Source organism: Psammomys obesus, unplaced genomic scaffold, assembly GCF_907164565.1.
Source record: "Psammomys obesus unplaced genomic scaffold, mPsaObe1.curated_primary_1811, whole genome shotgun sequence".
Taxonomy (NCBI): Eukaryota; Metazoa; Chordata; class Mammalia; order Rodentia; family Muridae; genus Psammomys; species Psammomys obesus.
In genome coordinates, this window is record NW_026585644.1 from 210,646 (window position 1) to 276,850 (window position 66,205).

The following is a 66,205-nucleotide window of genomic DNA, read 5'->3' on the forward strand; positions in this document are numbered from 1 at the left end:
GGAACTCAAGCAGGAGCTAGTACAGAGAGCATAGTTACTGGCTGCTTACTGGCTTTGCTCAGCTGGTTTTCTTATAGGACCATTAACTAGCCCAGGAGTAGCACCACCCACAATGGATTGGGCCCTCCTCCATCAATCACTAAGAAAATGGCCTACAGGCTTGCCTATAGCCAATCTTTTGGGGTTTGGTTGGTTTTTGTTGTTGTTGTTTTGTTTTGTTTGTTTGTTGTTGTTTTTGAGACAGAATTTCTCTGTGTAGCCTTGGCTGTCCTGTACTCACTATGTAGACCAGGCTGGCCTTGAACTCACAGAAATCCACCTGCCTCTACCTCCCAGAGTGCTGGGATTACAGGCATGCACTACCGCCTGGCTTATAGCCCAATCTTATGAAAGCATTCTCGAGGCTCCCTCCTCACTGATAACTTTAGCTTGTGCCATCACAATTAACCCCATGTCAGCTTGACACACAAACACATCACTGTTAAGCCACAATTGTTCATCCCCCAAACCACACACTAATAAACTTTAAAAAGTCCCACAGCCTTAGAAACTCAAGCACTTTTGTCTCTTTAGCTGGAAGATGTCGCATACTCCTTTAATCCCAGAATTTGAAAGGAATGGGCAAACAGCTCTCTGAGTTCAAGGCCAGCCTAGTCTACAAAGCGGGTTTCAGGGCAGCTAAGGCTGTTAAAACAGAGAAATCATCTTGAAAAACAAAACAAAAAATTATTTCTTTAAAACTATCCGGTGTCTTTTAAAATGGATAGTCTCGGTAAAATTACAAAAATTTCATTTTTAACAGTTTAAATTCTCTTAAGTGTGGGCTCATGTAAAATCAAAAATTAATAATACTTTATTTCAAGAGGCACGAACCAGGACACAGTCATAATCCAAAAAAGCAAAACCAAACTCCAACTACGTAAATAACTCAATGTCTAATATCTAGGATTCACTTACAATCTTCTGGGCTCCTTCAAAGGGCTGGGGTCACTTCTCTGACTCTGCCCTTTAGAACACATGCAACCTGTCTTCTATGCTCAGGCTGGTTCCACTCCAACAAACACCGATGCTGTTCTTGGTGGTCATCCCAAGGTACTGGCAACTCCAAAATGCTCAGTCTTCTACAACTGGGCTGCACTTTCACCAGTAGCATTTCTTCTCAGTGCCACACTTCAACGGGACACACTCTATGGGACCCCTTTAATGCTGGGCCTTTTACTGCTCCTGAGAGTGCACCTTCACCAATGGCCTCTCCTGGCTTCACACAGTGCTAAGCCTCAGTTATTCTCCATGGCTCATTTACGTCTTCAAAACCAGTACCACATGGGTGACACTACCAAGTTCAGCTGCCAGCTTGAGGTACAACCCTGGCCACCTCTGGAACACAGCTTCACAGCTTCTGTTTGCTGACTCTAAGGAAACACTTCCCAGTGGAGTTCACCTCAATGAAGCTGGTCTCTTCTTAATCACTGATAATTTCTCAGCTCCAGCTAACACAAATAGTGCCACTCTTGTTAATCACAGCCAATTCTTCAGACACCACAGATTCTTCACACAAATGCCCTGGTAAAGTCTTGGCTTCCCTCTAAAACCTCATACAGGCCTCCATCCTCTGCACTTCTCGCAACATTTGTATCGTCCAAACTCACCATGGTTTGATCACTCAATGGATTTTCTAGTCCAAAGTGCCAAAGTCCTTCCATAATCCTCCCAAAAACATATGGCCAAGTCTGTCACAGTAATATTTCAATATCCTGGTACCAATCTCTGTCCTTAATTAGGGTTATTATTGCCATGAAAAAAAGACTATGAGAGGGGCATAGGAGGAGATGAGAAAGAGAGGGTGGAGTTGGGAGGGGAGGGGGCTACAGTAAGATACAAAGTGAATAAACTGTAATTAATATAAAAAATAAAAATTTAATAAGAAACACTATGACCAAAAACAAGTTACATGTCTATATCATAGTCACTGAAAGAAGTCTGAGCAAGGAACTCCAACAGGGAGGGGACCTGGAGGCTGGAGCAGATGCGCAGTACCTTATGAAGAAGTACTGTTTACTAGTTTGCTCCTTGTGGCTTACTCTACCTGCTTTCTTATAGCACCTGGGTGGCATAACCCACAATGGGCCGGGCTTTCCTCCACCAATCATTAAGAAAACGTTCTACAGGCTTGTCCACAGCCCACATCTTATGGAGTCATTTTCTCAAATGAGGTTCCCTCCTCTCAGATGACTTTAGCTCATATCAGGTTGACATAAAACTAGCCAGCCCGAAGGGCAATGGTGGGCAGTAGTGGCACACCCCTTTAATCCCAGCACTTGGAAGGCAAAGGCAGATGGATCTCTGTGAATTTGAGTACAGCCTGGTCTACAGAGCAAGATCCAGGACAGCCAGGGCTACACAGAAAAACTGTCTTGAAAAGCCAAAACAGAACCAAAAAAAAAGGTGAGGGGACTCAACCAAGATCACTCACACTATACATCAAAGAAGCAATACTCCACCTTCAGAAGGGCAGCTTCTACATTTATGTAGCATTTTCTCAACATACAGAGATTTTTTTTATGCAACAAATGTTCCTATCTTTTAGAAAACAGCATTTTAGGCACTGAAAATACACTGTTTTTTAAATTTTGTATTTTATTATTTTATGTGTATTGATGTTTTGCAGGCATCAACATCTGTGGGAAAAGTGCATGCAGTGACCCAAGTAGGCCAAAAGAGGGCATCAGATCCCCTGGGACTGGAGTTACAGGCTGTTGTGAGCCACCTTGTAGGTTCTGGCAATTAAACTCAGGTCCTCTGGAAGAGCAGCCAGCACTTTCAACTGAGCTTTTTGCTTTTAAGATACTAACAGAGGAGGCAAGTAATATTATAAAGTATAGTGAGATCAAAGAAAATGTATTTAAATCTTTATGGGCAAGTAAGAGAAAGCTTTCCAGAGGAAGCAGCATTTGAGATGAGATTTGGAGACTGATTTGAGAATTCACGTATTAACTAATTGTAAAGAGAAGACATACGAATAGAAAGGTAAAGGTCAAGATCCAAATCTGAAACCAGCCTGGTCTACATAATAAGTTCTAGGCCAGCCTGATCTAAATAATTAGATCATGTCTCAAAACAGCCAGCCAGAACCTAGGGGTACACACCTATAATTCCAATAGCTGGAATTAGAGAAAGGAAGATCAGATTTGAGGTCATTCTCTCACACATATCCGTCCTGGGCTTCAGGAGAAATCCTGAAAAACACATAGACCAGGCATGGTGGCACATGCCTTTAATCCTAACACCTGGAAGCAAGGGCAGGTGGATGGAGCTCTAGCAGTTCCAGGCCAGACAAAGGCTACATAGTGAAACTCTGTTTCAAAAAACAAACATGGTGGTACACACCTTTAATCCCAGCACTTGTGAGGCAGAGGCAGTGCAGTCGGATCTCTGTGAGTTCATGGCCAGGTTGGTCTACAGAATGAATTCTAGGACAGCTGGGGCTTCACAGAGAAACCCTTTCTGGAATCCTCCTCCCTCTCCCAAAAAATCCACACACAAACAAACAAGACTTTGTGGAAATATTCTATATCAGAATTTCACTGATGAGCATTAATTAGGGAGGATTTAGAAGAAATCAAAGATTGAAAAATATACACAAAACAACAAATAAAAATAACGGGCCTATCGGCACATGTGAACTAAACAATCCTGGCAATTAAGAGGCTAAGGCAAGTGGAACATAAATTCAAGACCAGCCTGGTCTATACAGCCAGAACTCGTCTCCAGGAAAAAAACAGAGAGGAGAAATGATAGGTGGTTATGACAAAAATACATTGCATATATTCTAAACAAACAAACAAACAAACATAAAAATTAGTATGTAAAAAAAGAAGTAACAATGACATTCACATTTCTAGCTTTGATGATTCCATTACTCACAAAAGGGAAACAATGTTGATGGGAGTGTTATATTTGGGATAAGAGTAGAATATGGAAATAAATGTGTCTAGAGTTTTCTTAAGTAATTAAAAATACTTATTTCAATGGGAAGACAATCATTTTGTCATTATTTATATAATTATTTTAAAAATAACTTGTTTATTCTTATTTTATGTGTTTTGGTGTTTTGCCTGTATGTGTATTTGTGTGAGAGTGTCAGTTCCCTTGCAACTGGGGTTACAGACAGCTGTGAAGTGCCTTGTGGGTGATGGGCACTGAAATTGAACCTGGGTCCTCTGAAAGAGCAGCTCTTAACCGCTGAGCCATCTCTCCAGCCTCCATATTTATAATTCTTTAAAGTTTACAAAACATTTTGAGAGGCTAAAGAGATGGCTCACTGGTTAAGTGTATACACCGCTCTTCCAAAGGACCTGAGTTCAGTTCCCAGGACCCACATCTGGGTACTTGAATCTTGCAACCACCTGTAACTCAAGATCCAAGGGATCCAACACTCTCTTCTAGGCTCTCTGAGCCCTGCATGCACATGCAAACATGTGCACAAACAAAATTTAAAATAAATTTTTATAACATTTTGCATTCCTTATTTTATCACATTCCATATTTTCTTATAAATGAAGTTTACAGTTAGTTAGGAAAAGAGACTATTATTCCAATTTGATAACAAATTTGAGTATTAATTTGTGACAGTAATTATATTAGGCATTAAACAAAACATCAAAATAAATACCACAGATATGAATCCACAACACCAAAACCTTTATCATAAGAGGGGAAACAACAAGCAATAAATTTAACAAGTGACTTGTTTGGTTGGTTGGTTTTGTTCTTTCTGAAACAGGGTTTCTCTGTTTAATAGCCCTGGCTGCTCTTAATTCACTTTATAGACCAGGCTAGCCTCAAATTCAGAGATTGCCTGCATCTGTGTCTGCCACCACAAGTGAATACTTTAAAGGTGTTTAGTGCCATGAAAAGGTAAATGGAGCAAAGAGAGACTGTTAGATGTGAAAGGTAAGGAGGTGAAGGTAAAGTTCTGAAGAGACAGAAAGATTTGATGTAGTGAATGCTTGTAATTTCAGCATTTGGGAGGCAGAGGCAAGAGAACCAGAACCTTCAAGGTCATGCTCAAGTTTAAGGCTAGCCTAAAATAGCTGAGACACCGTCTCAGTAATTAAAATACTTAAAAGGATGGATGAATAGATGGACTTCCAGACAGACAATGTGGTGCCTCAGCAAGTAAAGACATCTGAGACAAAACCTGAAGACCTAAACTCAATCCTTGAATTCATATAAAGGCAGGAGAGAACTGACTCCACAAAGCTGTCTAACCTTCATACATGCACTGAGCATGTGCACACACACACAAATTAAATCTAGGGCTGGAAAGAAAACTCAACACTCAGCACCAGCTGTTCTTCAAGAGGGCCTGCATTTAGTTCCTATCATCCACATGAGGTTTCCTGTCTGTAACTCTAGTTTCAGAGGATCCAATGTCTTTACTTTCTTCTAGCCTCCACAGAGATCAGGCATTCATAGTCCATATAAATACATGGAGACAAAACACACACATTAAAAAAAAAAAAAATTAAAAAGTGAAAAATAAGGCCTTACTGAAAAAGTAACACTTAGGCAGGGTGGCTTATGTCTGTAATCCCAGTACTTCAGAGGCTGAAGCAGGCTAACACAGCCAACACAGTGAAATTTGGGCTACTGAATGATCCCTTGTCTCAAAAAAAAAAAAAAAAAAAAAAAAAAAAAAAAAAGATAAAGCCAGGGGCTAGAGAGATGGCTCAGTGATTGCAAATACTGGCTGCTTGTTACATGGGACCAGGTTCAATTCCCAGCAACCACAGAGTAGCTATAACTACAGATCCACAAGGGATCTGACACCCTCTTGTGGCCTCCAAGAGCATCAGGCACACAAGTGGTACACAGATATTCATGAAGGCAAAACACCCATACATATAAAGTAAAATTAAGAAAAAAAAAAAAGAAAAAGAAAATAGCCAAGAGTAAATGTGCTCGCCTTTGATCCCAGCACTCAGGAGGCAGAGACAAGAGAATCTCTGTAAGTTCAAGGCCAGCCTAGCCTGGTCTACAAAGCAAGTCCAGGACAGCCAGGGCTATTACACAGAGAAACCCTGTCTCAAAAAAAAAAAAAAAAAAAAAAAGAAAGAAAGAAAAAATTGGCATTGAAGCAATTATATGAAAGAAATGTGGCAATTAGCTGTACTCTCTCAGTGTAGAAAACTAGCTATTTTCTGATGGTAGGCACTCATCTCAGCAGTTGGGAGGCTGAAGCAGGAGGATAAGGATTCTAGGCCAGCCTAGACTATGTGGCAAATCACAAACAAACCATAGCTCATGCAAAAGAAGTAAGATAAACAGTCTAAGGGGTTAGAGATGTAGCTCAATTGTAGGTACAGGCATGAACACCTGTAATGCTAGAATTGAGGCTGAGTCAGGAGGAGCCAGAGTCTCAGGTCAGCTTGGACTATGTAGCAAGAGTCTAACTCAAAAAACCTAAAAAAAAAAGTACATAAATTGTAGAGCACCTGTCTATTATGGGCAGCCCTAAGTTACAGCCCTAACATCCTCAAAAAAGAAAAACAAAAGACTCTGTTTATTATGCCTCACTTTTTCACTTGTGCCACTTACTAGTCTAGTCTCTTCCATACTTTAAGATCTAGAGTACTCAAAAAGCTCACTGTAGATAATGTAAGCCCTCCAGTTACACTTGCAATCCCTTACAATTACACTAGGAATGTATTATTTCTGATGCCTAAAATAAATTTTCCGTATGTCCCCCAATCCATATTTTGGAAGACTATAAATTTAACTCTCCTGTACACAGTCCAGATAAAGAAAAATCAACAAAGTTTTAATCAGGCTCAGGTAATGGTAACATAAAATATCTAAACATATCTATCAGTCAGGTGTAATACACAATAAGAGAAAGTTTCAGGATTTAACACTTTGCTTCATTTCTTTAGCAGTCCAACAATGATGATGATGATGATAACCATTATAAAAGTAATAAATTGGGAGGCACAGTAGTGGACACCTTTTAGCCCAGCACTCGGGAAGCAAAGGTAGACAGACCTCTATGACTCTGAGGCCAGCCTGGTCTACACATTGAGTTCCAGGCATAATGAGACCCTGTCTCAAGTAGTATTATTTACTACTACATTAATTAATTAAAATCAAAGATGGGTGCAGGCATGAACACCTGTAATCCCAGGAGTTGAGAGCATGAGTCTCAACCCTCAACCCAGCAAGAGCCTAACTCAAAACAAAACAAAAACAAAACAAACCACTACATAAGTAAATAAAAATAAGCAACTACACAGGTGGGCTGGCACACACCTGTAGTCTTAACAATTGGAAGGCTAAAGCAGCAGGGTCACACTGGGAGTTGAAGACCAGCACAGCTATAGGAAGAAACTGTCTCAAATAAGCTCACATATCAAAGCTGTGCAATTACTATGGCTCTTTTATCTGAGCTTTGAACTTTTCATTCCTCAAAAGAAACAAACTACCCAGGCATGGTGGCATAGGCTTTTAATCCCAGCACTCAGGAGGCAGATACAGGCCAATCCCTAAGAGCGCTAGGCCAGCCTAGTATGCGTAGTGAGCTCCAGGCCAGACCCTGTCTCACAAAAGAAACCAAACCAAACCAACAAAACAAAGTATGCATCTGTTGCTCTTGCTGCTATAATCCCAAACTCTTCATAGTTTCTGGCCAGTTGTAGGCAATTCAAGGCAGTGACAACTTTAAGGGATTCTGTGAGAAACATTACACATCACAGCGCCAACTTGTTAAGCCTTACTGACAATGTCATTCCTCTTATGTTATGGACTCAGGTTGCATTGAAGCATTTTATAAATCTACTAAAGGGAAAGTAAAAGATAAACCATGAGGAGAGGCCCTCTTCAAATCTAGACCTACCTGCGGAGGCTTCTGTCACTGTAACACTGAAGGACCCTGCTTCACCAATTGAAGTTAGCACAAGTCCCCAAACACTTTATAGAAAAACCTTCAGATCACTGAATATAAACAAGAATAGATACTTCTCCCCCGAAAAGCCATTCTTTTTCCATGTCTAGCCAAAATCAATCCATCTGCAACTGTGTGGCTTCACGTTGGTGGGATTTTTCAGAAGCAGTAAAATAAGTGGGCAGTTTTATGCTAGAATTAGAGTTGGAGTCAATCCAGGGGTATATCTTTTATTTCCCTTTCCTTTCAGTGTGCCTCAGAAGATGCCTGGTACTGATGCTGACATCTAAGGACACTGGGCTGTAAATCCTAAAAAGGTCTGGGAAACAAAGTCCCTTGAACCCACTTATGGATCAATTTTATGATTTCCCTAGCAGTTGTTTTCATAAACTAAATCTGTTTTGGCTTTTCTCAATAAGCTGAGCAACATGAGCCTCCTAAGCTAAGTGCAGAATGGCTGCTTGTTAACATGTCTCCTAATAGGGTGGCTAACACAGAATACACTCCAGAGTCTAGAAACAGCACAGCACACTGTTGTTTCCCTACACAGCTTGAGGACTGAGAAGGAAAGCAACTGGTTAAACTGAGGTGAGAGGTCTGCTTGACAACAACATATGTAGCTCACGGCTTAAAACAAGGAGAGCCAGGAGTGGTGGCACACACAACTTTACTCCCGGCATTCAGGAGGCAGGGGCGGATGGATGTGAGTTCTAAACCAGAATGGGCTACAGAGCCAGTTCACGGACAGCTAGAGCTACATAGAGAAACTCTGTCTCGGAAAAACGAGGAGGAGGGAATTCTAAGATATTAGGATCTGATTAAATACCTTTCTGGGTACAATGACATCTCTTCAACCTTGCTTCTCTCCTTTTTTTTGATTTTTTTTTTTTCTTTCTTCAAGACAGGGTTTCTCTATGTAACCTTGGCTGTTCTGGAACTCACTCTATAGACCAAGCTGGCCTCCAACCCAGAAATCCACCTGTCTCTGCCTTGCTAGTGCTGGGATTAAAGGCCTGTGAAGGTGGTGCTCAAAGTCTCTAACTTGACATGAAGCAGAAGATGACCTTGAATTCCTGATCCTCTGCTCAGGATGAAAAGCCTGCACCAGTTTTTGTTTGTTTGGGGTTTTAGTTGTTGTTGAGAAAGGGTCTTAATTCACTAGCTAATCCTGAACACACCATGTAGTCCAAGCTACCTCAAATTCAGAATTCTCTCTTAAATTTCCCAAGTCTTGGGATTACAGTCATAAGCCCAGGGAATGCAGACCTCAGAAAGTTCTTTAGAGCTATGAGGGTCCAAAAAAATTCCTCTCCCTGTGACCCTATGCTAAACACAGTTTAAGTTACTTCCAGGACTTACATTTAAAGGGCTGATCAGGGAACCACAGTAACCTTGTTTCTAGGCAAGCATTTAATCTGCTGAGACTATATCTAAACAGGAAGTTAACAGACACGACATAGTCAGGGGAAGCAAGCCACAGTGCCATAAAGATGGATGCTGCTGTCAAGCACAAACCACTCTCACCTCATTAAAAATGTTCTCAACTAAAGAATAGGTAGCATAAAAGTCTATAAACCTCATCTCTTCTTAAACTAGGTCATTCAAACTACAGGTCCAGCCTTCTGATTCCGGTTAATACTTAATTACCTCTTTCCATGATAACTTTCACTGCTCCCAGACTGAAAGGTCTATCATCAGTCATACCCGACCAATACTCACCATAAACATTCATAAACCTATCTTCTTAAAAAGCCCAAGGAAAGGCTGTGCCTGACACAGCCCTGCATCTGGAGTGGACTAACAACTACATTTCCCACTGATAGATCTTCCTGCCCTCAAAATGAGCTTAGGCTCTCTACACCACTATTTTTAATAGCACCAGAAGCTGTCTCCTTACCAATCACGCACGCACAACTGTTACTACCCTAGAACAATATTCTCTCTCTGTTCCCTGCTCCCACAGCCAGATCCTCTGGAACTGGAATTACAGATAGCCATGTGGGTGCTGAGAATTGAACCTGGGTCCACCTGGAAGAGCAGTCAGTGCTCTTAAACCCTAAGCCATCTCTCCAACCCCCTTCTAGGACAATTCTTACCAAAACTTCTCCTGCCCCAAAATACAAATCAAAGGGCTTATCAGACTTCAGGGAAGAATTTACGTCCTTGTATCAAAGAAAAAGCAATACAGAAATCACTCAACTCTCTCAAACAGGGTAATATCCAACAACATACAGACACTACACAGATGCCAACGAAACAGTAGCAGTGTAGGAGGGACATGATGGTTGGAGGGGGGAAGATTTCTTCTCACTTTGTATCACATTCATCCATTGTTTATTTAAATTATATAAATTTCTGGAAAGGGAAATATGCCCAAACACTACAAAAGCATCAGCTCTTCTCCAAGTCATACAGATAAAACCTACTTTTACTCCAGCTTCAAGCACTATTTCAAATCTTTCGCTGCACACCGGCATGAAAAACATTGCCTCTCTTTGCTAAAATAGATTATTTAATTTATATTATTCCCATCTCTAACACACACACACACACACACACACACACACACACACTCGAGAACCCTTCAAGTTATCACTTGCCAGATGAGAACACTGGTTCTCAGGAAGCTCTCTTACTCTCCAGAACAGAACAGGGAACTTCAGCACCCACATGCTGCCCACCAGCAATGCCTCCACCTCCACCTCAGGGCCAGTTCTTAGGAACGAACATCTATGTCTGGGGGAGTGTAGTGCTGGGGATGAACTCAAAGAGGGTACCATACCTTTATAAAGCCGGAAAGCTATCCCGGGACTGCAAGTAACACCTAAATCTGCATTCACAGGAGTAACTAGCTCCTGCAGGTAACTGAGCCCAAGGAGGCAGAAAGTACTCTTAAGTGCTGCTTTGCTCGGGAAAGGTAAGTTCTAGTTCCATCAGGAGCTGAACTGGGAAAGAGATGCAGCGTGTCCCAGAAGCCCAGCTGAGAAAATGGGTGGTTTCGTTGCTGTACACAAGGTAAGTAACCCACACAAGTCAAGACAATTCCCTTTTCTTACGGAGGGCAAGGAAGCGGTGGACGACGGAATAAAGGGGTATGGTTCTGCACTTCTGATCCTTTCCCCCGAATAAAGATAATTATTCAGTGCTTCCTCCACCCTTAAGTATAGCCTTTCGTCCTATCCGCCGTCAAACACAAGACTCGGTGCAGGGAGCGGCCCCCGCACCCCGAGGGCACCACTGGGGGCGGAGAGTTAAAAACGCGGAGGGGAGGAAAAGAGGGGAGCATGGCGGGCATGAGGTACTGAGCGAAGAGGGGGATGGCGAGGGAACCGGGGAGCGAGGGAGGGGAGAGAGAGTAAAAGGAGAAGACACGAAGGGACAGCAGCCGGGTCGCGCGAGGCCTAAGTAAAAGACCCGGGCGCGCGCGCGGAGGGGGTGGGGAAGAGGTGAAGGGGAGCGCGAGGCGGGGGCGCGCGGGCCGGGCTGGGGGAGGGGACGCCAGGCGGGGGCGCGCGGGCGGGCGTCGGCTCGCGGGCGCTTCCCCTCCCCCCGCCCTCCACCTTTCCCTTCCCCCACCGCCGCCTCCTCGCAGCCTCGCTCCCTCCGTCGCCGCTCGCCGCCCCCGGGCGGGCTGGCGGCCGGGCCGGCCTAGGCCAGAGCTCCTCACCTGGCAGCGGCGGCGGAACTCCCGACTGGGTCGCCTCCTCAGGCGGCGGCGAAGGCGTCGAAAAAGGAGGCGGCGACGGCACAGTGGGATCCAGACCCCACCGGCGGGTCCGGGAGCGGAGGGGGGGGAGGGGGCGGGCCGGGTCGGGGAGGGCGGGCGGGCGGAGCAGACACTGCGGTACAGACGGGCAGCGGCGGCGGCGGCGGCTGCACCGGCGGCGGCGGCACCACACAAACAAGGACGCTGATTGGGCAGCTGCCAAGCGCCTCGACTCCGCCTTAACCACACGCCACGACGTCCATTGGAGGACCTCAGCCGGCTGCCCGCCCTCCTGGTCTTGCTCCTGCCAATAGAAAGCGGGATGCCGGGACTTCACCCCACCCTTGAGGAGTGGGTGGCTGGAGAAGTAGTGATTGGCGTCAAGAGGGCCCAATCATAAATGGAGAAGGGGGATGGTCTAGCGGGGGCGCGTTAATGGGTACCTCGGCCAGTCCCAGACACATCCGGGTCTTCGATAGCCCATTAAGTGTCGGGGGTCAAAAAATCGCTTCAGGCTGCAACTTTACCTTGGAGACGTTTTGGTCCCCAGGCAGCCGCCGTACCACCTAGTCTCTCGAAACCGGGATTCTCCTTTGGCAAGCTCTCGTTCTTTCACGTCTAAAGATGGAGACTGGGAACAGCGCTGGGCTCTGCGTTTGGGTGGGTGGTGTTTCATCGCGACAGAATCCATGAATTTAAGGACAGAATTAGCTTTAGGGGCTTGGGCCCTGTTGTCTCTTTGGGGTGTGGCTTGCCTCGTTCTGCCAACGGCCTGGGGTTCCTAGTGTTAATTTACTTAGGTCAGTCCTTTCTTGACTGGACCATAAGAGCAGAAAGAAGAAGAAAGAAAAGCAATTAGCTAAATTTACTGATAAATTACCGTGTTCATAGCGTCTTTTCCGGGATCTGGTCTCTTTTTTTGTTCACAGTGAGGAAACAGCTTCCCACCCCACCCGATTGCACTAGCCAACTCAAGGCCTATCTTCTCTTGCTAGCCAGGCTACCTCCTACTTCCTCAAAGCAGTTAGTCCCGCCTACATTCAACGTTTCTAGAGCATTTCACCTAAGTATCCTTTCTGAACACCTTAGAGATGAGAACTAATTATCACAAAAATAAACACATTGAAGGAAAAATAACTTTTGGGCAGCAAGAGACTGTGAGGGCCACTGCTGGGAGATGTAGGTTAATTCTTACTCTCTGGGAGGTGAGACTGGTCATCCTCTTACAGATGAGGAAAATGAAGTGTAGATCAAAAGACAAAGTTACACCTGTGGCGGAGCTGAAATTTAAACCCAGCTGGACAGTGGTGGCTCATGCAGCCTGCCTTTAATTCCAGCACAGGAAGCAGAGGCAGGAGGATCTCTGTGAGTTCAAGGCCAGCCAGGTCTACAGAGCAAGTTCCAAGACACCCATACAGGAAAAAACAAAAAACAAAAAAAACGCTGTCTCAAAAAAACTGAAAAAGAGGGCTGGAGAGATGGCTCAGCGGTTAACATCACTGGCTGCTCTTCCAGATGGACCTGAGTTCAATTCCCAGCACCAATATGGTGGCTCACAACCATCTGTAATGGACTCTGAGTCCCTCTTCTGCTGTGCATGAAAAAAAACTGTTCATATACATAAAAATAAATAAATACTAAAAAAAGAAGAAAAGAAATTTAAACCCATGTGACTTAAGGAACAGGGTCAGAGAGATTAAGCAACTTGCCAAAGGTAGACAAGACAGCAACAAGCAATGGAAAGTCAGAGATAGTTTCAGAGGCAGCAGAACACATTTTTGAAATCACTATGAAAATAAAATTGTAAGACCTGGTGGTACACAAATGTAAACCCAGCAGTGGGATGCTGAGGTTCCAGGTTAACCTAGATATGACGATGCTTCAGATTTCTTTAAATAAGGGCTGAAGAGATGGCTCAACAGTTAAGCATTTGTTGATCTTCCAGAACACCCATGTTCTGTTCCCAGCACCCACTTGGTGGTTCACAACCATCTGTAACTACAGTTCCAGGGGATCCATAGCCCTCTGACTTCCCTGAGCACCAGGCATTCATGTGGTACATATACATACATGTAAACAAAACACAATTATTTAAATGCCTAAAAAATCTTCATTTTTTTTAAGTTGGACTGGAGAATATAGCTAAATGGTAGAGTACTACTTAGCATGTTCAAAACGAAGTACTGAAAATATATAAAGTTAAAGTTAAATCAGAAGTTATGATGGAGAGATGGTCGTGGTGGTGTATGCCTTTAATTCCAGCCTGACTCAGGAGACAGAGGCAGGTGAATGAACTTCTGAGTCCAAGGCCAGCCAGGTCTACAGAGTGAGTTCCAGGCCAACCAGGGCTACATACAGAAACTCTGTTTTGAAAAGGAGAATATAGCCACATAAAGATATGTAGGAAGAAAATAAAAAAGGACAGATTCAGAAACCACACCCAGAGCTCACAAACACACAGGTGCCATTTTTATGCCTGTGCACGTATGCGCCTGTAGTCATCAGGTCGCTTCCAAAGTTCTTCTCTGCCTAGTCTTTACACTCTCAATGAGCCTGGAGACTGAAGAGGCGGCTGACAGAGCAGCCCTCCTCCCCAGCACGCATGCCCAACTTTTTAGACAAGGGCTGGAGATCAGGTCTTATGCACTCACACTTGGCACAGCAAACAACACGAGCCATCTCCACAGTCCTCCGTTTATTTGTTTATTTATTATGCACATGGATCCCAGATACGGAGGATTCCCAGGAATGGAACTAGATTGTCTGGCATCATGGAAGTGCCTTGACCTTCTGCGCCATCTTTCTGTAAACCAGGTTTCACTCTGTAATCCAACATGGCCTTGAACTTGTGGCAATCCTACTGCCTAGGTCTCCCAAGTGTTGATATTAATACTGAGTCATCACACCTGGACCATATTCTCTTGTTAGTTTTTTGTTGTTGTTGTTTTGTTTCTCCAGATAGGGTTTCTCTGTGTAATAGCCCTGGCTGTCCTGGACTTGCTTTGTAAACCAGGCTGGCCTGGAACTGACAGAGATCTACCTGCTGGTATTACAGGCATGCCTAATTCTCATAAGGTTAAACAAACAATTGTTTGCATCCTAGTATTGTGTCCATAAATAACATAACCTTAAGTTAAAGTGCTTAGGTTCAGATCTTGGCTGTGAATCTTATCATTTCTGTGACTGTTGTGTGTGTGCAAATTACTATTTTATTATTTATGCCCTTGTTTGAGCAGCGGTACAGCAAGAACGCTGAATATAAGTCACAGGGTTATTGTTGGGATTATGAAATAACACATCTTAAATTTTCTGGGCTATGCTAAGAGAAAGAATGCAGCTTGTAGCTACATGGTCATAGTAGCTCATGGCCCTCTGTAATCCAGGGATCTGCGCCCTCCTCTGGCCTCCTCAGGCACTGGGCACACAAGTGGTACACAGACACGTGTGCAGGCAAAACACCCATACACACAACATAAGATAAAAATATGTTTGATACATATAGTGAATAACTGTAAGACTTCTCCTAATATTCCAACAGTTTCACAATTTTAGCTCCAAATTCAGCTTGTTTATATTCTGATCCCATCATCTTCAGCTTTTGCTGACTCTCTTGAGTCACTGAACACGTGATAAAGCACACACTATAGATCTGTGTTTGCTGTTGAAAGTCTTACACCACACTCAGCCAGGCACTTAGTCTGTTATTCTGCGTGGTGAGGGTATGGCAGTTAATGAGACAAAGCCATTGCTCCTACAGAGTAACGTACTAACTACAGCTTTGTCCGTCATCCACGCAATGTGTTCTCTGCTATCTGAAGGGTCATCTGTAGTGAGAATTCTGGAATTTTGGGTTCTTTAAAAAACACAGAAATATAAGAATGAACTTTGAAAAAAAAAAGATTAATTTGTTTATGTACATGAGTGCTCTATCTGCCCGTAAACATGCCTACCAAAAGAGGGCATCAGATCCGGGCATAGTGAGCCCCCACTAGGATTGAACTCCAGACCTCTTGGAAAAGCAGACAGTGCTTTTAACGGCTAAGCCATCTGTCCAGGCAGAGAATGTGTTTCCCTGTTAATCCCAGGTGTAGGCATGTGAGACTACTTCAGACTGCAGCAGCTAACAGTGATTTGCCCTGTGCTCTAGCAGAATCTTGGTTTTACCAGCTGCACATCATTTCTGCCCCTGTGAGACATTTGGAATTCTGGGAACTTTTCAGAGGGCGTATAAATAAATGCAAAGTCCCCAAGAGGTGAGATTGTGGTTGTTGGCTGTTGGGCGGTGGAAGTGGGGGTTGTTGGTGGTTGCAGTTTGTTAGTAGTTGTGCTCAAAAAGGAAACAAAAAGATTAAATTCAAGGATCTCTCTCCGGGTCAGGGGATAAAAGGTAGAATAAAGAACCCACAAAGTAGCAAAGACAACCTGCAACAAAGAAGAAACAAGAAGAAAAAAAATTACATTCAAGGATCTCTCTCTCTCTCTCTCTCTCTCTCTCTCTCTCTCTCACCCTCCATACTTTTCTCTCTCCTATCTAGTGTTAGGGGGTGAAACCAGGGAGGGGGAGCTAAAAGGTGGGAGAAAGAACCCACAAAGTAGCAAAGCCCACCTACAATCGACACCTCAATGCAGGGCTCCAAAGTAAAGGATAAAAATGGGAAATTTGATTTCAAATGCCATACAGGAAACAGCAGGAGGAGAAGGAATGGATATGTTTTTTTCAAGAAGACAGCAAAAAAGTTTATTGTGGCTGCTACTGATGGTATATCCCTTGCTTTGCTCCCAGAGGGGATTTTCTATGTTTTCCTTTTCTTCATATATTTTGTTTTAGAAAAGTTTGAAAGACTAAACAGTTGGAAAAATTGCGGGTTGAAATGGAGGAAGCTGAGAAACAAAAGATGGCTGAAATGGGAAAACAAAAGGAGTTACTCTAGTCTCTCTTTTTTGAAAGGGTTGCAGAGTTGGCAGGTTGTGGGTAAAGATGGAAGCACTTGGGAAGTGAGGAGCCCTGGAAAAGAGAGAACAAAAAGGTTCAGTCACAATGACTGGGCAAGAGAGCAAGAGTTTCCCAGAAAGTGCACTGGAGGAGATCAGGTCAGAGAAAAGTTAAAAAGCAGGAGGACAATTTGGCAAACCAGCCCGTTTTGAGAGAGTTAATCTCAAACCAACTACACAGAATGGGAGGAGGGGTGGCCCAGGGTTGCAAGGTCACCATCAGCTTCCCCAGTAGCTGTACAGCAGATGCCTCCTAATGGTGTAAAACAAAGCCATGACAGGATGGCATCCTATAGAAATAATAGATTTAAGGCAGTTTAAAGAGGTCATGATTTCATATGGGATGCGCTCACCTTATGTAAAACAAATTCTAAATAACTGGACTGCTCAAAATAAAACTTTTTTCACCAAGACCGGGAGGTATTGGTAACAGCTGCAGTAGAGGCCAGTCCACAGCTGCAGTGGCGGCGGGTGAAGGTGGTGGTACTCTGATGTACAAGAACAGATTCAACTTGATGACATCACTATAGAACAATGTCACTTTTAAGAGCTTACAACAAGCTCTTTCCTCTTGTGACCATCACTGGATTGAAGCCACCAAAATGAAGTTCAGTTTCTTCATGACTTTTGACTGAAGCAAGAACCACAAACCACATTCCAAAGCACCTCCTCACTCTTGAAGGAAGATATGTCTTCTCCTTTTTCCAAAGAACTGAGACAGAAGTATGATGTTTGGTCTATGCCCATTCAAAAAGGATGATGAAGTTGAGGTTGTCGAAGGGACACTACAAAAGCCAGCAGATTGGCAAAGTGGTCCAGGTATACAGGAAGAAATAAGTCATCTACACTGACCAGTGCAGTGAGAAAAGGCTAATGACACATGGCATCCACCCCAGCGATGTGGGTATCACCAGGCTAAAGCTGGACAGAGACTGAAAGAAGATCCTGGAAAGGAAAGCCAAGTCTTCACAAGTAAGAAAGGGCAAATACAAGGAAGAAACAAGAAGAGGCAGGAATAGAAGCCTCTCATATACAACTTTCATTAAAGACTGTTTAAGTTAAAAAAAAAATCTTAGGACAAAGTTGAGGAGTAGAGGGTGGGGTGGTCCACCTTATTTACGAAGATTATACATTGATTTTTCACAAAGATAGTCTCAGCAGTGAACAAAGTTGTATCAGACCCTGATGCAAGACAAGTGTTAATAGAGCTCCTTGGCAGAGCTGGAGAGATAGTTAAATGGTTAAGACTGCTCTTCCAGGGGACCCAGGTTCCATTCCCAGCAGCCAGATGGCAGCACACAAGTGTCTGTAACCAGGATCTGACACCTTCATACAAACGTACATGCAGGCAAGACATCAATGCGCATAAAATAAAAACATAAATTATATTAAAAAATAGAGAACTTGGTGCATGGAAATGCAAATACTTGTGGAGAGCTCTCAGTGAAAAACATGCTTTCACCCTGGCCTTCACCTGGAGACAGGGATAGGCAGGATGTTTTACCAAGTCCACTTCCTTTTGTTTGTGTGAGGATTACACAAACAAGTGGTCCAGGTAAACAAGTTTGACTTCTTGATGAACCCCGTCATTGTATCGAGGTGCTTTGCTCTGACTATAAAAAGGAAACCTTGAATAAACCGACTGTGACAGTTTCTACTGGCAGCCCTCTCTAACTGATCTGTGTGTAGTGTGCTATTTTTTAAAATTTTCTTTCAATCCTCACTCCCCACTCAGGAACTGTTCGACTCTGCCAGCCAGCTCTGGCAAACACTGAATGTAAAAGTTATCAGACCATTAAAGGTGCAAGCAGTGCCTATGGACCAGTGCATAAGGGATACAACCGATACGGGTTCTAACGTGTACCATGCTAATATCATAGGTCAAGCTAGAGGTCTTGATGCCTGATGCTTCAAGTTTAGGAAATATGGTCATTTGCAAACAGGCTATGACCAAGCCACTAAAGTTCTCAGATCTCAAAATGTTCGGTGCTTAAATTGTGGGAAATCTGGTCATTTGCAACAAAAATTGTGAACGAGGTATCTTTAAGGGCAATGGCTTTTCTAAATAGGAAATGGTGGTGTGCAGTCTGATGGTGTGCAGTGTGGCGAGGATTGCTCCTGGACCAGTCGTTGCAGGTCCAAGAGAGATGTCAAGTGCTTTCTAGCCTTCAGGAAACGGCCTTGGGGGCCTAGCTCAAGTCCTCACAGCAAAAAGTACAAGCAGCGTCAGCCAAGCAGTGACATGCAGACCGAGAAATGTCCACTTGGTATTGGAGATTTTTTTTTTCTTTCTGATAGACAGGGTTTTCTGTATAGTTCTGGCTGTCCTGGAACTCTCTTCGTAAACTAGGCTGGCCTTGAACTCATTGAGCTCTGCCTGCCTCTGCTCCCCAAGTGCAGAAATTAAAGGTGTGCACCACCACTACCCAGCTTTTTTTTTTTCAAGACAGGCTTCTCTGTGTAGCCTTGTCCGTCCTGGACTCACTTTGTGGAGTACACTGGCCTCCAACAGCATATGCCTGCCTAATCCTGTTGCATGTATTTTTATAGACTTTATTACTTTCTTAAGCCACTATCTTCCTTCCAACTCTTATCCACCCTAATACCTTCAACCCTACCCCCCAACACGAGGTAGAAGAGAAAGGTTAGTGGGAAGAGTGGGCGGAGTTCTCTTCAGTTACTTCCAGCTGGTTAGGGTCCTCAGGTTCTTTGGCCAATACCAATCTCAGTCATCAGGATATCTAGCAGGCCAGCAAACCAGCGACAGCAAACAGCAAATGCAGCAGCAGGACAACTGTAACTTTCTTCCTCCTCCTCCTGTTGCCTAGGAGTATTTCTCTCTCTTTCTTTCTCTGGGCTCTAGTATTTATTCCTCTTAGAGTCCTCAAAATTCCACTAACTGCAGCTAGCAAAGACCATTCCCCTCTCTGAGCTGCATGAGGCAATTATCATTTGTGGATAAACTAAGGCAGCCCCATGTCCCACACTTGGGGTTAAAACAAAAACATTTTTACATAACTGAGTTAAAAACAACAACAACTTCCACTACATCTGCATCCCTGAGTGCTGGGATTAAAGGTGTGTGCCACCACACTTGGCTAGAGATTTAATGCACACTGCCACAGGCAGCATGGCTCTAGACATGGCCACAGGTGAACATCTTTCTCTGTCCCCCAAAACTCAATGTTATAAAAGAACTACTGGAGCTTTAGGATCTTTTGCCCTCAGGGACACTAGGAATGATCTTGGGTAGGAGGGAGGATTCATTGTGTATCCGTGAATTATAGATGATTTCAAAAAAGAAATTAAATTATGGCCTCTGTAAAAAGAGAGAGGCAATTTAACCCAGGTAATAGGGCTGCTCATCAGCTGCTGTGTCCCTACATCAAAGGCAAACCTGCTCCAGTAGAAAGAACAGGAAAGGTCTGGAAACATTGGCCACTGACCCAAAAAGCACTTATTTCATTTAAGATGTCTCTGTTTATAAGTTCCCACTATACACAGCACCTTTAATAGCTTAAAACAGAACTGGGGAAATGTAGTAAGAATTCTGGATTTTTGGTTTCTTTAAAAAGCACAGAAATACTACAAGAATGTGCTTTCCGTTTAATCCCAGGTGTAGGGATGGCAGTCTGCAGCCGCTGTGATTGCCTCGTGCTCCAGCAGAGGCCTGGTTTTACAAGCTTCAGATCGTTTCTGCGCTTAGGTGACATTTGGAATTCTAGGAACTTTTCAGAGAGTATATGTAGTTTGAATAGATTTGGCCCCCATAGATTTAGGAGTTTGAGTTTGTGGCTATAGGGAGCGGCACTAGTGGGTGTGGCTTTGTTGGAGGAAATGCATTACTGCAGTGGCAGGCTTTGAGGTCTCCTGTGTGCTCCACCCAATGTGGCCTGAGCCTCCTCCTGGGTGCCTTCAGAAGACAGGTCTCCTCACTGCCTTCAGCTCAAGATGTAGCACTCTCATCTCCTTCTTCAGCACCGTGCCTGCCTGCACGCCGCCAGGTTTCCTGCCATGATCATAATGGACCGAACCTCTGAAACGGTAAGACAGTTCCAATTAAATCTTTTCTTTATAAGAGTTGCCTTGGTCATGGTGTCTCTTCACAGCAATTAGACCCTAAGACAGTATATAAATGCAAGGTTCCCGAGAGGAGAGGTTGGTGGTTCAGGGATTGGGGGGTGGGTTGTGGTGTGTTAGTCCTCATGCTCAAAGAAGAAACAAATAGAAAGAAATTATAAATTAAATTCAAGAATCTCTCCTTTATCCTTCTTCTAGTGATAAGGGGTGAAACAGGGGAGGAGGGATAAAAGGGTAGGAAAAGGAAGAACCCACAAAGTAAAAAAGGCCAGCTACAGCCATCCTTTTTTATATATAACTTATTTAACTTTATTTTATGTGCATTAGTATGAAAGTGTCAGATCCCTTGGAATGAGCATTACAGACAGTTGTGAGCCACCATGTGGGTGCTGGGAATTGAACCCAGGTCCATTTGGAAGAGGAGACAGTGCTCTTAACCACTGAGCCATCTCTCTAGCCCTACAGCCATCCCTTGAAGGCTTTGAAAAACATGTGTTTGGGAAGGAGTGGTGCACACTTTTTTAATCCCAGCACTTGGGAGGCAGAAGCAGTGGATCTCTGAGTTGGAGCCCAGCCTGTTCTACAGAGCGAGTTCCAGGATAGCCAGGGCTACACACAGAAACCCTGTCTCAAACACACAAACAAAAACAGAACAAAAACAAAACAAAACAAAACATGTGAACCATAGTAGAAGACAATACTAACCTGAAAAAGGGAACATAAACATTAAGAGAATGCCTTCCAACAAAACAAAAATCAGGCCATGGACTTTCAAGCTTTAAGGAAGAAAAGTAAATGAGACCTAGACTGCAATTGTATTGGACATGAATTGTGTCCAGTATAAATTCTGGCTTTGTTAGATTTGGTGTTTTTTTCTTTTTTCTCAGTTTTGTTTTTAATCTTTTTATATGTCCTTGATTGGCCTTGAATTGCCTCTGCTTCCCCAATACTCAGTCCTGTTTTCTCTGTGAAACCAACTTTTTTAAAAATTGAAAATATTTTATGCAATATATTCTAATCATGGTTTCCCCTCCCCCAAATCCTCCACGATTCATTCTACCCACCCAAATTCCCACCCTTTATTTCCTCTCATTAGAAGACAGGCATCTAAAAACAAATAAAAACAAGCCAGAATAGGACAAAATCCAAACAGAAAATAAAGAGCCAAAGAAAAAGTACAAGAAACACAGATACAGAAATGCACATACTCCCACACCCAGAAAACAAAAACCACAAAATTAGAAATCATAAAATATATAAAATTAACTAGGCAAAGCAGTGCAGGCCTATAATCCCAGCAGTTGGGAAGGCAGAGGCAAGAGGAACTGTGAGTTCGAGACCAGCCTGGTCTATAAAGTGAACTAAGGACAGGGCTACCCACGTCTGAAAAAGAACAAACAAATAAAAAAGGCAAACTTCCCCACCCCACAAGCTGAGACACTTGTGTGATTGGCAAGTGACAATGATTCACCTCAAATCTGTTAGCCTTCAGCCTGTATACTCCAAAGTCTAGGAAGAGAAGCTGAGTCAGGTATTTGAACATGTCCTTACCATCAGGACCACTTTCCAGGCCCTGCAGGTAAGGAGTTCTTAGTTCTCTCTGGACGTAGAGACAGGATCATCGATATTCAAGGTCATTTTGACCTCATAGCAAGTTCCAAGCCAGCCTAAGCCCAGGAAAAAGCACTGCAGACCGGAAGACTGTGTCCTCATCCAGGGGAGGGGCTGAGCTCCAGCACTGTCTTAGTGTAGTGCAGCTAAGTATACTATAAACAGAAGCTTATTTTAAGAGGACACTTGGAGACTGGGGCCATGGTTCAGTGCTAGAGTATTTGCGGAACATTCAGGAGGCCCCTGGGTTCAGCTCTGCTACAGAGGGGAAAAGTAGATGAACAGCTGGGATGTAGCTCAGGCTCAGAATAGGGTGAAAACATTCATCTACTTTATTTAAGGTCCTCGATTTGATCATCAGCAAAACACATGCATACACACACACACACACACACAGATGGGCACATGAATACACACATGTGCACACACATGTGATCTTACCAGAAACTGGATGCAATGAGACTAAGATAGAATTTTTCTTCTTTTTTTTTTTTTTTTTCTCCTAAGACAGTAGCCCTGGCTGTCTTGGAACTCACTCTATAGAGCACACTGGCCTCAAATTCAGAGATCTGCCTGCCTCTGCCTCCTGGTAGAAAGGGAATTTCTGAAACCTTTTGTTCCCTTCTTTACTCCTTAGGAGACTGGAAATGAATCCTCAGGACATGATGGGAACAATTCTTTGGCTTGGTCCTAACAATTACAAGTAATACTTTTTTTTTCCCAAAGGAAGAGTCTCACTGAAGCCCTGACTAGCCTGGAATTCCCTACATAGACCAGGCTGGCCCAGAATTCACAGAGCACCTGCCTCCAACTCTTGCATGCTAGGATTAAAGGGATGTGCCACCACCCCTAGCAGAATTCTTTTCATCCACTAGTTACTACCCCCTGGAAATTCGCACTAAAATTTTATGTAAATCTTGTCCTTACTATCCTTGCCCTTCTTTCCCAAGACATTTGTTCTGTTAGTTAATTCCCTTTGGTAATTGGTATGGTAGGAGTTGTTTCCTGTGTTTATTTCATTATACAGGAAAAAGAGAAAATTCCAGATGGGTCTGAGATTAGAAAGATGATGCCTGGACAATGTGTGTGTGTTGGGGGTGATAGATAGCTCAGCAGTTAGGTGTGCTCATTGTTCTTTCTTGACTCAAGCTCAGTTCCCAGCACCCACATCAGGCAGCTCACAACTGCCTGTAACTCCATCCCCAAGGGATCCAACCCCCTGTTCTGACCACTGTGGGTACCTGCGCGAATGTGGCACACACCTACACAGTTTGTTTGTTTTACGTAGTGGGAGGCTAGAGAGATCTAGCTCGGCAGTTGAAGGTGCTTGCTCCCCTTCCAGTGGACCTGGGCTGTATTCCCAGCAGCTACATAACTCATTTCAAAAGATCTACTACCCTCTCCTGGCCTCTGTGGGTACTGCATGCATGTGGTGCACATTTATACTCAGACACACACACACACCCCCCACGTACACATAAAATAGAGAAATGATGCCCATCTCCCTGGCATTCACATGCAGCAAGTCTGTTATTCCTTGCTTCCTTCTTCCCATTGTTGCCTCCAAGTTTAGGCCACAGTGAGGAGCAGTGTCTGGAGCTAGAGCAGCTGAGGAGAGCTGGGATGGCTGCCACAGCCTGTGATACACGAGAGGCCTGCAAACGGCAACTCCTGAGGAGAGCTGTCATCTCTGTGAAGGTACCGAAGAAACTGGGGTCAGGGAGGGGACAGGAGGAAAGGAAATAAGGCAAAGATGAGCTCAGGGCCCCCAGAGAATGGAGCCTTTGTGTGGGGTACAGATGAGGGACAAGGGGGTGATTGTGTGGGAGGGCCGGAAGTGCCATGCAGACTGGCACTGCCATAGCCGGCACTGGATTCACGCTTCTGCTCTGAGAACTCCCTATATATCAAGTGTCCAGGAAAAGTAGGGTGTACCTGATGGTTACAAAGAAAGGGCAGAAAAGAGAATGTGCGGCCAGGAAAAATAATGTATCATCCCAAATCCAGAGAACAGGAGGCAGAGAAAAAAAAGACAGAAGCAGCTTTTACTATATTTACAACCAACAAAACTTTGCAAAGAATAATCCTTATTGCACAGGTCAAGGCCATGGACAGGAGAGCATTCTCCACGGTGGACTGGACAAGAAGGACCAGGACTAGAAGAGGCACCAATTCTTCCTAAGGGAAGCTTGAGACTCCTCTGGGTCCCAGTTCATGGCTCTCAAGGAGCTACAAAGCTAACTCCCTTCTCTTATGCTCCTTGAGACCCTCGTAAGTATAAGAGCTGTGGCCTCAGAATAAATAACGAAATAGAATACAACACTAGGATGGCCTTGGGCTCCTTCAGCAACGTAGGGAGTGAAAGTCCTCCCTTCCATTCAGGGCAAAGGCTCAGGAGCTCTAAATCTTTCCAGTTGTTTTTTAAAACAAAAACTTGTGAGTCTACCAGGGCTCTGCAGGTCTGAGGATACCCTGAAAAAGAGCTCCTGGAATCAGATGGAGAAAGAATGGAGTTGTGCCAACTTCCGCAGCTCTCCTCCGCCTCAGCATGAACAAACAGGGCAGGTCAGATTCAGGGGAGTTGTGGCTTTGGGTAACAGTGAGTCCCTCTTCCTGCTAGTCCCACCTGAAGCCTATGGCTGAACAGCCTGTTCCCAATTCCTCTATGAAGGGAAGAAGGAGTCAGGCTAGGTCTAGAATCCACTCTTCCTCATCTCTCCACTCAAGGCTGGAGAGCAGAGCTCAAGGGTCCCTAGCATTCCAGTGGTGCTCCAAAACATTTTCGGCAGTCAATGGCCTTGGGAGTAGGCATCTGTGCCCGACGCTGCCTCAGTTCCTCCTTGCCCATGCTGCTGGCCAGCTTGTTAAAGGCAGACTTGTACTTCTTGTCGAAGGCCACTAGGGTAAAGGTTGGAAATTGATGCATTAGGATCTCCTTTCATCCCTGTGCCATACCCTTTATCCCCTCAGAGCCTGATTGCACCCTTACCTATGTCCACGTGGTCCTTGCCCAGAGCAGCCATTGTCAGGAACAAGATCTCACGGTAGATTCCCCTGCAGTAGACAGAGTGGGTATTAAAGAAAAGAGGTGCAAAGACATGTCATGGGCCACCCAGGTGAGAGCGTCATACCTCTGCAGGTGCAGGCCGGTGGGAGGGGCACCGAGAGTTTCCAGCAGGAGCCCAACAGCTTTATGAACCTCATTGAGTCCGACGTGGCGCAGCACTGACTCCAGTAATGCCAAGCTAAGACATGAGGGTGCTGGGCCCGGCCATACCACCCGCTGTGGGATCTGGCCTGGGTGAAAGGAAGGAAGGCTCACCAGGATCGCCAGACCCTCTAGGCAAGGGGCCCAACCCTTTTACTTCCAGATCAGGTACCAACTCACTGTGGACCCTCCAGAGCACATAGAGAGGCGGGCAGCTGCTGGGGTCGGGGGTCAGGACATCCCACAGCAGGCGAACACGCACAGAGGCTGGGTCAGGGGTTAGCCAAAGGGATGGTCCCTGGGAGAGCTGAGACAGGAGACAAATTCAGAGCAAGAGGCAGAGGACAAGAAACAGACATTACAGGAGATAATGAAGGAAAGAAGGGAAAGAACTTATTTTTGCTGTCATTGTTATCTGAGTCAGGGACTCACTATGTAGATGAGGCAGGCCTGGAACTCATAGAGATCTGCCTCCATGCCTCCTCCTGACTGTTGGGATTAAAGACTAGAGCCGCCATGCCCCAAGGGAAAGAAATCCTCATCTCCCAGTTCTTATGAACAAAGACTTTTTTTTCACCTTGTTACACACCCAGCACCTACAACCTAAAATGTATGCAACAAATGTTGGTGGAGTAAACAGAAAAATACGAGCCATTTTTAGGTACTAGTCACTCCATCTAATACCCATCCTGGTAGGCCACTGCTTATGCCATTTGACAGATGATGAAATGGAGTACAGGCTGGTAAAATGGCCAGGCTCAAGAGACTCCACAGCTTGCATTGTTCTACACCTTCAAGGCCGAGAGACAAGAAGCTGAGAGGTGAGGACAGAAGCCCTCGGGAGGCAAGAACTACATAAGCGCCCTCACCTGGCTGGGTGGGGGCCCATCACCTGAGGCCAACAGCAGGCCTGGTAGAATACTGGGCAGGCGTAGCCGTTGGAAGTACCACAGGAGGTTCCAGAAGATGATGGGGTGGGCAGCGGGCAGTTCAGGTAATGCCAACACCTCGCTGCCCTCATTCTCTACCAAAGACTCTAGCTCCTTACGCAGCACCAGAGGGCTCAGGTACGCCCATGCCCCATTCTCAACTCGCCGGGAAGCACTCTGCAGACAAGAGGTAGGACAGCAGTGACAACACATACTAAAGGCCCGCAACCAGAGGCTTGCCTCTCAGCGAGTCAGCCAGTCCAAGCGCCTCTTGCATGCCCCTTGTCCTCAGTGCCCATCAACCTGGCACCCCTTGACTTCCCCTCAACAGATAATACATTCCCCACTTCACGCTCTTCTTGCCCAGCCTTACCCCCATATGCCCATTGCAGAGCTGGGGTTCATCCAGGGCAAGGCAGAGCCTCCGGTCACTGAGCACAGGGCCCGGACCCCCAGGGACAGGAGCATCTTTGCTGCCACTCTCACCAGCAAGGGCGGACTGTGGACTAGGGACACTGCAGGGGACAGCATGGGTGTCAGCTCTTGACCACCACCTGCCTGTCCCTCCCACACCACTTGCCCTGCTTCGGGCACCTTGGTCGAGAATCAAGAGTCTGGACACTGAGCAGGGGCACAAAGGGACATGCGCAGAAGGGGCAAGTCGTATTGAGATTCGAGTCGTCGGGCGCCCAGCCAGCCATGATCTCCTCATCGTACACCAGGGAATCACAGGCTCGGCACAAGGAGCAGCTGGACATCAGAATCTGTGGGCGAGGGGACCCCAGGAAATTAGCCTCATTTGGTCCAGTGCCCTTCCTTGACCCTTCCGTCTGCAAACCCCGGCCAGGCCTCCTCCCACCTCCTCCCCTTCCCCTGCCTTTGCAGGGAGATCTGAGCTGTGTGTGCTCCAGCACAAGTCTGTAGATGGGAGGATGCTCACTTCCAGGGAGGGGGGCTGGAGAGTCCCAGGGGTGTCACTGAGGCGCTCTGAGGAGCGGCGAAGACTCAGGCTGCTGACAGAAGACTCCGAGAGATCCCACTCGCTGCCCAGAGAAGCGGAGCTCTGCCGTTTCCAGAGAAAGCACAGTCAGCTCGTCCTTCGTTCTCCCACTTTGAGTGCCACATCCACGGTCGCTCGGAGTCACCGTTAGGGGCTTTCTCTCAGTCGGCAGCCCTCCCCTCCTGATAGCACGCTACCTCCTCTCCCTGGCTACCTCAGAAGCAGTGGATCCGGGACGTTCTCGGGGCCACAGAAGGCTATCCATGGGACTTCGGCGGGCCGCAGGAGGCAGGTCCGGGGGTTGCTCAGGTGGGGGGATGCGGGAAGCAGAGGAGCGGCGGGAAGGAGTGAGCAGCTGTTGGAGGCGGGCACCCAGCCCTTTTCTGGGGGTGCCCGCCTCCTCCTGAAATCCGCTAGTTTTGGAACCCCGGCCACTTATCCCTTCTAGGGCCTCAGTGGACTGGGCACTCAGGGCTGAGCCTGAGCCCCCTGGGCTGCCTCCAGGTGCCAGTTCTTCCCCTGTCAGACTCAGGTCTGAGAGACTTCCATCCTGCCAAGGCACAGGTGATCCATGGGGTTCGAGGACCCCCAAGGCCTCTATCACTGAAGACAAAAGGAGAATTGAGATGGAGCTTCTCCCAGCTGCTCTTTTCCTGAGAAAACATAACTCTTGCAGCAAAAACTCTAGCATCTGTGGCTGAAAAGATGGTTCAGCAGTTAAGAGTACTGTCCGCTCTTTCTGAGTACCTGAGTTCAACTGCCAGCACCTACATGGCAGCTCACAACCATCTGGAACTCCAGTTCCAGGGCATCTGATGCCCTCTTCTGGCCTCCATGAGCAGCAAGCATGCAAAGGGTGCACAGACATACATGCAGGCAAAGCACCCATACACATTAAAAAAATAAAAAAAAAAATTTTAGAATGCAGATTGTATACACCCACAAACTTCAGCATCAGAGCTTACCGTCACATTTAGGCAAGACTGCCACTGAGCCGACAGGACCGCTAACACTGAGCTCAGGGGGAGGAAGAAGGCAGTCAGATAACGGTACTCACTGTGAGCCACTCCAGCCTCCACAGTGGGCTGTGCCCCTCGGGCGCTGCCCAGGCTGCCACTCTTGACCAGACGTCCGGTGGGTGAGGATGGTTCCCGCAGAGTTCGCCCAGCCCAAGTAGTCTGGCGCTGCAGAGGACGGGTTGGGGAGGCGTGCTCCAGATAGGGCTCTGGAAAGCAGAATTTAGCCCCAGAGTGAAACAACCCCTTGGGTCGACCTGGGTTTTGCAAGGTTTTTCCTAGGTAGAATTCTGTGCCTCTGCTGCCAAACAAATGCAGTTTATCTACACACAGAAAGGCCCTGCCAGCCCTAGTTTTCCAAATATCTCCCCACCCGAACCCAGCTACCTCATCTAGCCCTGTCTTCTCCCTTTAACACAAAGCCTCACTATGTATTCCAATCTGGCCTGGGTATGCGACATCAACCATCCTGTCTAAGCTCCCCAGCGCTATGACTGTGGGCCTGAATCATCATGTCTGCCAGTCCCTACCCACCTGTCTGAGAGCTGTCTGACCCCTGCGGCACGGCCACCTGTTGCTGCTGCTGCTGCTGCTGCTGCTGCTGCCGTCGGTCCTTCAAGGGCTGGCGGAACTGAGCAGCCCCCAAGACAACATTCCGGAGCTTGGCCCAGCGTAGGCGTCCACCCGGAGTACCAGATGGCCATTTGCTTTCCAGCACAGCCTGCCAATCACAATGCCCACCAGGATGGCCTAGTCATGCCTTACCTCCTGTCCTGAACCCCACAGGCCACCTTCTTTTTTTTTTCCGGACTTGCTATCTAGGATTGTTTAACCAATGGCTCACCCAGAAACAAGAGCCCCAGAGGGGTACAATCAGTAGTAATGGAGAAAAGTATATCTGGGCTCTAGTGTTTAAGTGTTAGTTTGTTGAGACAGGGTCTCACTATGTAGCCCTGTCTGGCCTGAGACTCACTGTTTAGACCAGGCTGGCCCTGAACTCAGAGAGTTCCTGCTTTTGCCTCCTGATTGCTAGAATTAAAGGTGTGTGCCACCGCCCCCTCTGGCTTACACCCTACTTATAAACTGAATAGCTTTGAAGAAATTATCTCAACTGCTTGACTATTTAGTTTCCTTATCTAACAAGCATGGTTAGGAGGCTGAATTCTGCCTATACTCTGTTTCTATTCTGACTCCCTGACATGCTTACTATGTGACCTGGAGCAAGTTACGAATTCTCTGCAACTTCAATTCCTCTGATACAGGGAATGACCATCTATGCCCTGTGGAGATAAATTTATTTGAGATGTGTAATGTATCTGGAACAGTGTCTAGCATGGAGTTTAAGGTTGTTGTAAATAAGAAATCAAAAGAGATAAGTCTGAAAAAACAAACAAACAAACAAACAAACAAACAAACAAACAAACCCTTCTGTCTGCACAAAGGCAACAAAGAAGCATAAAAGATGACAGCAGCCACAGGACCAGGAAGAACTGCATAAGCCTAATCTCCAAGGAATGGGGCAGCAGCGGCGGTGAAGGCCCAGCGCCCTCCCACGTGGCCTGCAAGGCTGCCATGCTTCCTGTTCCCCAGTGAGGCACCTTGTTGTAGTAGCCGTAGGTGATGGTGTTGGGCACGATGCCCGCCCTCCGCATCTCCAGCATGACTCGCACAGACAGCACGGGCTGCCCATAGTGCGAACACAGCTGCATCAGCACTCGGTAGCACACCTAGACCAAGAGAGGCACGGGACGGAGGGGACAGCGTCTAACCTGAACCCCGAGGCTCAGTAAGCACCCTCTTCCAGCCTTGGCAGCTCCTTCCTGTGACTCTGGAGGCCTGCAGTCCCCACTGTCTTCCTCCCACACAGGCTCATGCACTGTTGACAGAGAAGCTCCTCCATCCACTTTACCTGGTCTCCACCAAGTCTCCCTCTCACAGTCCCTATAGTTGCACATTCCTGCTGGGATGAGAGGCAGGTGTAGGCACAGAGGTAACGAATGCCTACCTCGTCAGGGAGCACCACCTTGCGGCTCTCCATCTCACGCAGCACGTGGTAGGCTGTGTGCAATGCCCGCACCCGGGAGGATGTCGAGCGCACATAAGCAGGCAGGCACAGGAACCACAGCCCGTAGCAGTGACCCAGCAGGCACCGGGCCCACAGCTCGGGCACAGAGGCCGACTTCTGTGCCATCCGTTGTGCAACCTTCATCTCCTAGGTGGGATAAGAAACACACCAAGGTAAATACAATGCCGGGGCAGAGAGCTTTCCTTATTTTGATGTTTTTCTGAGAAGAATCTTGTCAGATAGCCCAGGCTGAACTCAAACACAAGATCTTGCCCCAACCTCCTGAGTGTAGGTCAGTGCGAAAAGCAACACTTTTCCTGAGTCAGGGTCTATGTTCTAAGGAGGTAAGAGGGTTAAAGAGCTGCCTAAACTACAACCCTCCCCAGAGCCTCAGGAGGGCAAGTAGCCTGACAATGGACACCTTGCAAGAGGTAGCTAGCGCCTGTGTTCCCAGAGTGCTCAGGGATGAAGATGAGGAGGAGGATGGTAAATGACAGCGGCAACAAAAGCTTATATGTGTACAGAATTTTATTGGTTTGGTTTTTTGAGACACGGTCTCACTATGAAGCTTTGCCTGACCTGGAATTCACTACATGGACCAAGCTGGCCTCAAATTCACACATTTGTCTGCCTCTGCCTCTTGAGTGCTGGATAAAAGGTACGTGCCACTATGCCTGGCTGTACATTGTTTCTTGATGTTGTTTTGGGGGTTTCTTCTTGTTGTTTATAGAGACAAGTTTTCTTTGTATAGCCCTGGCTGTCCTAAAACTCACTCTGTAGACCAGGCTGGCCTTGAACTCACAGACATCTGCCCGCCTCTACCTCCCTAAGGAGTGCTGGGATTAAAGGTGTGCACCACCACCTGGTTGCACAATGTTTTGTTGTTTTTAAAGATTTATTATTTATACAGTATTCTGTCTGTGTGTGAGCCAGCAGGCCAGAAGATGACACAAGATCTCTTTATAGATGGTTGTGGGCCACCATGTGGTTGCTGGGAATTGAACTCAGGACCTTTGGAAGAACAGCCAGTGCTCTTTACCTCTGAGCCATCTCTCCAGCCCTGTTGTTGGTTTTTAATGTACCAAGCTTATATAGACTTCCCAGCAGCTTTAAGGGGTAAGCACCATTAGTCTCTTCATTTGACTATGAAGCAAAACAACCGTTGCACCAGGCTCCCCGATGCGGCCCACTGCTGGTTACCTGTTTGGTACGGCGAGGTGCAGGACTGCTGGGGGCACTTCGGGACGGGCCTGGCACAGGGAGGGCCCCCCGTTGTTCCTGAGGAGACTCAAAAAGCTCAGCTTTTAGCTCTGGAAACCCATCATAACTGGAGAGACGGAGGACATGGGGGCAGTTAGCATCGGGCCGAGCGTGGGCCTCAGGACAGGCTGAAGGGAGAAGACCCTCCTACCTGTACTGGGGAATAGATTCACTGCCTTCCAGTACCGGAGGCTCCTCTGGGGGTGTGATAAAGACAGTAATCTCACTTCCTGATAGCTCTTCCTCCAGCTCCACCAAGGGTGTTGGCTCAGGCTTCTCCTGCTCTGGGTGGACCTAGGCAGGACGGTAAAAGAATAAGAGTGAAGACAATGAACATGGAACAGAGCCAGGCTGCCCAGAAGATGGCCTCTACCAGAAAAACATATTCATTCATAGGAAAGGCATCCTGGAGATCCATCTGGAAGAGCAGAGTCGGGAATGAAAGGGTAGTAAAGGGCCGAAGCTGGCCATGGGTGGCTGCAGGACTGCCATCACAGTCACGCTGACACACACAGAAAATAGTGGACTGAGGGCAACAGGGACAACTAGGAGGAACCCGGTAGTCAGTTGATACACGCAAACAGAGGGACAACGTCCAATACCTTGTCAACACAAGAGTCAAAGAACTCGAGGGCAGCATGCCGGGCAGATCCAAAAGAGCACTCCTCGATGAACTGTGAGAACATCTGTGTGTGCAGCAGCTGAGAGTACAGCTTGTGGCTCGAGCGTTCCCGGGACTTGAGGAAACCTGAGGGGTGAGGCCGGGCCAGGAAGGAGGTCACCACAGCTCTCTGACCCAGCCATCTCCTCCCTGCCCCCTGCTCACAGCTCTTGCCACTCAGGACCTATGGCTCTCACAGTCACCCTTCTCCTCAGATCAGCTCAGCTTGCCAACACCACAGTTCTGTGGAGTCCCTTCCATCTGTTCACACTGCTGCAGACTAGGGCTTCTCTGAGGGCAGGTCCCTCACAGAGCTCTGACCCTGGTTCCTGCTCAATACCAGGATGACCATATTCACCCTATGCTAAGGACTCCCAGACAGTAGGGCACATTCACACATAGGCCTTGCTTCCCTCCAAAACCAGAAGAGGGGAGGGATAAGCAGGGCGCTTGCTGCCAGCCAGTGCCCCTTTCACTTTTCTCATGGAGCCTTGCCTCCTAACCATGCCCTCCCTCAAAATCATGCCCTTCCTTTGGCCAACAAAAGACCCTCTTTATTTACCCTGAAGGTAGAAAAGGTTGTCTACATCACGAGCCCCCTCAGAGGGGGCCTGGGTGAGAGGGCGCAGGAAGTCCCGGTAGCCTTTGAGGAGACAGGCCATGAAGCGCAGGAAGGCTCCCTGGACTTCCCGCTCCAGGCGCGTCCGGCGGCCACAAACTGCCTCGTAGTCTGTCAGAAGGAATTCCAGGGAGGCCTCCTCCTCTGGTCCAGTGTAAGCTGGGAATCAATGTCTGAGAGTCAAGGTTAGCACCCTCAGGGCTTGCCTCACCCTGTCTCCATCTTCACCACTAGCCTCTGACAGAGCTTACACCAGGAGTGGCCAAAAACTTACCTTTGGGCACCAGTTTCCAGACTCTGCAGTGACAGGCTCAGCTTTCTGGAGGAGCTCAGGAATGCTGCTCCCCCACCCCAGCCTGTAGCTTTGCTTTATTCCCGCCATATCCACACTCTGCCAACCACTTGAGAGAAAGCCTGTTGCTCCCAGCCCTGCCCTCAAACTGGAGATTTGAGGCCTACAACAGCTTCCAGCCTCCCAAGCCCACCAGCTTCTTACTCTGGTCCAGCTGCTGGTACAGATTTGTCAGTGTGGCCAGCAAAATCTTGTATGGTCTTCGGGGCAGGGTCCTCGCAGAGAGGGGCTTCTTTTCCTCTGTTCTGAGAGATAACATAAGGAGAAAAGATGGTGGCGCTTCTCCTCACCCCGCCCCAGCCCTGGCGCATCCCCCCTCCAGCCCTCAGACAGTACTCAGCCTCTCACTGGAAGAGTGAACCACTGGTGGCCCCACCCCCCCAGCCCTGGCACATCCCAGCTCTGGCCCTCAGACAGTATTCAGCCTCACTGGAAGAGTGAACCACTGGTGGCCCCACCCCCCAGCCCTGGCGCATCCCCGCTCTGGCCCTCAGACAGTACTCAGCCTCACTGGAAGAGTGTGTTGGTATTGAGATCCACACAGATGACATCGGCAGGTGGGTCATGCAGATCAAAATAGCTGGAGTGGATACCCACGATGAAGGGCACAGGGGCACTCAGCACATCCGCCAGCACTAGCGGGCACAGCGGAATGTAGGGGCACTGCCAATGCAGCGGGAAGATCATCTAAAGCATCAAGCAGTGACAACCAGTGAGCACAGGGCACCGGCCTTGGGGAGGTGGGACTTCTATTGAAGAAGCCAGTGGAGCTAATCTCGACAAAAGACCCTGGGTCTGATAACACCCTTGTAGACAGACTGAAGACCCTCTCCCTAGGGAGGGAAAAGGAGAAGGCTCCAGATGTGGGTGAAAGCACCAGAAAAGACAGCAGTTCTGGAGAAGTAGCCTAGACAGCGTGGCACTCACCGAGACAAGGGCTTCACAGACGCTGGTGAGCAGATCTGGCCGCAGCGAGTGGACCAGCAGTTTGTGCTCCGTGAGCACAGCCAGCAACAACGTAATAGCCAATTCCGGGCCCAGGTTCTGCAGCAGCTGCAAAAAGCTAGCACCACTGCAGGAAGTAAAAAGAAAAAAGGGTCCTGAGAGACTCTTTCCCAGACACTGGGCACAGACACCACCGGGACCAGTTTGCAAAGATCTCAATAGCTGTATCAGCTGACTCGTACTTCCTATTATAGCCCATGTCATCAAAGCCCCCCCCCCCCCCCGCCTTAGGCACATACCTGAGGGGCAGGGGTGAGGAGACGGGTTGGCAGAGCAGCAGGTTGTCATAGGGAGACATCTGGGGGAGGAGTCACAGGTCAGGATGCTCATGGCTAGCCCCTGCCAACGCCTCTCCTTCCATCCAGCCCAGCCCTAGGCTCACCTCTCACCTGCACTAGGATGCGTGGTCTCTGTGGGGAAGGGAATGGGACGTTGTGAATGAAGTGGGAGATGTGCCTAGGGAGAGAGGAAAAAGGTGAGGCCTACACTCCAATCTACCATCCTACCCTTCCACATAGTCTCCTCTCTAGCCTCAAGACTTCATTCCTCCTGGACCCCCCACTTGGATCAGCTTGCAGCATAGATCCTGTGTGCATAGATGCCCTTGCCCGATCTGGAGGCACACATGTACAGCACAGCAAGCTCCAGCCAGGGCTACTGTGAGAGCCTCCCTAAAAAGAATTAAAAAGCCAGGTATCGGTGGCATGTGCCTTTAATCCAAGCACTTGGGAGGCAGAAGCAGGCAGATCTCTGAATTCAAGGCCAGCCTGGTCTACAGAGAGAGTTCTGGGACAGCCAGGGCTAAACAGACAAAACCTGTCTAGAAAAACATAAATAAATAAATAAATAAATAAATAAATAAATAAATAAATAAATAAATAAATAAATGAATGAATGAATGAATGAATGAATGAATGAATAAATAAATAAATAAATAGGTAAGCTGGGCACCTTGGCACATGCCTTTAACCCCAGTACTCAGAAAGTCACCTCTGTGACTTTTGAGGCCAGCCTGGTCTATGCAGAGTTCCAGGCCACCCGGGGCTATATAGTGAACCCTGCCTCAAAAACAGATCCCTGTTGGGCATACACAGACCTAGCCAAGAGCCAACTGACAGATGCAGGCTGGTTCCAGGTGCCCCTTCCCTCTAGCCAGAAGTTTAAACGGGCAAACTCTGTAACCGCACACTGCAGCCCTCCTGCCTCAGTGTACCCCGCCCACTTCCGTTCTCTGCTCCCGTTTATCCTCTCTAACGCCTCAGAATCCCGCAATGTCAGGAGAGCCATGCTCACGCTTCCAAGGGCAGACGATGGGGGCCTGAGACGGAGTAGCGGTAAAGGAAGGTGAGGAAGGCTCGGAAGGCTGGGAACGCAGGCCAGCGGGACAGCACAGCAATGGCTCGCCGGCTTCGTACCGCCCGGCCCCCCAGGGCCCGGCCCCGCTCCACGGCACTCAGCAGGCCCAGGGCCCGAGCCTGCCTCTCTGACAGCCTGGCCATCGGGAACGCCTCATAGAACTGCAGCGCCGCACCATACACCTGGCAGGGGTACGGGGAATCATCAGAGGGCGCTGCACGGTGGGGATCCCTCACCACACTGCACACACCCACCTTATCACCAGCAGCACCCGTGAGCACAAAGGTGGAGAAGACGGGCACCGGGTACTTGGTCTGGGCAGGCCAGCACTCGATGGTGGCCCCCATGGGCAGGCAGAAGACGGGCACTGACTCGGGCAGCGGGAATGCCTCATTGTCTTCCTCTGGGTAGCGGCCCAGCAGCTCTATACCCCAGCGGAATTAAGAGTACACATATTAGAGTGAAAAGGTCCACTGGATCCCAGGTAAAGAGACTAGAGGATAGGGCTGGCGAGATGGCTCAGTGGTTGAGTGCTGGTTGATCTTCTACAGGACCTGGGTTCAATTCCTAGCACCCACATGGCAGCTCATAACTGTAACTCAGGGAGCTGACAACCTCACACAGACATACATACACGCAGGCAAAATACCAAGACATAAAAAAATAAATAAAATAAAAAGAAAGAAACTAAGATCCCAGAGAATGATTAAGTGGCAAAGGGAAGGAAATTCTGGGTTCACTGAAGTTACAGGCCAAGAGGCACCAAGCAGAGGAACAGAGGGTCAAAGGGTAAGCAGGAAAAGGGGCCACTCACCTGCCTCATACACCAGTGTGTTGGCCTTGGCCAGGCCCACTTTGTAGCACAGGAACACTGCTGGGCCCCACTGCCCCATAAACGGCAAGAGACAAGCAGACATATCACTAACAAAGGTTTCTGGGTTCATCTTCTCTCTCCCACCCTTCAGTTGTCTTTTCTCTTCGGAGATGCCCCTAATTCCAGCCCTCCTAGCCAAGCCACCTCTGATCCGACCCTGGTGTCTGTGGCCTTGGTCCCCGAACACCCTGGGTGTCCCATGTCCACACCCTCACACTAACAGCCCAGGCTTCAGCTATCAGTACCCCGGTTCCACTCACCATGCCGGGGTTGAGGTTGCGGGGTACCCGGCAGTAAGTATGAGGAGTGCCCTCGCCCTTGCTGGGTAGAACCAGGCAGAGGTCAGTGATGCCCAGGGCATGCAGACCTGCGCCCTCTGCTGCCCGCCGGTACGTGAGGTAGGTGCGGGGGTGCCCAGGGCCTGGAGGGGCCAGGTTGGCTGAGTGGCTATATGGTGTCGTGTCAAGCACTTGGAACCCAGCCTTGGGGCGCTCCTTCCCTTCGTATAACACCCTGGCACAGAGAGTAGAGACATCAAGAGGTCGGGAGAGAAAAAGACCTGGGTCCTGCCAGAGCTGCCTACCTAAGTCTGCCTTGCTCTCTCAGCCTTGTCAAACCCTGGTAAAACAACCCAGCACTTCCTGCTTAGCTCTGCCCTCTAGACCCTGTAACCATCCCTTCAACCCCCGCCTTCCACAGCTCTCAAGAAGAAGCTCTGAGACCCAATAGACTCTGTTCAGTTCCTCACATGGCTTATTTTATTTAACGCTCTGAACCAGGTGGAGAGGAATCACTATCCTCACTTTGCAGATGAAGAAACATCCGCTGGCAAGCAGCAGCACGGGCAGTGAGCCCCTCCTCTTGACCACTAGCCCATTCTGCTGCGGTTCCCAATTTCCTCCTCTCAACCCATATCCCTGCCTCTTCTTGGCTCACTCAAGGGTCCCTCCCAACTTCCTTTAGTGCCAGCACAGATAGGGGTACATACCCCAGCTCAACGAGGGGGGGCTTGTCACGCCCCCTGCGGTAGCAGATGACTGGCTGAGTTCCACCCAGAAGCCCAGCACTGAGCTCCAAGGGGTGGCCACCAGCAGAAGTCTGGATGCATGTGTAGCCCTGGGGCACCTCCTCGCCCAGGGCCCTCGCTATGACTGCCACATCTGTAATAGGTTCAGCTGGCCGGGGAGGACGCCGGGGTCCAGTAGGTTCGGGAATCCACGTCTCTTCAGGTATGGGTGCTCCGCTTGCTGCAAGCCCAGCCACCACGAAGTAATCCACCAAGCGGGGAGGCCGCTCCTCCGCCATCGCCCCCCCTTCACTCACGGCATCTGGAACGGTCAATTGAGGACGAGATGGAGCAAGAGAGGCTGATGTTCCCACGGCAACCATAGTGGACCCCCCCTTCTTTCCTCTTCCTAGTTCTTCTAAGGCAAGGATAAGTGATCAGCCAATCCCGAACCCTCCCACCTGTGACATCACCAGACTCTCATATCCCACCACTGCTCCTTAGAGACCACTGGGTCCTTCCTTCTTAGTGACATCAGCCCTTTCTTCCCAAAGAACCCAAACTTCACTCTACAACACATGTCTGACATAGTGTTCACCTATTCCTTTAAAGGCCTGGCCCTCTTCACCCTTTCCCATTGTACCTCAGAGAACACAGTCTTTTCCGTAATGGCCTGCAATGACATCATTCGCTCCGGCTACCACATCATACCAACCTCGGCCTTTTCAAAGATCTTTGGCCTTCCTGCTCTGCAGTGACACAAGACTCTTCGGATGCAGCTAACGCTAAAGCAGCCATTCTTACATTTTCAGAAGAGCCCCACAGGTTTCTGGGAAGGCTTGCAAAACCCAAGATTTAGCCCCTGTTCCTCAGACATCAAGTATCCTTTTTTTCTAGGTTAACTTTATGTTTTTGGCCAAGCAATTAGGGCTTTCCCATCTCCGGGATCCTCAGGTGTCTGCAGTTAGGCACAAAGGGACTGTAGGACAGCTCCAATCCTAGGCCCATGCCGCCCAGCCCCAGACAGAATAAGCCCCACAACAGTCTATGGGTAACTGTTCTCACCTGCCTCCATGGCCTGACCTTGGGGAGTGGAAGCCCCAAGAGTCCTGAGGTGCCCCAGGGTGCTGAAGGCGGGAGAAAGCCTGGAGGGTGGCCTGCACGGGGCTAGAGGCTGGGAGAGTGCTTCAGAGGGGAAGGGAGGTTACTTCCTGAAATGGCTTCGAAGGGGAAGCTGCAGCTCGCTCAGCACAAGTCAGCCTATGGGTGTGTGGTAGCGCTGCGGAGGGTGGGGGGTGGGTAGCACTGTTGAAGGTTCCAGCACAGCATCAGACCAAGACAAACCTCACACTAAGGATCCTGAACAAGCCAGAGGAAGCTCCCAATGTCTCCTGGATGCACAGTCTATTTAACCTCCAACTTTTCCTCAGGGAACTGGAGTCAAAACGGCCCTCTTCTTAACCTGGCCTCTGGACACACGCCCCAACTCAAGCTAAATTTAGCTTGAGCTTCTCCACATCTGAGAGGTGAAGCCAGGAGTCAGCGTCAGCCTCCTGATTTAACTCCAGGACAGCGCTCCCTGTCTCAGCCACTGCAGGCCAATAGGGGCTCTGTGGCCCTGGCAGGCAAAAGCCGTTAGACGAGACCCTCTATAGGCAAGTGGGTGGCCCCGGACCAACAGGACTGTGCATCCAGGTCTTCCCTCATCCAGCCAGGGCAGAGTCGTATAGAATGCAGCCCCTTCTCCCTTGAGGAAAACAACGGCACTGAAGCCACTTTGGGGACCAACATCCACACGCCAGATGATGGGAAACCCGGGCTAGTGCAGAGGGCGCGCCGCAGGGGAAGTGGCTGACCAAGGGGGCCACTGGGCCGAGAGAAGCGCGCGCATGGACTGCCGAGGACGTGACGGCAGCAGCGCCAGCATCCGCGTGACCCTAGCGGGAAGGAGGGGTACTTGAGCGCCCGCGGGAGCTCGAGGTGGTAGGGTGCAGGGCACAGCGAGCTAGCTCCACTTTCACTTCCCTGGGAGGAGGAAGCGGAACCAGATGCGCAGCGCACAGCTGGGGACAGTCCCTCGCGCCGCCCGCCCTCCTCCCGCCCTTCCCCGCCCGCCGCCCCGCCCGGTCCGGCCCCTACCTGCCTGCCCTGGGACTCCCCAGCCGGCCCGCTGGCGGGTGGCTGCGAGGGCGGGCTGGCGGGCCAGGGGGCGGCCGGGCTGCTATCCAGCCCCGGACATGGCGCACTGGACTTGGGAGCCGCTCGCGCCCGGGCTGAAGGAAGAAGAGGCAGCCGAGAGCGCCGGGCACCGTGGAAAGAGATCTGGGCGGTCCCAGCGTCCCCGCGCGCTGCGCCACGCGGTAACTGCTGCCGCGCCGTCCTCCCGGCTCCCGCGGTGCTGGGGACCCCGCGCTCTTCTGTGCGCCCTGCTTTCCTCCCCCCGCACAGGAGAGCCGCGGGCGCCTCCGCTATTTCAGCACCCCCCCAACCCGGGCCTGCGGCCGTGACCCTCGCTTGCGCCGGCCCAACACCCTACCGCCTGCAGCGCGACCCCTGGTGGCTGGGAGGGCCCCTGCAACCAAGCGGATTCCCATTACCCGCGGACAAGGCAAGACACTGACCCCGGCTGGCCCGAAGTCAGAGGCGGTGCTTGGTCAGTCCTGCAGTCAGTAGGTGGCCACTGTGCCACGGTGAAGGCCCTCAAGATCTAGACCTGGGCAACCCAAGTGAATCCCCACTTCCAGGTTTAGAACCCACACTGGCCAGAGCCAGAAATTCTCAGTTCTTCTTTCGAGCAGCGACAAGAGCATTGAAAAGGAGGAAGAGAGGCATGCAGCCTTGTAGTGGAGGGGCAGCACTCTTTTCACCCCGCAGTGAAGGCTGACAGACCTATGTGGAACGTGGTTGTCTCCGAGGATCAATTGAGTTAAACTCAGAACAGTCAAATGGGTGAACTGATAGACAACGGAAATGTCCCAGAGTTGGTAAGGCCTTCCAAAATTAGATAACCAAGGGAGTCAGCTAGGCCTACTTAGAGTTCATAGTTACTAATCCTCTCTTCAGAAGCCCTAATACTGGGAATAGCTAACCCCAGGAGAGGTGATGTTATTCGAACAGAAACACCTGTGACCTGGGCCAACAGCCATCTTCTTACCCCAGGCCTCAGGCTGAGGAAGAGTAACTTGCCTGGCCAGTCAGGGTGCCCCATTCCCTGATACTGCAGCAGAGCCTTAGACAAACACACGGGCACAGAGGGTGACTTCCTGCTGCCATTGGTGAAGTCTATATTGGCTCTGGGCCATGTCCAGTTTGGGTCACAAACTTGAGGCTGGTGGCCCTCCACAAACTGCAACAGTGCTCAAAGGATGAAAACATACATCTAACCCTAGCACTCGGGAAGCTGAGGTGAGAAAACCACACATGACTTACTAGATAGCCTGAAATATGTAAGAGAAATCCTGCCTCAAAAAACAAAAAATATATGCAACTAAAAGGACCAATGGCACCAAACCTCCTTAAGTCCCCAGCCATATACAAAAGTTAATCACACAAGAGGTTTGATAGGATTTTTTATTAACATATAATATATTTAATAAAAAATAATATCCACTCTGGTTCTCCTCCATTGCAAGGAAGGGGAAGAGATAGGGAGGGGCCGGGAATGCCCACCCTTCTCTGGACAAGCCCTACCTCCAAGATTCCCCTCTACGCCTTGCTTTCCAACAGGCTCTGACCTCCAGACGGTTTTCAAAGTTACAAGTGCTTTAGGTCCTCCCTTGAGCTCCCCCAGGCATGTATAGCACTCAGGGGTTGCCTGGCCTCGCCCCTTCCCCTTCCTCATTTTTAGGATCCTTCATTCATATTAGAAAAAGGATCTGGGGGCAGAGAGTATAGTCTCTACTGGCCAGGGGAAGGGATGAAAAGGACAGTGACGGGACAGGGCCATGAAGGATGGCAGCCAGGCCCCCTCACTGTAGCCGATCGCTTCGGAATGAGTCCTCCACAGCAGGGTCAGGCAGCAGGGCACACGGGTCACTCAGCATGCTCAGTCCCTCCAGGCCCAGGGGCTCCATGCGAAGCTCATCTTCCAGCCCCAGTCCCAGCTCCAACCCGGACGCTGACACCTCAAAGCCAGGTACTCCGGCCAGGGCTGCTGCAATCTCCTTGGAGAAGCCTGGGGAGGAATCTCCTGTGTGTAGAAGAGGTTGGTAAGGAGCCCATGCCACACACCTCCCAACCTCTCAGTCTCCTGTCACACCAATGAAGCTGTCAAGTCTTCCTTCCCGTCTCCACCACCACCCATCCCCCCTCACCTGTGAGTATGAGATTAGGTCCTGAGCCATGGTGGGAACAGTGGGTCAAGTTCTGGTGGTTGAGGACATGAGAGTCCTGGGGGCCACTCACTGATCCCTCACTCCCTAAAAATCCAGGCCCTTCAGAAAAGGCAGGGGGATCCAGCACCAGACTGGCTGATGGGCTGTCCATGTTGAACTGCTCCAGCTAGGGACACACAGACAGACCTTAAGGAGGTGGGCTTGAGAGCAGGGTGTCCTGCCTAGCTCTGCGGTCCCCTTTGCCTAGCAAGCCCCATCCACCCAGGAAGAAAGGCAAAGACAGAGGGAGGTGACAGCAAGCAGAGCAACAGAAGCGAGCACGGGGCCCGCAATAAGTGTGGGCACCGTACCTGCTGGGCCAGAGCATGTGCATGCCAGGAAGAGAACGGGTCAAGGCAGGAGTCATCAAAGAGCAAGCTGAGCGGAAACAGAGGGGCAGGAGTGGGGGTCAGACACAGGAAGACAGGAGCCCAAGCTGGCAGTGCTATGTTACCTAGGGGAAAAGCTCCAAGTTGAATGTACCAGAGACCACTCAGGCACCTGACCCACCCTCCTCCGCCCCTCCCATTTCAGAGCCATGAGTCTGTGTACTCACATTCCCCAAGCTGAAGTCATTTACTGGCCGATGGTAAGGCTGTTGCCCATGCCCACTGGACCCAGGTGGGTACAGTGCCCCATAATGTGGCTGCCTGCCTGGGGGCTGTCCACCTGAGGGCTGCACTAAGCAGGCCTGAGAGGGCAACTGCTGTAGAGACTTTGGGGTGGGTATAACCAGACTTGGGGGGCTGTATGGGTACGGGGGCAATCGCTGGTCAGTAGGCAGTTTACTGGTATCCAAGGGGACGCCCTGAAAAGGAGGAGGAGGAAATGTATTCTTTAGTGCGATCTCCTAAGAGAACACTTAGTTCCCCACCCTCTAAGCAGCACCTAGCCTCAATACAAACACAACAATGCTCCCAGCCAGGAAAGATAGGAAGACTGTGGGTCTGGGTCTGCCTGGCTAAAAGTATCTCCTAGGCCCCCCAAAACCAACAACACCCAATGCTCCCATGCACACCTCAGGGGTTGGTGTAAATTACACAAAATGCATATCAAAATGTGAGTGCTAAATGAGACTAACAACAGGTTAACTCTTAGAGCCATTCCACAAATGATCATTCCTATACACCTCGGTACTTGGCTCTCAGTAACAGTCCTTGTGACAGCTCACAAGTGACTGACTGTTAATGCCACAGCGTGGATCTGCTGTTCTGAAGCCCTGAAGAGGCAGAGGGAAGGAGAGGAAGAACTAGAGGAGATGTGAAGGGTGAACTTCCCTTACTGGCATGGATAGTCTTCCCTACAGGAGAGGGCACAGATGGAACACAGAACATACATCCAGGAAACAGTAATTGAATAGGACAAAGGACTGCAGAGAGGAAGAAAGGAAGAGGATGAAGGAAAAGTGGGAGAAAGATTTTCTTTTTTTTTTTTTTTAAAGATGGAGAAGGAAGAACTGAGAACTTTAGCACAGAGTCAAGTCTAAAAAGAAAAAAAGAAACACAATGTGGGCATGGTAGCTCACACCTATAATCCAAGCCGTTAGGAGGCAGAGGCAGAAAGGAGCAGATGTTCCAGGCTAGCCTCAACTATACAGTGAGTTCAAGGCCAGATGAGCTACAGGAGACACTGGATCTCAACCCTCTTCCTTGATTGTTGTGTAAATCTTGGGAAATTGCTTTCACTGCAGGTACCATCTATACAGAGTGAAAGGACAAGGCCGTGTGGTCTAAGATTCTTGGGGTCTATGAATTCTAGTATAGAAAACAGAGAAACGTGAGAGGGACGGACAGGACAGAATGAAGGGGGACGAGAACTGGCAAAAGAGGGATAAGAAGAAAGGCAAATAGGTAAGCTATAGTGGTGCCTGTGCTAGGCACACGTGTTATTGTATCTGGTGTCACAAAACCATTCTTGTTTTTTCAATGAGACTGCTGAGGCTCAGCAAAGTTCAGTGACTTACTGTGTATGGAGACAAGTATCAAGAGGCAGAACGATGATGTGAAACCCAAAAGCTTAATGCCAGAGTTTGTACTCTTAAGCAGAGAGGGGACAAGATAGATAAAAGCTAGGTTGGGACAGGACAGAGAAATGAAGGGATGGATGAGACAACGGGCATAGCACAGGAAGGAGAAGGGAAACGTATGTAGGGAGAGTGCCACGCATACCTGAGTGATGGAAGACAAGGTGGGTGACATTGTTGGCGAAAACTGTTTGGGCAGCTGCTGTTGGGACCTCCTGGCGTCGGCTGGGCCCGCGGGCAAGCTCAGGGGGCTGAGGGGCACTCGGCGGTGGCGGGGAGAGGCCCCAGGAGTAGAGGCTGGGTAAGGGGGGGCACTAAGGACAGGAGACGAAGTGGACGAAGAGGAAGAGGAGGAGGAAAGGGCAGGGGCACTAAGTGACGGGTGGCCGAGGGAGGTGGTGGGCAGTGCATGGTGGGCCAAGGAGGAGGCAGGCAGTGATGGGTGACTATGGGAGCCCTGGAGCTGGGGTTGAGGACTGCTTAGGGAAGCCTGGAGGTTGGGATTGCTTAGGGAGGACTGCAAGGATGGGTGGCTAAGAGGTGAGTGAAGTCCTGCAGACACAGACAAAAACCAGAGATGCCAACATTACTGATGAGAACTGGGCCCCTTTCCACCCAGAATGGGTAGCAGGAACCAGACTATGACAACACAAGGTCCTCCTTAACTCTGTCCCTGACAGTGAGATTGGCATGACCCATTTGGGAGTTATTCTCCATCTTTTTCCCATTCTTCCTGGGGGAGAATTACAATGAGGGGACGTGAGGAGCAGGGTTGATGGGCAGTCACAGGATCCCAGATCAAGCCTCCTTCCCCTTCGCCCTTCTAGCCAGGCAGCATCTGCTGGTCACATGACCAGGACAAGGTAGCTGCTCAATACTCACCTGGTACATCATAGCTGGGGCCCAAGCCCAGACCTCCACTAATGCCCAAATGGGTCATAGTGTGGGTCAAATTGGAGGTGCTGTTGCCCCCACTCAGGCTGGGGTAGACTGTCTCCTCAGGGTCCAAGGGAGTGGGTAGCGGAGGGGGGAAGTGCAAGTTGGTGAGGTCAGGTAGGGAGCCCCCCGTGTTCATGGCAGGCAGGAGGACAGGCACATTGGCAGGCTGGTCAGGAGATGGAAAGATACTAGGCAGGACAGAAGAAGAAAGACAGAGAGAGAAAGCATTTGGAGAAGAACAGAAATCAGTCTTCCACATCTCTCTCCTTCCCTCCCTCGATCTCACTCCAGCTTTCTAGTGGTACTTACTTGATTCCAGGGACTTCACAGGACCGGGGTCGAGAGGAAGATGAAGTCAGCTGAGAAGAGAAGGAAGAGGGTCAGAAATGACAGACCTCGGTGGGAATCCTGAAAAGGCTGTCCCAGGGAGAGAGGAGAGCAGAGAGTTAGTAGAAGACACCCAGTGGCCCTTACCTACCTTCTTAGCATCCCAAGGTTTCAGCAAATGCTTGTCACCTACCAAGTTCTCCTCGATAGCAGGGACTTGAAAGAGAAAGACTGGTGAGCGGAAGGCTGGAGGAGGAGCCAGTATGGCAGGACAAGAAACAGAAGCAGGCAAGAGGGAATCCTGTCCCCTGACCCCATACAAAGTCCCCAACATCTGGCATTTGTTACCCACGACTGGTAAGAACACATACCTTTAGCATCCATCTCACCATCCAGAAAACCTGCAGGGGGTGCAACAGAGGTGGCTGTAGTGCCTACTTGTTTGCCTACTTCAGTAAAAAACTCCACAGCTATTCCCTGGGCCACCCACCTCCTCGGCGGCTGGGCAGGACACTGGGAGGTGTGGGGCCAGGATAAGTGTCTTGGGGGTTGGGGTTCATCACACTTGTGTGAAGAGCGGAGTCAGAGCTCGTCCTGTTAGAGGAGCAGAGTTGAGTAGCAGTGATAACAGCAATCTTCCAGCTACTAAAACACTGCCCAGAATACCCACACTATGACCCATTTGGGCATCAGTGGAGGTCTGGGTTAGAAAAGGGAGTCAAGTAGAGGAGGGCCCCAGAAAGGAGAGGGAAGAGATGTGGACTAACAAAGTGAGGGACTGTCACCTGTTAAGTGCAGATGGCAGTCGAAACAACTGCCCCTTCTCAGCCGGGAGGTTGCCCCAGGGCATCATCCTAGGATAGAGAAGTTTTGAGGAGGAAGAAAGCACTGGCAATGGGCAAGAGAGGCTTAGGGGTAGAAAAATGTGTGGCATGAAAAGGCCCTGGTACCCAGTATCATGCCTCCTTTTTTTTTTTCCTGGTTCTTCTGAAGCCTGTGATGCATGTGCCCTGACCCCTGCTCGATCTAAGAGACCTGGAAACAGAAACTCCTCTCGGCCAAGGCAAGCTGAGCGGAAATGCTGAAGCCCAGCAAGTTTTCTGGACACAAATATTGGAGTTGAGACAGAGAAAGGAGGGGTTCAAAGATCTACCAGTGTCACAGCATTACAGCTGGCATCCACTACTATGAGAACGAAGCCATGTTCACCTGCCACGCTGCCACTCTCCCCTCCCCCTCAACTACACACACCCCAACTTAGCTACAAGTTCCATTGGTTCTGCTAGCTGGACTAGAAGGCTTGGCCACTCATGTCAACATGGCCAAGAGTGGACTCTGACCACCACCCAGCTGCCCCACCCTCCCAGCTTGGCCTTTACAAGAGGACTGTGGAAACCTCAGCCCAGCACCTATCTCCCCCCAGCCCCTCTAGAACATGCCACAGACCAGATGGTGGGAAATTCTACCTGCACTGGACTCACCTTCGCCAGCCAGACTCTGGGGGAGGAGATAAGTAGGCAGGGCTATAGGGAGAACTGTCAATGTGAATACTGTGGTTAAGGAGAAAAGCACAGAAGACATGAAGCAATGAGGGAGAGTCACTTATACAAGTAAGCTGGTGGTTCGTTGCTAAAATCCCAAAAGTTAGGGTGCTGAAGCATGGGGATTTTCAGCTGTAGGCCAGTGATAGATACATAGTGAGATGCTGTCTAAAACATAGACACACACACACACACACACACACACACACACACACACACGCACTCGCGAAGGAAGAACAGAAGGGAAGCCAGGATTGTATCTCAGTAAGAAGGCCACCTAACCTGTTAGGACCTAGTGCGACGACAATAAAGCAAACAACCAGCAAAACAGAACAAAAATACGCACGGTGGTCTACACCTGTAATCCTAGCACTTAGCAGGCAGTGCCAAGGAGATCACCAAAAGTTCAAACCTTACCTGATTTACCTATCAAGTTCCAGAAAAGCCCAGATGGAATGAAACAAAACAAACAAAAAAGAAAACCAGGACAGGCATTCGCCTTTAATCTCAGTACTCACAAAGCAGAGGCAGACAAGCTACACAGCAAGCTCCAGGTCAACCAGGACTACGTAGAGAAACCCTCAGAAAGCAAAAAAGGAAAAAAAAAATTTTTTTTTTAAAATTAGGCCAAGCTTAGTAGAGCTGGAATGAGGCTCGGGAGGGTTAGGTAGACAAATATGGTAAGGCCTCTAGGAATGAAATTCACAACAGAATGGGAGAAGGGACAGAATCCCCTTTCCACGTAACAGCGAGCTTTACAATAAAGTGAGCAGGAGTAAGGCCAGCCAGGACCAGCACCAGGGAGGGCCCTGTCACAGAACACTGCGTGTTACAAGAGCCTGTGCTGACACACAGGCTGTGGTCCCTTTTCAGGAAGACTGGGTGAAGAACTGGAGGAAGATGAAATCGAGCACATGAAGTTGAAAGCTCCTTCCCACAAGGAGTCTCCAAAGAGCCCCTTCCTACCCTTTGCCCTTAAACCATTTGTGAAGGATATGTGGCGGGGGTATCGGCGGAGTGGGGACACCATTCTGCGGGGATCTCGTTGTACCCGTTCCACCAATCCATGGTGGCGAGTGCTCCGAGAGGAATCCAAAGGTGAATGGAGGGGGCTCTGCCAAAAAGAACAGGTGAGATCAGCAGGGGAAGTAGCCTGAGAGCCTACACTCCTTGGCCGGTGTCTACTCACCTGAAACTCGGCCAGGCCAGAGCCAATCTGGTTAACATTGGGCAGAGAACCACCATAATGGGAGCTCCTTGTATAAGCCAGCCGTAGTTTTTGGGCCTGTAACTGAGATAAAAGAGACAAATGGGTATGTCAGGGAAGTTTATGAGCACTGTTCCCTTTGGCCATCTTTGTCATTTCTGTCACCAGAATATACTACTGCTTTCTAAGACATCTGCCAGTACAAAAGCAGTGATGGAGAAACGCCAGCAAGACCTGGTACAAACAACCCACCCCAGCCTTTCAGCAACTTCCTAATCAAGAGCTCCCTACTGCCTTGAAAACCCCTGTTAAGCAGGGCCTGACACAGTGCAAGGCCTGACCGTCTCTTGGTATCCCCATTGAGGAAAGTCACACGATGGTGGCCTATTAGGCACCTCTGCCTTCATTTCCAGATGGGTCCAAGACTACTTAGAAGATGAGGGGAAGACAGGAGTTGATACTAAAGATCCATTATTGCCATTTTCTTTTCTTCATACTCTGAAGAGAAACACTGAAGAGTTCCTGGGATCTGCTTTAGAACAAGGCTGCACAGTCTGCACATCCCAAACTATAAAACCCCAGAAGTGATAACTCCTCTGCTAAAAGAGCGGTACCCAAACCAAGGATTCTTCTGCTGGATACTAAGATGCCTGAATTGGCAGAGGAGGAAAGGGCACAGTAGCCTATTCCAACTTGGGCAGGGCCATCTCCTGCCACTGTGTGGAGATGTCTGCTGAGGAAGTGACACAAAATAACCCTCACTTGGCCACAGTTTTAGTCTCTATCTCATGTCCCTCATTGTGAGAGATAAGTAGGATTTCCAAGGCTCAGACACTGCCCACATCCAAATAAAGAGAGCGAGGCTAAAGACAGGGAAAGGAGGAGAGTAATCAAGGAAGGGTATATTCTGAGTATTCAGAGAGCCACACTGTAGCACAGAACTTGTTTTCTGTTCCAGATCAGCTCAGCGATTCCAGGAGGTGATGCTGACCTCTGGGCTTAATGAATGGTACCTCCAATTCCTCAGTGGTAAAAGCCCCTGTGGCTCTATCTGCCCCTAGCACATCCTCCCAGCTAACAAGGTACCAATCTAAGCTTTTCACTCCAAGCTCAAGAGCCTTGTATCTCCAGGCTCTGGCCATGTATGTTCACTATATTTTGCAGTGTCACAGAGAAGGTAATCAGAAAAGTAGGTAGGAAGGCCTTTTGATAACCAAAGCACCACAAAGATAGAAGTCCCAGCTTTTTGGTTCTCACTTTTGTTTGCACACACAAGCTCTGGTCCAGAGGACAGAGCATCAAGCTCTCCACTGGAAATGAGCCTTGCCTCTGACCACCACTATTATCAAAAGCTCCTAAAGGGAGCAGTCAACAGCTCAGAATCCTCATGGTGGTGAACAGTAGGTTATACAACGGTGTGTACACGCTCACACACACACCCACATCAGATTTGCTGCCCCACTTATCTTTTTTGAACTTCCACAATCTAGAGCATGTGGTCTCTAGAAAATAAGAGTGAAAACACACACACGCAGGCCTCAAAGAGTCAAGGGAGATACACACAAAAATGCAGTCAGTCATACACAGAACCAAAGAACCTTGAAATACGGTATTTATATTTCACCATCTCCCCTTAGATTCCTTCCAGCTCTTCACCATGAGAGATTACTGTAATATCCTCACCGGCTGTTTCAAAAATAACTCTGTCCCTAAATTAGGGCTGCTTACCTGCAAACTCTCACCGGTTCACCCCAAGCCCCTCATATCCAGCCCTGGGAAGCAAGAAACCAAGGGGGTGGGGGGAGGCGCTTCCAAAAACAACTTGGCAGAGGCCTTAAAATTCTTTGTGGAACTTCCTAGGAATGAATATTTTCCACACACTGAGGGCTCTAGAAAGCACTTCAGAAGCTGACCCACAGGAAGCCCCACCTCCCTAGAAGGTTCAGAACATCATCTGTGAAAGATAGATGGTCCATTACCTACTTCAGAGATTCAAACTCCTTTTCTCCCGGGAGGCAGCGCCAAACACCAAGAACCATTCTGTGAGCCATGGTCCTCACCTTGACTCAAGTCAGGAAACCACACGAAATATTTGAAGAAGGAAGCAAAGGGACGGGGACTTCCTGTCCCAATATACCCACAGCTCGACCAAACCACTCGAGGGGCCCTTTCCTTTTGGAACCTAGTCGCCGTTAGTGTCCCAAAGGAGCACAAGCATTAGGTTGGCGACCACAAGCTCAGCACCGGTCAGATTAGGGACAAGCAGACTATGCTCCCACCCCACAATCCAAGACTGAGGATGCTTCAGTGTAGTCCCTGAAAGGACTCGGCTAGGGATGGATGCACAAGGACCATTCCCCGGGCGATGGACTTGGGCGGCCCTTCTCCCTCTCTCGAGACTCCTGCCTCACACATAAATAACTCGAACCCAGTCTTTCCTACTCCCCAAACTCTCCGGTGTTCTCGTCTTTCCGGTAAAATTGTCTCTCACCCCGAGCCACCCAGACATCGGCGCCCGCTGCCCTAGCCGCGTTCCGCCTCCTGCCCTGCGGCTCCCGCCCCCGCCCCGCCTCTCCGCTCCGCGACCGCTCCTCAGTCTTGGGCTCCCAGGCACGGCCCCTTACCCGTGTGGAGCCGATGTCCATCATCACCTCCTCAAAGGCCGCCGTCTCCTCGGCCTGACGCTGCTTCTGTAGCGCGATTTTCTCACTAAACTTGCGTGGATTGGACGCTGAGGTTGTGGCGGCGCCCGGCCCGTTCGCCCCTGATGTCGCCATTTTACCCCCGCGTCCCTCCCCGCCACCTTCCCAGTTCCAGCCACGGCCTCCGCCGCGGGCCCGGCCCGGCTCCTCCAGCCTTAGCAGCCGCCACCGCCGCCTCCGCGAGCCCGGCGGCTCTGCCCTAGCCTAGTCCTGACCCCGCAACGCAACGCCTGCTGGGACTTGTAGTTTGTTTACGGGCCTCCTCTACGCCCGCAGCCACGCAGCGAGGGCAGGAAGCGGACTCCACTTCCCAGCAGTCCTGTCGACCCCGGGAGTCCGGCACTCACACCACCCCTTACCTACTCCCGGCCCGTGGCAAGCCGGGAAAGATAGTTCTACTACAGTTTCGAGCCTACGAACGGGAAGGGGCGAGGGATTAGCAAAGGAAGACGGAGAAAACGGCCAGGAACAGGAGTGGAGACAGGAAGGGAAGAAGGAAGAGACAAAAGAAAAATTTGGTCACCCCTCAAGAAAGACCACAAGTGGGGCAAATGAAGACAAGTTTACGCATCTGGGATTCAACATACACACAAATACAGAAAGATTCAGGTCCTCTTAGCCTGGCCACAAGACAAACACACTCACACACCTGAAAAATGAATCAGATACCGTAAAGGTGTATAGAAACATCTTTTATTCGGGTAATACGTCCCAAAACAGTCAGTTAGTAAAATAGATTCTACAGAGTACAGCCCTATACACAGCCCTCCCTCCCTAAAAATAATCATGGGGGGAGTCTGTCTCTCCACCCACCCAGACATCCAAGATAGAAAAGTTTTGGCAGGTCAGTGTTTATGATCTAGGTATGGGGCCCCATGTCCACCTTCTGTAGGGGTTGGTGTCAGGACCTACTTTTCCCTCACTCCAGCCAGGTCAGCAAACATTCTGCCCCACCCCAAATAAAGAGCAAGTAGGTCTACTCCACTGAGGTGCTGGGCTGGGCCCACATCACTGTGCTTTCAGAAAAGAGGGAGGTGAGCCATATATGGTGGTGGCACACACTTTTTATCCCAGTGCTCAGGAGGCAGAGGTGGGTAGATCTCTGTGAGTTCGAGGCCAGCCTGGTCTACAGAGTGAGTTCAGGACAGCCAGGGCTACACAGAGAAACCCTATCTCGGGGCTGGGAGAGCACACTAAAGGGGTAGGTGGGTGTTTGGCACTTGAAAACTAGAGGAGCGAGCTAGGCAGTGGTGGCACAGCTCCCCTTTCATCCCAGCACTCAGGAAGCAACCCTATCTGAGTTCAAGACCAACCTAAGTCTACAGAACAAGCCCCAGGATAGCCAGGACTACACAGAGGAGCAACCGGATGTGGTGGAACACTCATTTAATCCGAGCCATCAGGAGGTAGAGGCAGGCAAGATCTCTTGAGTTCAAGGCCGGCCTGGTCTACAGAATGAGTTCCAGGATAGTCAGGGCTACACAGAGAAATTCTGTCTCAAAAAAACAAAGTGAGGAGAACAGGAGAGGCCAGATAAATTATGGAAACTGGCAGAGACCATTTGGCACTAGTCCCTTGGTAGAAGAGAAGACAGAGATATAATAATAGGAGGCTAGAAAGCGGGAGGATTCACTTGGCAGAGGTGAAAGGAACAGGATATTCCAAAGTAGCTCCAGTTCTGTCAGCTTGTCTCTAGGTGTAGTGCCTGATCTGTGATTGTGGCAGTCTGCCTCATTGCTAATGTCCCCTGATCATGTCTCACGTAATTTGACTATCTCTTGTTCTTGGGCCTGGGGCTAGCCTCTTCTCTGCCCACTTCCTGACCTCTCAGAGAACTCTTTGGTCCTCATTTCCTTTCTATTTCTCACAAACTGAGAAAGGCAGGGAGGACAGGGGCACCTGATAGTCAGCATCCCCTGCCTTTTCTCTTGAAGCACCTTAGATCTGGACAAAGAGCAGGCCAGTGAGCAGGGCAAAGCCTGCTAGGAGCAGAATGACCTTGAGGATCCTCTGCTCAGAAGTAGCCAGCTCCTGGGGTAAGATTTCCAGGAAGGTGATATAGAGGAAGGTGCCAGCTGCCATGCCCTCCAGCACAGATTGGGCCAGCTGGTGCAGAGGCCCGGCTGACTCTGCCAGAGCTGCACCCAGCCCGATGCCCAGAGGTGTCATACAGGAGAAGAGGATCCCACAGCCAGCCACCACCTGCACCCGTAGGTGGCTCTGTAGCAGCCGCAGGGACAAACTGACTGCCAGGATACCCTTGTGGAGCAGCAAAGCAAGGCACAGCTCCATTGCCCGGGCCCGGTCTCGCTGCAACCCTACAGCCAGGCCCTCAAATACGGAGTGCAAGGCTAAGGAGAAGACCAGCACACAGGCACGCAGGGCTGAGGGAGCTGCTGTAGTTCCGCTGGCCGGGGCGATCCCTGGTCCATCATGCCAGTGTTGAGGTCCACCATTCACTGTCCCCAGCAGAGCCCTTGTCTCTTCTGGATGTGGTGCACTGGACTGCTCCTTGTAAGCCAGTGTGATCTGTTCCATCACCAAGACCAGGAAGAAACCCATGGCCAGGATGAACTCTTGCAGGGGGAACTGAAGCTGTGAACAGAGGTGGCAACAGGAATTCAGGAAACAAGACAAGAATGGGAAGGAATCAGATGCAAAGTCTGATAGAGGCCCCATTATACACCATGTGAAGTCCCACACAACCTGTTGGTCACAAAATGAAGTTCGTTGGTGGCACAGACATGGAACAACACACAATGGAACAGATACGGTACCACACAGTGTCTCATGCGAACAACTTTGGCACTGACAACATTCAGGGATTAAAAAAAACTCTGTCATCGCTGTCATACACACTGTAAGCAGCTCCTCTGACTTCCACCCACCAGGTGTCAACAGCAAGCACAATATCACCACCATCACTAAGCTATGATGACCAAGAATGTCTCACACATTACCCAGTCAGTGTTTCCCAAAGGGTAAAAAAAACACTTCCCCTGGCTGAGTCATAGACATACATGCACAATGCTACATGTAAGCATCCAAACAAAGGATCACATTTGGGCCCACTTTCCCACATACAAAGTTGTTCCCTGCTGAGTAGTGGTGGCACACACCTTTAATCCCATCATTCAGAAGGCAGAGGCAGGTGGATCTCTGAGTTCGAGGCCAGCCTGGTCTACAGAGCGAGTCCAGGACAGCCAGGGCTCTATTATACAGAGAAACTGTTTCAGAAAACCAAAGCTGTTCCCATACAAAGTGACATGTCACAGGAACATTCACAGTCATATGGAGACACAGGTCAGTCACAGGTACACAGAGGTCAGCACCCATTACTAACCCCTCAAACAGAAGCGCTTGAGATGACTTTGCTGAACCCAGCTGTCTCAGGTTTTCCTATACGGTGTTTTCTGGGATGTTTATGTTTGAGAGGCAGGCAGGGGGTTAAGACAGGTCTTACTCTGAAGCCCAGATTGGCCTGAAAAACACTTAGATTGTCTAGGCTGACTTCACACTCCTTGTGATCATGTCTCTGCCTTGCAAGAGCTGGGACTGCACCCCTCCCAGCTGCAGTGAGCTTGTCTTGCCTTGGACCCAACCATCCCCCATACCCTACTTCCTTGAGATCACCAGGCTGCTGGAAATTGCTTCCTACCCTCCCAGATCTGCATTGATCTGTGTTCCAGCCCTTTAAGGGATGATAAAACAGGCATGCTGGTGAACACCTGTAATCCATGAACATGAGGTCGGAGAACCAAGGGCTTGAGAGCAGTCAGAATCACATAGCTAGACCCTATGAAAAGAAAAGGGCCCTCATGCATGCTCATGTAGTGAGCCTAATTAAACTCATGGACTCAAGGTCTCTCTCACTCACACACATGCACACTCAGCCAAACATGAACATGAAAGTAAGAGAGCTACAAGCTAGCCAGTAGTTCAGAAAAGTGAGATAATGAGTGGGAAGGAGACAAGAAGTTGTAATGGAAGTGAATATGGTCAAGACACGTATGAAAATGTAATAATAGAACCATCACTATGCAAAATATATGAAAATAAAATAAACTATAGAGGAAATAGAGAATGCTGGGTGAGGTAGCACAAACCTGTAATTCAGCACTTGGGAGGCAGAGGCAAGATCAGTGCAAATTTGAGGCAGGCCTCAAGTACCAGGCCTTCCAGGGCTACACAGTGACAGCCTGTCTCAAAAAAGAAAGAAAAAGAGAAAATGAAAGGGAGGGAGAGGGAGAAGGAAGGAGGGATAAAGGGATAAGAGATAAAATGTGATTCTTGGAATATTGCTAACTTCCTGGTAACCAAAACTGCAAAAAACGCAGAGTAGCACATACACTTGATAAGGTTCGTCACGCTATCTCAGTGAGTACTGAGAGTCACGGAGTCCCGTATCAGGAAAAATGCACAGAAAGAACGCCCTGTCGTTCAGGCCTTCCACAGTCATGGGGTGACTCCTGAAGAGATTTATATAACCATGTTTTCTTTCTTTCCTCCTTTGGTTTTGAGACAGGGTTTCATTATGTAGCCATTAGGTGTCCTGGAACTCACTCCGTAGACCAGGCTGGCTAGCTGGCTTCGAACTCCCGGAGATCCTGGTATGGGCTACCATTATAGCCAGATTTGCTATTAGAGATTCCAGCGCTCTCTCTGGGTCACATATTAAGATGAGAGCTCACCGTCACATGCAAGGCCTCCAAAGCCTCATCTATGGCAGCCAGGTAGTCAGGAAGCAGGTCCAGAAGACAAGTAGCCAAAAAGACTCCTCCTGCGAAGCAGCTTACCAGACTTAGGACTTTCTGGCTTGAGGCTGGGCAGGAGTGAAGCACAAAAGGAAAAGGGTTATAATCAAACGAAACCCCTGCAAAGCCCTACCGCTCCAACAGAAGCGGGGGGGGGGGGGGGCTCTCTCTTGTTCCCCTCGTCCCCATCACCTCTCCCAGCCTCCGGGGCAGCAGGGGCAGCACAGACTCACCAGAGGTTTCATGGTTAGCGCCTGGCCTTCGCAGCACGCAGACTGGCACCAGGCTGCAGAGGAGCGTGAGCAGCAGCAGCAGCACCAGCGCCCCCAGCTTCACCTCCAGCCCCACCGGCACTGAGGGCTCCGAAGCTATCGCTTCTGGGCGCCACACCAGGAGCTCTGGCTCCCCCCAGGGAACCATGGTGGCCGTGGTAGCTCAGTAACTCTCCGACCTATAAAAAGAAGACTAGCATGGGTGGGAACGGTCACACAGGAAAGAAAGTGTCAAAGAAGAGGGGAAGGCTGCTCAGCAGAACGTACTTCCCTCGGCCCAGCCACTTTCTGGCCTTTCCCAGCCGGGGTGACTCATCCACTCCAACACCAGGCATTTCCTCCTTCGAATTTATCTCTCCCAAGTTCGGCGAGCCATCAAGAAGGAAACTGAGGCACGAGAAGGCCAATATAGGTATTTCATTACGCTTTCACCTGGAGCCCGCAGAAAATTAGAGACGGACTCCAGAAAGGACCACGAGCTAGAGCTGGACCTGGGGTCCCCTAGGGAAAGTGGAGACCACTCTCTCACACACAGTCCAAGTGCAGGTAGCAAAGAGAGGGTGGAGCTGTGGAGAGAAGTCCGGGGTGGCTGCACGATCTCATGGGCAATCTGAAACGGGGCGAACTTGGGTGCCAAATGACTCTCTCATTGCCCACTCCCCAGAGCAATTTCCCGGAAATAGTAGGTAGTCAGGGCAGATGGCCATAGGAGAGGAGCCCGGGTCTGGCTGAGACGCACTCAGGGCAGCGGCGTCTGAAGTCTCAGAGGTGAGGTCGGAGGTCGGCGGCGGCGCAGGAAGCAGAAGAGCACTGGTAAAACGCAGCCCCCAGCTCCCGGCCCGGGAGGCCTCGGAAGCCGCCGCGAACCCGGCGCCCGGCGAGGCCGCACTCACCTCCCGAGGGTCTCACTCCATCGCAGCCTCCGGGTTCCGGCCTCGAGTCGGGAATTCCCGCCCCCTCCCCACCTTTCTCCCCTCCCCCCGCCGCCTCCGCGTACCCTCCCGGGGCTGCCAATGGCTGCGCTCGGGGGGAGGAGCCTAGCCTGGAGTGACGTGCGTCGCGAGCAATTGGAGTCCGGGAACAGGAGAGGGCTGGACGGGAGAGGAGCTGGAGCCAGAGCCGGGAGGGGACTAGCGGGATGGAGCGGTCCCCGGGAGGGCACTAGCGGGAAGAGCCGTCGCGGTGGGCCCGGCGCAGCTCTGGACCCGGCCGGTCAGAAAGTCTTTGGTAGAAGTGGGAGGTAGGAACTCTGAGAGCAAGGCCTGTGCCCTAGCCTTACTCCCAAGTGTTTCTCACCGCGTCCCTCAGGACATCGGCCTGGCCCTGGCCCCAGACCGCTACAGCTCAGGCCCAACAGAGCCTAATAAGTGCGTAACTGGGCCAAAGGGAAACAATTCCCTTTTTGGGACAAATTTCCTTGTCTGGATTGCCTAGCCAGGCCCCCACAAAAAAATAAGATGAGCCGGGCAGTGGTGCACACGCCTTTAATCCCAGGACTCCCGAGGCAGAGGCAGGCAGATCTCAAGGCCAGCCTGTTCTACCGAGTTCCAAGACAGCCAAAGCTACACAGAGAAACCAAGGGGGGCTGCGTGGCCCAGCACTGGGGAAGCAGAGGCAGGTGGATCTCTGTGAGTTCAAGGCCAGCTTGGTCTACAAAGTGAGTCCAGGACAACCAGGGCTACTCAGAGAAACTCAGACTTGAAAAAACAAAGAAGAAAAAGCAGCAGAATTGGGAAAGAATTGAGGCATAACTTAAAAGCAATCCTTTCTAAAAATTTAATAATTAAAACAAAATGATCCTTCCTAGACTACCTGTGGCTCATTTGATTTCTAAAAAGGTTCTTTCCTTCTCAGAGTAGGTAAAAAAAATGGTGGGACTAACTTGAGGAGTTGTTGAAACCCTACGAAGTAGCATACCTCAGTTTTCTACTACTCATGGCATTGGGCATCCTACTAAGATTTTCTCCAACTTCATTTTGCATTCTCCAACTCCCCATTACCCCCAAGTCCTATCTATAGGTTTGTTTTCTGCTCCTAGCATGCACGGTGTTTTCTTTCTTTGTTTCTTTCTTTTATTTATTTATCTACTTATTTATTTATTTATATATTTATTTATTGTCTTAAATCTCACACTGGCCTGCAAATCACTAGGTAGCCAAACCTTCCTGGACTTAGGGCAGGCAATCCTGCCTCTGCCTCCCAAGTGCTAAGATTACTCGTGGCTTCATGCTGGTTCACCAATGTATTTTTTTTTTCTACATCTTCACTGTTTGCTCAGCCTGGATTCTCTCCCACAAAGCAGTATTCTAAGAAGCCCCTACTGGTCTAGTGAGATGGCTCAGCTGTTAAAGGTTTTTGCCATTACGCCTGAATTTTTTAACTTGAACCCCCCCACACACACACCCAACTCAAATAGTAGAGAGAGAGAAAGATCCAGTTCACACAAGTTATCCTCTGACTTGTACATACGTGCATCTGCCCAGTAGCATCAAACACACACACTAAAAACAAGTGAACATTTGCTGGGTGATCTTAATGAGTTCAAGGCCAGCTGTGGCTCAATAGTTAGGAGCACATGGTGTTCTTTGCTGCACTTTGCAGCAGGAGCACCCATATCAGGCAGCTTGTAACTGCTTGTAACTTTAGTTTTAGGGGGACCAGCTAAATCTGGGCTCCTGCCTGTGTGCGTACCCGCACATGCATATATATATCATTTAAAATATAGTGAATCTTTTAAAAGTTGAAAAGGGGACTAAAGAGATGGCAGCTCAATGTTTAAGAGCATTTGCTGTTTTTCCAGAGGACCCAAGTTTGATTCTCAGCAAGCAAATCAGTCTATAATTCCTGCTTCGAGGGATTCAACACCTCTGGCTCATGTGCACATACTCACATGCAGACATACATACCTACATGTGACTAAAAATAATAAAACTATATTTTATTTTGTGTATGTGGATGTTTTGCCTTCATGCATGTCTGGGCAGCATGTGCATGCTGTGCCTGCAGAGTTGCAGAAGGCATCAGAGCCCCTGGAACTGGAGTTACAGACAGTTTTGCGCTGCCATATGGTTGCCTGGAGTTGAATTAGGGTCTTCTGGAAGAGCAGTCAGTGCTCTTAATGACTGAGTCACCTCTCCAGCCCCAAATTTTACTTTAAAAGTTTGATAAAAATTGTATTTATGAGCTGGGCAGTGGTGTCACACGCCTGTAATCCAGTGGTTGGGAGGCAGAGGCAGGCGGATCTCTGTGAGTTGAGGCCAGCCTGTTCTACAGAGCAAATTCCACGACAGCCAAGTCTACACAGAGAAAACCTGTTTCAGACAACAAACAAACAAAAAAGATAATTTAAAATATATGATGTGCGTATATCTACACATTGCAAAATGGCTAACTCAAGCCAATCAACTTATCTATTACCTTACATAGTAATTTATAATAAGAACATGCAAAAATGCACTCTGAGCAATTGATTTTAAGTAAACAAAATATAGACTGATTCCGGAGAAGCTGGGCAGAATTCCCTGGGAAGTGCTCCCAGGGAAGAATAGCCTCTTGGATTCTGAACCATATAGTACCATCATTATTGACCCTAGTCACCACGTTAAACAACAGATCTGTTGAACCTGAATTCCATCTAATATGGGACTTATTTTAAAAAAATATCCCAGTTGTTCGATTTTACCAATGAAGTCTCAGGAGTCAGATGTAGGGGTGAAAACCTCCCAGCTCAGAGAGACAGAGAAAGCACTCAGCTGACCTTCCTACTCTGTTAAAGTCCCAGAAGGAAAACACACACACACACACACACACACACAAGTTCTTTTTTCTTCTCCACACTGTCTTAAGTACCCTTCAATTCGAAGTCCCTCTTTTTTGCTTGATCTCTGTCAGTTGCTTACTTGCTCTATTTAATCTGTTTATTTAATCTGTTTTCAGAAAGTTCTTGGATTAATGGTGTGTGCAAGGGCTGAGCCATTCCACGACTAGAAACAATTCACAACAATGGGGTTCACAATGGGACCAAATAGCCTGCAACAGGAACTAAGGAAGTTATTTTTTTCCTCTACAAAACTTAGTCCATCAGGAAAAAGAGGGCTATTAAGTGAGATGAGGGCAGAAGTTTCTTCCAGTCCTAGCAGAACAGAAGCTGATCTTATTTCTTAATCATCTCTGCATGTAGCAGCCTGTCAGAAGCCCTTTGAAGCACATTTAACCACATTTTGTTGGCTTAATTTTTATTTACATTTTTATATCTTTTTCTCCCTACTCCACCACAATCTCTTCCAACATCCTAACACCAGGTAGGAGAGAGAAAGGGTTAGTGGGAGAGGGTGAGAGATCTAATAATTCCAAAGCCTCTAAGAGACCCCGAGAAGGCTCCAATCTATTTGGCTGATCTGACTAAAACCACAGCGTAAAGATCAATACATGGGCTTGAGCTAAGTCTAATAACTAAGCAAACCTGAGGAAAAGTCCTTTGCAACTTTGGAAAGTTCCTAATTGTTTAGCCAATCCTAAATTCCTCCTACCTCCTGAGTAGACCAATCAAAGGAAGGTTAACACACCCCTTTTGGAAATCTCCCTGATTTCTAAGGAATGGTGGCCCCAGCATCCTGGGAAAAAATTCTGCAGAATAAATGCTTCTTGGTTTTGCATACTACTTGAGTCTCCGAGCCTTTCATGATTCTTGGACCCTAACTTTTGGGGGCTCGTCCGCGAGTACTGGGAATGCCCCCCCCACACACACACTCAAATTGGTGGAGCACTGAAGGGGACTCTTTCTCTCCCCGACTGTTCGGTAAACTTTTTGGGCACATCCTGTGTCTTGTTTGGTGTCTTTGTGTCTGGTCTGGTATCTGTCTTCTGGAAGATGCTTGAGTGCAATGGGGAGGGGCAAAAAAAGGACTCAGCGGATGCACAGATAGCCCAACACCCAGGGATGCCAGAGGACACTCTGAGCTCCCAGGAGAGGCTTTTGACTCTCATCAGGTTTTGGGAGAATCGGACACTCTGAGCTCCCCGGGGAAAATCAGAATGTTCCTGAGCCAGCATTGGGTTTCTTTGTGTGCACAGGGGCTGAGACCAACTGAAACCGCATTTAGGTTTTGCTTTTGTTTCCCTGTGTTTGGTTTCCATTCTCTTGCATCTGCTTGTGTTTGAGTACGCCTTACTTATGTTATGCCCAAGTCTCTCAGATATCAAAGACCACCAAGGAGCCGATTCCCTGATGCAAACACAGTAGGATCTTTTATTACAAGCTCAAGCTCGGGCGCACAGCATCACCTATGCAGCGGTTCTCAAGTGTAGAGCCCTGAGCCCAGGGAGAGAGGGGTTTTTATTTAGGGTTACATCAAGGTTCAGGGAATTCCAGCTTGGCAGGTCTATGATTGACTGACATTTAGCAAATATTGGGTGTCCCAAGGAGGAGATTGTTTGCCGGGGGGACCAAACCTTAATTGTTGTACCCCTGGTAAATTTCAAGTATTCACGGATTAGCCATTGCTAGGGGTGATGGTTAAATATTACCAGAGATAAGTGGTCGAAGCACATTTTTTAAAATTTTTTATTTTATGTGCATTGGTGTTTTGCCTGTGTGTATTTTTGTGGGTGTCAGATCTTGGAGTTACAGACAGTTGTGAGCTGCCATGTGGATGCTGGGAATTGAACCCGGGTCCTCTGGAAGAGCATTCAGTGCCCTTAACTGCTGAGCCATCTCTCCCGCACCCTGAAGCACAAGCACATTTTTTTTGTGTGTGGGGTTTTCTCCTTTTTGAAACTGGAGTTTACGCCCAGGTCATTTACCCTTAAGACAGTTTGTTTTTCAGAAATGGGGTTACACAGTCCTCACACTTGTCGTGTTGTGACTTTTTGAATAAAGTGTCTGCCTAATCATCAACCCCCTTGAGTTTAGTGCTAGATCACTTCAAGGATTTCTGCCGAATTGTAGATGATTAGGGTTTGGTTGTTTGGCCGGATACACTAACCACCTTTTGCAGGAGCATAAAAGGCCCACCTTCAAAGTAGTATGGCCAGAGTAGGGAACGTTTCATCTTCACATTCTTTACAGGGTTAAGGCTACAACAATCCAACAATGACACCAGGACCAGGCTCCATACTTCATCACCTGGCAATATCTAGTAGATCTTGGTTTAAGCCCTTCCTAGTTCCTATCCCCTCTATTCTCCCCACCTTGCTGCCTCCTGGGCCCTGGAGGAAGATGATTCCACCCCCTACTGTGTATCACTGTCCCTGTGGCTGACCCACTCTCTCCCCCAGCTCCTGAAGAAGCTATCTGTGAGAGGAGAGGAGGGTCCTTGAGTGAGCCTACCTTACAGCAGGTCTCCAGCAGCTCATCAAATGGAAACAGAAGCTGACTCCACTTTGACTCTGCCTTGTGAGCCATGGGGCCCCTGATGGTAACGGGAGACAGTACGTACTATAGCCACTTGCCTTCACTAGTAATGATTTATATAATTGGAAATGACAGAACCCTGTGTTCTCTGGGAAGCCAGCTAAGCTTACTGATGTCTTAGATTCCATCCAGGGGAGACCACTGCTCACAGTTTTTGCAGGTCCTTCACACCTGAAGAGGGGGATCATATTCTGATGCCTGGCCGGAAATTGGTTCCAGGTGTCAACGGAGTACCCACCCAATCCAGGCTGACGTCCATGTGGCTTCTCCACTCCCCCTCCCTGACAGCTGGGATCATCATACGGCAGAAGGCAGAAGGCAAGGAGAGGCTCCAAGTTTACTGCCAGGTTCTCAGGGGGTGCCTCCTAGAAGCCGCTGGGCAGCCCCTAAATTTAAACAAAGTCAAAGAGATAGTGCAGGGAAAGATGGGAGTCTGGGCTACTTCCAGGAAAGATTACTGGAGGCGTACTGCACCTGTATGCAGCTCTGCGCCTTTTGACCCTGTTGCTCAAGAGAACCAGACTGCCATCACCATGGACTTTGTCAACCAGTCTGCACCAGATAGTCTCAGAAAGCGTCAATGGACAAGTGACTTGGACCAGGCTGCCACAAAGGTTCAAGAATTCGACTTCCATCTTCGATGAAGCATTACAGGAGGACTTGGGTAAGCACAGATGGGCCCACCCAATATTAGTCTTTTACAGTATGTGGATGACCTCATAGTGGTCACTTCAGATCTAGACACCCGTCAAGCTGCCACAGACCTACTGCAAGAACTGGCCTGACTGGGTTATCAGGTATCGGCTAAGAAAGCCCAGCTCTGCTGTAAGGAGCCTATTGTCAGCACTCAACCTTTTGCCGGATCCTGATACGACTATCGAGTGTGATTGCTCCATTGTGCTACAACATGTCCAAAATCTCTGACCAGATCTGACTGATATCCTAAGGTCAGCTTGAGTCCTCTTCAACAGGAGCAGCTTTGCCTGAGACAACATCAGGCCTTAAGAGAGCAGCATCACTGAGGTGGACTCTCCTCAGAGTCACCACACAGAAGCTGTAGTCCAGAATTGGGTGACGCTGTACCTCGTGCTGGCAGTTGAACTTGGTAGTATGAGAGACACCTGGGAGGTACTGGTTTGGAAGGCATGAGGGTGTCACGGAGAGCAGCTGAGGCTTGGCACCAGGAAGAAAGCCTATGAGAGGCTATCTGTGAGAGCGCAGCCAGTTGCAGCAGAAGACCCTGGCTGCAGCAGAAGACCCTGGTGTTTTGCACACGCCAGTACCGTGGGATGACCACCAGGAAGAGCAGCAGAGTAGAGGGAAGCCAGCCAGAGCCTAGAAGACAAGCTGCGTGTGCTGCGGAGGTGGAGGAGTGACCAGAGCCCTTTGGAGGAGTCCAGGAGACCGGGAGTGGATCCCAGTTGGAGGTTAAAGACTTCAGTCAACTTATCCATAAGATCACCGTAATACTCACCTGGGCCAAAGGAAAATCAAAGAATTGTTAAGAGGGACCAAATATAAGATTTCTCACCTAAGGTGAAATAGTTGATCAAATCGTCTCATTGTCCTGTATGCCAGGCTGTCCATGCCACTGGCTCAAATCAAGAACTCACCGGGACTAGGGTAAGAGGCCAATGCCCAAGGGCTAATTGGGAACTAGACTGTACTGAAATGAAGCCAGGACTGTATGGCTATAAGTATTTGCTAGTCTTTATAGGTACTTTCTCAGGATGGGTAGAAGCCTTCCCCACCAAGAAGGGAACTGCCAGTGCAGTGGTCAAGAAGCTGCTGAAAGACATCATACCCAGGTCTGGCTTGCCCACTCTCACAGGGTGAGACAGTGGGCCAGCCTCTGTCTCTCAGGTAACCCAGGAACTAATAAATATATTGGGGATAAATTGAAACGTCATTGTGCTCATCATCCCCAAAGTTCAGGTCAGGTAGAGAGAATGGATTGGACACTAAAGGGGGCACTAACCAAATTAACGTTTGAAACTGGTGGTGACCGGTTGGCCCTCCTTCCAGATGCATTGCACAAAGCTAGAAATCCCCCTTGTACTTTGGGTCTCACTCCCTTTGAGGTCCTCTATGGAAGACCACCTCCCCTCCTTCCCAATCTTCAGTCTGAGATTCCTACCGATTTTGAAAGCCAAAATTTTTTTGGAATCCCTTCAAGCATTGCATAGGAACTTAGAAGAATCTCTACACTTTCATGAAAAAGATTTATGGGTCTGCTCCACCTCTTAACCCACATTACTTTGAACCAGATGACAAGGTCTGGATTAGGAGACATAACCAAAGACTTTAGAACCGCAATGGAAAGGACCTCACACAGTGACCCTGAACACACCCACTGCTTTGAAGCTCCAGGGTTGGCTGAGGAAGTCTGCAAGGAGTGGGTGAGCCAGGGTCAGATACCCAGCTGGCTCTCACAAAGATGGCCTGGAGACAGCCCCAGAGACAGCTGCAGGTGCAGGAGCACTCCGAGCCTGGCCTCTGCCGCCGCACTCACCTTCAGGGGCATTCACAGTGCTGGTTCTGCTGGTGGGCTGTGCTTCTGGAGTAACTCCTTGTGTGAACACTGTAATCCTACATGGTACCAATGGTTTTGGCGTTCTAGTTTCCTAACAACCCATTACTCTGAAAATGCGCTCTATACTCAACCAGGGCTAGTCACCAATAGGGTAAAAAGAAAACCTGTTACAGCTATGCTCCTATGGTCCCTTACAGGTGCTGGGATGGTAGGAGCCAGAGGAACAGGGACTGCAGCTTTGCTGTTACAGGAAAGACAGAACAGGAGCAATGCCAAAGCTGGTATGAAGCAGTGTTTAATTGGTCTCCCTGGCTAACCAGCTCGTCACAGCCCCTACCAGACCTATCATCCTAAGCTTGCTCTCACTCGCAGCCCATGTATTAATGCTTTAGTCAGATTTGTTAAGAAGCACATTTCCTCCGTGCAGCTAATGATTTTAGAGCAACAATACCAACCCACAGATACATCTCAATGACTTGAGATGGACTGCTTCTTAAGGAGGTCTATAACTTCAGAGCCTCCAAGAGACCCACAGAAGGCCCCAGTCTATTTGGCTAATCTGACTAAAGCTGCGGTTCATGGGCAGCCAATCAGTTTAAAGGTTAACACATAGGCTTGAGGTAAGTATAATTTAGCAAACCCGAGGAAAAGGCCTTAGCAACTCTGAAAAGTTCCTAAATGTTTAGCCAATCCTATATCCCCCATACAAACTGAGTCTACCAATCAAAGGAAAGGTTACCACTTTCCTCTTGGAAATCTCCCTGATTGCCTTTAAACTGTGCCTGCGTGCTCACTTTGGCGGGTTGGGACCATTCTAAGGAATGGTGGCCCCAGCATGCTGGAAATTTCTGCAGAATAAGTGTTCCTTGCTCTTGCATACTACTTGATTCTGGGATCTTTCTTCAGTGATTCTCAGACCCTAACAAGGGACTGCAGATCTCTTAGCTGCTTCCTGCTGGTTAGGATGCTCGGGTTCCTTGGAGCCAGTCTAATCCTTGGAGCCAGTTTCAGGAGATCTCCACCTTCTTGTCTCACTGCATCACCAGCAACTGGGAGCTTCAGGGGGACGCAGCAGCAGCCTTGCTCTTTCTTGGAGCTCCTCCATACTCTCTGGCCTCTTGCATTTATTCTCTCTCCAGAGTCCTCAGATTTAAACTATCTGCAGCTAGCAAAGAGCGCCTTTCAGAGCCCGCATGAGGCAAATAGTTTGCTGCTGTGAACTATCTGAATTAGTTCCACATCCCACACCTGGGATTAAAACAAAACATGTTCATAGCCACATTTTCTTTCTTTTTCTTCCTTCCTCTCTCTCTCTCTCTTTCTCTTTTCTTTTTTCTCTTTCTCTCTTTTCCTCCCTCCCCCCTCCCTCCCTCCTTCCTTCCTTCCTTCCTTCCTTCCTTCCTTCCTTCCTTCCTTCCTTCCTTCCTTCCTTCCTTTCTTTAG

The 66,205-nt window shown here is 48.9% G+C and overlaps 4 protein-coding genes across 10 annotated transcripts in view; all 4 read right to left on the reverse strand.

Moving 5' to 3' along the window:
* The window catches only part of Gatad2b (GATA zinc finger domain containing 2B), a 72,985-nt gene extending 61,244 nt beyond the window's left edge, over window positions 1–11,741 (reverse strand). The window contains exon 1 of the mRNA XM_055623442.1: window positions 11,607–11,741. The gene's annotated coding sequence lies outside the window, so the exon portion shown is untranslated. The remainder of the gene's footprint in view (window positions 1–11,606) is intronic.
* Window positions 11,742–24,352: 12,611 nt separating this feature from the next.
* Dennd4b (DENN domain containing 4B) lies at window positions 24,353–40,311 on the reverse strand. Of its 4 annotated transcripts, none has more exons than XM_055623489.1 (28): window positions 39,819–40,311; window positions 37,662–38,001; window positions 36,934–37,186; window positions 36,614–36,683; window positions 36,054–36,223; window positions 35,737–35,981; window positions 34,833–34,899; window positions 34,683–34,741; window positions 34,366–34,510; window positions 33,950–34,125; window positions 33,583–33,683; window positions 33,030–33,245; window positions 32,409–32,554; window positions 31,958–32,100; window positions 31,747–31,873; window positions 30,487–30,693; window positions 30,080–30,208; window positions 29,016–29,202; window positions 28,523–28,690; window positions 27,680–28,068; window positions 27,406–27,528; window positions 27,060–27,229; window positions 26,839–26,980; window positions 26,406–26,642; window positions 25,717–25,843; window positions 25,460–25,625; window positions 25,318–25,382; window positions 24,353–25,226 (listed from the first exon to the last, which is right to left on the reverse strand). In XM_055623489.1, exons 2-28 carry the CDS (start codon window positions 37,976–37,978, stop codon window positions 25,081–25,083), a joined length of 4,491 nt encoding a protein of 1,496 aa, XP_055479464.1. In that variant the 5' UTR covers window positions 37,979–38,001; window positions 39,819–40,311; the 3' UTR covers window positions 24,353–25,080. The 4 variants fall into 4 exon arrangements, with proteins under 4 accessions (XP_055479464.1, XP_055479447.1, XP_055479457.1 ...); XM_055623472.1 differs by lacking the exon at window positions 39,819–40,311 and adding an exon at window positions 38,745–39,751; XM_055623482.1 differs by lacking the exon at window positions 39,819–40,311 and adding an exon at window positions 38,395–39,751.
* A 924-nt stretch (window positions 40,312–41,235) lies between these two features.
* Window positions 41,236–50,966, reverse strand: Crtc2 (CREB regulated transcription coactivator 2). 2 transcript variants are annotated; one of them, XM_055623500.1, is made up of 14 exons: window positions 50,714–50,966; window positions 48,072–48,173; window positions 47,878–47,996; window positions 46,823–46,882; window positions 46,127–46,195; window positions 45,832–45,935; window positions 45,713–45,742; window positions 45,493–45,557; window positions 45,324–45,373; window positions 44,958–45,202; window positions 44,221–44,627; window positions 42,609–42,860; window positions 41,993–42,179; window positions 41,236–41,868 (listed from the first exon to the last, which is right to left on the reverse strand). In XM_055623500.1, the coding sequence occupies exons 1-14, from the start codon at window positions 50,864–50,866 to the stop codon at window positions 41,648–41,650; spliced, it is 2,064 nt and encodes a 687-aa protein (XP_055479475.1). In that variant the 5' UTR covers window positions 50,867–50,966; the 3' UTR covers window positions 41,236–41,647. The 2 variants fall into 2 exon arrangements, 1 of the variants encoding a protein (XP_055479475.1); XR_008721971.1 differs by lacking the exon at window positions 41,236–41,868 and adding an exon at window positions 42,364–42,430 and having other exon boundaries at window positions 42,103–42,179.
* Window positions 50,967–51,468: 502 nt separating this feature from the next.
* Window positions 51,469–56,774, reverse strand: Slc39a1 (solute carrier family 39 member 1). Of its 3 annotated transcripts, none has more exons than XM_055623516.1 (4): window positions 56,711–56,774; window positions 55,779–55,996; window positions 55,483–55,613; window positions 51,469–53,386 (listed from the first exon to the last, which is right to left on the reverse strand). In XM_055623516.1, exons 2-4 carry the CDS (start codon window positions 55,963–55,965, stop codon window positions 52,730–52,732), a joined length of 975 nt encoding a protein of 324 aa, XP_055479491.1. In that variant the 5' UTR covers window positions 55,966–55,996; window positions 56,711–56,774; the 3' UTR covers window positions 51,469–52,729. The 3 variants fall into 3 exon arrangements, with proteins under 3 accessions (XP_055479491.1, XP_055479498.1, XP_055479506.1); XM_055623523.1 differs by having other exon boundaries at window positions 56,557–56,749; XM_055623531.1 differs by lacking the exon at window positions 56,711–56,774 and adding an exon at window positions 56,085–56,530.
* Between the last annotated feature and the right edge of the window lie 9,431 nt (window positions 56,775–66,205).

Coding starts and splice junctions, on each gene's coding strand:
- Crtc2 (XM_055623500.1), bottom strand. CDS start 50,866: ATGGCGACATCAGGGGCGAACGGGCCGGGCGCCGCCACAACCTCAGCG. Junction 47,997..48,071: donor CTGGCCTGGCCGAGTTTCAG/GTGAGTAGACAC, acceptor TCTTTTTGGCAG/AGCCCCCTCCATTCACCTTT. Junction 46,883..47,877: donor CGCCGATACCCCCGCCACAT/ATCCTTCACAAA, acceptor CAGTATTCACAT/TGACAGTTCTCCCTATAGCC.
- Dennd4b (XM_055623464.1), bottom strand. CDS start 38,062: ATGGTTGCCGTGGGAACATCAGCCTCTCTTGCTCCATCTCGTCCTCAA. Junction 33,246..33,582: donor GTACCAGCAGCTGGACCAGA/GTAAGAAGCTGG, acceptor ATTGATTCCCAG/CTTACACTGGACCAGAGGAG. Junction 25,227..25,317: donor CAAGGACCACGTGGACATAG/GTAAGGGTGCAA, acceptor CCTTTACCCTAG/TGGCCTTCGACAAGAAGTAC.
- Slc39a1 (XM_055623516.1), bottom strand. CDS start 55,965: ATGGTTCCCTGGGGGGAGCCAGAGCTCCTGGTGTGGCGCCCAGAAGCG. Junction 55,614..55,778: donor CGCTAACCATGAAACCTCTG/GTGAGTCTGTGC, acceptor ACTCCTGCCCAG/CCTCAAGCCAGAAAGTCCTA. Junction 53,387..55,482: donor TGGAGGCCTTGCATGTGACG/GTGAGCTCTCAT, acceptor CTCTGTTCACAG/CTTCAGTTCCCCCTGCAAGA.